Genomic DNA, 52502 nt, shown 5'->3' with positions numbered 1-52502 from the left:
AAAATGGCAACCCTTCCACTAAACACAAACCAGATTTTTTAATTCAATAAAGAGAATCCCGACAATTTGATTGGTTCATTTCGAAAACTTAAAAATGGCCGATAAAAAGAACTCGCCCCAAGCCCCGAGTAGCTTTGTAATCGTTAGCGTATATTTTTCAAAACATCACAATAAGAAAAAGCGGTCGCGCGGGAAAGAGTATTTTCCAGACGATTTTATTTCGTTTTGACAGTTCGCTGTCATCAAGTAAATTGATCAGGTCAAGTAGCATTTTGACTACACATAGAACAATTTCCAAAAAGTATAATTCGAGCTTCCAAAGACTTTTCAGGAATGAAAAGAACAGAGATTCTGCTATAAAAGATTCCTTTATATCTTGAATCTCCACAAACTCCATTGAAATTATTGTCGAAAAATGGCGAAAATGCCAATATGATGATATGATGACGGACTCCCGTTCGTGGCAAATCCGGCAAATCACAGATTTCCGCGTGAAAAAAAATTCACGTAAAGATTTTTCATCACTTTTTCCCCGTGAACGAGGAAGTTATATGAACGACGAATCGATGAGAAAAGTCATGTTTTTATTCACAGGTATCCTGTTAACTAAGATGGTTCTCACGACGCCTAGACGTTCTACCTCTACACGGCAACCTCGTCCCCATGTATCCCAGGCTTTTTTTACCTTTCTGATTGACGCCAGAGAATCTAGCGCTATCAGTAAGCATAAAAAAGCTGATAATACAAAGGGAACGAGGTTGCCTCTACGGCCATAAGTTAATGAAATCTACGCGTAGATGTCAGGTCTGGTGGTACACACAAATTCAAGAGGTCGGAAGAAGGAGAAATACAAACGGAATTCGTGAGTAAGATAACATAAGTAACTCTTTAAGACAAAAATACAAAAATAAAATATAAATGTTATACCAAGTAAAGAAAAGTAAAGAAATAAGATATACTATGTAAAATCAGTCACTTCAAATTCAAATTTCTTACAAATCTTTTCTCAAGTTGAGCCTCGAACACGAAACTTTTTCATTTGATCAACTAAATGGTTTCGTGTTAAAACTGAATTCCAGAACACCAGAAAAGCTTTATAAGGCGATCACTCAGATACGAGACTAATAATTAGCGTGCTATAATGACCCTCCTTAAAGGCCATTCGAGTAAAAATGACTTTTTCTAAGCGATCCACGCAACAAATAAAATTTAAGTAAAATCATGAAAAAAATACGACTTATAATTTCATGGTAAAATATATTAAAAATAAAGCTTTTATCTACGTCATACAGCAGTTATACTTTTCTCGCACGAATTCAATATTTTGAAATCGAACGAAAAAGTTCAGAAAATGTTTTTCGTGTTTTCACGTACACATTACACCAAACCAACACCATGGTGCTGAAAGTCTCACAAATTCGTGATTCTTTCCATGAAACTTGAATTCATTTAACGAAGTCGTGTATCACCCAACACCAAATAGTTTCAAGATTCACGAATATTTGTTTTTTTATCCAAGAGCTGGGAATTCATCCGGCAGCAAAGCAAACACCCGGCAAACAGGACATGTCCGTTGTTCTTTCAACCAACATTGAATACACTGTGGAGGAAAAAAAGAAAGAATTTGCGTTAATGAGAAAAACAGGAGATTTATCGCAATAAAGCATTTCAATTATTGACTTATTTGATCCCTACTTGGTTATTTACCGGTTGTCTCAGGCTTGAGATAGATGAGGATCTACAAATGATATGGACCATGAACTTGGAAAAGGAAGCAAACGTATTGATTATTGTCGGGGCAGAAGAATGCTAGATTTTTATATTTTTTGAAATTTCATAAATATACGTTATCCATCGAAAACTAACCAAGGAAATTATAATTATTGTCGTTGATGAGAAAACCAGTAATAAAGATTAATCCAGTCACGCAAAGAGGCCGAACGAGATGAAAGCAGTGTTCTCAAACGAGATCAAGAAACCACTCCCTTAAGTTGGAAGTATGAGAGAGAGGAGGCGAAACAAGATCAGGTAATTAAGATGGCTCGTGACTTTTTATAGAACTTCATTATAATCAAAAACATGCATCAAAGACTGTGTGTGTTCACCGAAACGTTATCTTTATAATGCAAGCCGTTACAAGATTCTTAAAAGACCGATTATTTGATAATACTTGAAGGCATTCTTTTGAGTTATATAGCGCAATATTTGAGCTAACTTTTTGCTTTTTACCGCCATTGCATTTCTTCATTTTATTTCGGGGGCAAATCATACTCGTCATTTCTGGAAAGTTTGAGTACAAATCTTTTTTAAATCGAGAAACAATTTCATTACCCTAATGTAGCTCTAGAGGCTATCTAAATTATAGACAAATCTATCGACAGAGTCTGAACCTTGACTAGGGAAATAAGAGACACAAGGTGTAAATTAATGAAAAGGTCCACGCAGGACTATATGTGAAAAATGACGTCAATGTGTGACAAACGATCCAACAATAAGAAAAGGTCTCATTTTTGAAAGCATTTTCTGGTAATGAAACGGTTTAACATGGTTTTGTGATATCCTGTTCTAGAGAGAGCTCGACCCAACCAGAGGCTAAAGTTGATAGATGGAGTGAGAAGAGAAGGTGTCAAAACGTGTGAATCTTTTCTGGGATTGGTTAGAAAAAGTTAAAAAGCTTCAAAAAGTGTACAAAGATCGTAAGAAAAGTGTAGAAAAATCTTTCACCCTTTTGATTTTATGGCTAGATTTAGAGCGTCATGTTTTAATTTCAAAAATGATGCAATGTTTTTCAGTTTTAGGGTAATTTTAATTCAGGAGCTTTTTTTACCAATAAGTTTCTAAAAATTCGAAATTCTATGAAAATTGTTGACTGATGAAAGGAGACGAACAAAAAAAGAGAGTCAATGAAAGTTTGTGGGTTTTCAACTCAATCAACACATCAAGGAGAAATGGTTTTAAAATCATTCTTTTTGTTTGAATGCAGATAATCTAAGATCTCCTTACTAATAAAAGCATTCATTGAACACCATCAAAAACACATTTACGTAAGATGATTAAAACTATACCAGAGCTCGTTAAATCTGACCTGCTTACCGACTGAAAGTCGGTTGTCATGACAAAACCTATTACCTTTTTCAATCTCTTATCTGAAGCGATGAATGAAAACTTTTTTTGATTACACATAGACAATGATTCTAGTCTCATACCAATCATCTCTTAAAAATTGTAGTACAAGGAACTACGCATGGCAGAGACATAATTTTCTCTTAATTTGAGTGAATTTAAAGAATGCAAATAGACGGCAATCGATTCCTCTGGCAATTAGCTTTTGAAAGTTAAATACACCGAAATCCAACTGTATTAGAGTTAGTTTTTTAGTAGCAATCGATTTAGTAGGAATTGAATTCGTCAAACAAGACAAATTTCTTCGCTGAATCTATATTTATGAAATTGAAAACGAAAACAATCTATGTCGGTGGTTAAGTAATGGAAATCAAATTACAGTTGGATAAATATTTGCCCCCTTTTGTGATTCAGATATTGTATTTCTGACAAAATGATTTTCTCAAGTCGTTAAAAATATGGGAAGAATTTCACGAGTTTCCGATTGCTAGGGTAAAAACATACTCATTAAGTACAATTTTATATTGGTGAACCTCTCATTACAAGGGTTTCACAGGAAGGTATAAAGGTGTAATATTCAAGTTGTTTTGAAAAGATGCGGGGCTTATGAATTTCATTTTGACGTCAAAAATTAATATTACATTTGATACTGTAGTAGGCAGTGGGGGAAGTCTCAATTTTCCTCATAATCTTTCGACGTTATAACTGTACATTCTATAGAGTACACGTTTTTTTTATAAGAACAAACTATTTCAGAACACAAGGCTTCGATGACCAAAATGCTAAGAACAAGTTAAGAACATTTTAAGGCTTTGCGGACTCGAAACACCCGATTCTTTAGGAATATCGGTCAAAATGGTCACAAAATGGAGAAAATAAGAACATTCTAAGAACATTTTTTGGCTTAAAACCCAAAAAGTTAAGGACATCCGGAAGGCTTCAAAAATTTTGAATGTTCTTATAAAAAAACGCGTAAAGCAGGAGGGTAAGGCATTTTGACATCATGAGAATCTGCAAGACGAATCAACTAATAAATGAAAAGCTTTACTTCGTTTAAAAAGGATGAGGCTTTCTCTTTTTGTACAGATGATCTCTCTGTTTACGTTTGACTTAGAGGCTTCCTACTGATTTGTTTTGTTTTGGTGTAATCAAATGGAAAAGAGTAAAGCAGAGCCTTGGTGAATGATCTCTGTATAGAAAACATCGATCTATATTGCCATCATCCAAAGATCTTAAGAGAAAATAGATAGACGCAAGAGAAATGGTTTCCTCATGTTTTCACTTAATCCGGTGTTATTCTGACGACAGAAAATAAAACACTTTAAAATCGGCAGGCATTTCCTGTTATCTGAGGAAGGAGAGCAATGCAGGCCTGTTGAGATACCAAAAAAAGGTGAGAGGTCGTTCTCCGTGGGAGTGTGCACAAGTATCCTTCCTTGAGAATGTTTTTATTGGGGTTTAAAACCAGAAGGAAAAGCTCCGAAATGCATCACATCCTTCTACCCGAAATGCATTTAGAGAATGAGGAAGGAATGAGGTTCGACATATCTCAGAATCCTGCTTTCTTATTTTTCCTTATATACAGGTTTATTCACTTTTCGATTCCTTTAATCACGAAGGGGGTGACGTCATATCAAAATTGAGAAATCATGAATGGTTTTATTACAGATTTTGATGATTGAGTTTTATTAGTTTTTGAATTGACGATTCAGAAATGTATCTAAGGTTGAAATAAAAAATGCATGCATTCCATTCATTGAGATATAATCAACTTCCTTTCATTCAAAGGAAATTTACTACAAGAACTGATGTCAATCATGCTTGGAAGTTAAGCTTTCTGCAAAATAGTAGGGGATTACTTGGTTTATAAGGCGCTCAAAAACAGACTAAGCCATTCCTGAGATTTGAGGCCCAAATTTCATTACCTGTTATATTCTCTAGCCCTGGTTGAATCTCTTATAAAAAGAAGACTGAACAGTTTGGCATTACCGTGGCAAGAACGCCCATACCCCGTCTTCTTTGACAAGATTCTCCCCCTAAATCACTTAAGGCGTGCTTAGTTAAGAGACCACTTCTCAGATTTTTTAATACATGATTTTTAAGACGTTTCGGTTTAAAAGGTGATCAAATTTAATCGACAATTTATAAGCGCCTTACAATATCTTTGCAAAGGAACCCTTATAAGCACTCGATTGATTGATTGCTGAAAAGAACAGTACTTGAGAAAGTTATTGGATGACGGAGGAGAAAAGACTTAAGGCTGATGGAAGAATGTAAATCCAACATGAAAATCAACCAATCGAACATATATATATCGAATATATGTGTTGAACGGTGAAAAAGAATGCGGCTATTATATTTTGATTTTTCGAATATATATAAATGAGATTTTTTTATATAGGTCGATATTTCACCTTGAACCTTCAACAAGTGCCTTCGCAAAAGAAAAGACCTTGTACAATAGTAACACTCTCAAATAAGACGACCCATCATTTGGACTTGCACCCTATAGCTACCCCGGTGAACGATCGATTTCAAAATTTGTCTTTTGAAAGAGAAACGGTTACTCACGGTTTTACTTTGCTTTTGCTTTTGATAGGCTTGCGAAATTAAAAATTAACTCTGGCAAATTCTAAATTCTAGGACGGTGAAACATTAGCAAGCCCAATGTACTGATTAGCGTGAATATATACTTGAGGCTGAAAACTGAATATTTAGACCAGCGAATTGTATTTTTTATCGTACCATGGACTGTTCGTCGGGACTAAAAAGACCCCTGAGTAACCATCTCAAATAAGATAACCCATCATTTGAATTTGTACCCTACAGCTAGCCTGTTGAGCGATCGATTTTAAAAAGACCAATGAAAGAAAACCGGTTACTTACATCTTTATGGAAAGTATGTCCACATTGCAAAGGTTGTCTGTTCTGAGGGTACATATCTTCGTAACAAATCACACAGGGCTCTTCAGAACCAAAGATACTGGACTTGCCACTACTGCTTGCTTTGGGTGGAACTTGATTGGCCCTTGATCGTTTTGAAGCAGCACCTGTTATGAAAAAAAAAGGATTATGGTACTGAACTTTAAGAAATCTAGATTTAGAACGCCGTGGAGTAAAACAAATTGACCAATTAAAAAGGTCTGCCATTTTTCTTTTCAAAAATCAGGTTTCAACGAGAAAAGGATACTTTGTACCATATTGGGCCTTTCCAGAAATAGTCCGTGCCCCCCTGTTGAGCATATCGGATATCCAGGGGGTTAACAATTAATTTTTTTCTGGAAAAGCCCATTATATCAATGATATTGTTGGAGGGAATAAAACAGCAACTGTAATGTTTTTGCAAATAGAACGCGGTTTAAAAATAGGCAGTGAGTATATATCGGTGTATTGATTACAAGTCGTTGGCATGTGTCATAAGATTGACATCCTTAATCACCTCATAAATCAATAAAAGTTATTTGCGTTTGCTGAAATTGAAATTCCATTTTCAAATAATACAAGAATATGTTTTGAAGAAAGTGTTCTTTTTTTCTCGTAATTTTCAATTTATTGCCTCCTTCACATTTCATTCTGGGATTCAGTCCAACGAGGCTGACCGTCAGCTTTGTATTAAGTACGAAGTCTTTGACATGAACCGAGTGAGGATGAGGAAACCCACCACCTTGCGCACCGTAGCCGGTTACCCTACCCACTGCGCTATAGTAGCTCGATGAACAGTTAATAAGCTAATCTACCTTATTGAGGAAAAATAAGTCGGGGAAAGTGTTTGACTAGCTCAGCAAAACACAATTCAAGATTTGAGAATGAGATGAGAATTGTTAAATAATGGCTAATATCCGCCTTCCAGTAATTATCGTAAACTACCAAATGTCATTAAGTCATTAAATCCGATATTTCAATCAAATATAGCCTAGCTATTCAGCTCTAATAGTGATTGTTATGTTATACTTATATAAGAAGGAACAGTCAAAAAAGACAACGATCTCGCAAACTACGAAGACTGGGACTTAATTACCATATAAACAAAGCAAACTGAAGGAGACTTTAGCCTTCCCTATCATCACTGGACACTCAAATAAGACCCTCGAAATAGCGGATACTTTCTCTTTGACAGACACTTCAACAAATAGGTATTACCCAAATTCAATGGTGTTCTTTAAAATACAGCTTAATACAAGTTAATCAATACCGGCCAAGCAAATTATTATGATCGGAGTTTTTTTTTAAATTTGTACTCGCGGAGAGAGCGCTAGATCTAGTTTCACTTGTATACTAATGATGTAGCGCCGTTTGTCGTTAGGCAAAGTTTCAAACATTACAATGGCTTCTTTGTGGTTACCAACTTTCAAAAAACTTCGATCAAAGATGGCAGATATAGCTTGGTCCAGGGATATATAAAGGTCAGTGGATAGAACTAAAAAAATGGAGTGACTACTTTCGGAGAAATTTTCTTCAGCATCTATCTTATCGGTCACTAAAATTCACAGTCCTTTGCGCAAAGGTGATAGGTGTTAGTTAATCGGAGAGTGTTTACAGTATAGAAGATAACAAAGGAAGACGACGTACCATGATTAAGAGCACCTGATCCTTGAACACGAGGCGCTTTCTTTTTCTCCGGTGTTCCCGCACGGTTCTGATGGAAAAAAAAAAGAGAAAAAGTGTTACATCGGGGGATAATCAACCTTACAAAAAATGTCCCGTGTCATGTGACACACTGTGATTATTCCAAAAAGAACATAAATAAAACTAGATTCAATCTTATTTTTTATTTTTTTATTATTTATGTCTCTTTAACCCCCAAAAATCTCGGTATATCTACTAAAAGAGTCTGCTAAATGACGCGCCTTACGCGCCCACGCGCCCTCATATTTTTGACGCGCCTTCGCGCCTTACGCGCCCTATGCGCCCTATGATTTCGACGCGCCTTCAAAATTTGACGCGCCTTCAAAATTTGACGCGCCCTATGATTTCGACGCGCCCTAGAATTTCGACGCGCCTTGAAAATTTGACGCGCCCTAAGATTTCGACACGCCCTAGGGTTTTGATGTGCCTTAAGTTTTCGACGGTTTTGACGGACGGAATAATGGGACCGGTCTAATCATACATGGTTGGTATATAAAAGAATGTCGGCGTTAGCAAAATGATCATTTCTTAAGAGATTAGCCTAAAGTCGACCCGTTCCATTTATCGGCTGTACATTTTATGTACGCTTTATTAGTCTATTTCATAGAATTTGTGCATGCTACACGTTATTTCTATTCAATTTACAGGGGAAAATGCACAAATTTGTCCCTTCACAGAGAAAACCCAACTTTTTGTAATCATCTTTGACATGGGAATTTTTGAAATGTTTTCCATTGTCGCTTTCTTTGTTAAATGTACATCTCAATTTGGAAAAGAGTGATTTAAAATAATAATTTGATTACTGCAGTGACGTAGAAAAAAATCATGTACTGAAAACGCGAATTATGGCTTGGTAATAAAATACTCGGGAAAAAGGTTTGTATCCTCAATCGCTCATAGAACGACACTGGGATAAGAACAACATTCTTTATGGAGACATGGAGAAAACACTGATTTTCAAATCAATCAAAAGATTTTTTACCATAAGGCAAAAGTGAAGTATTAAAAATACAGTAAAAACTTTAAAATAATAAAAAATTCTAGAAAAAAAACGATACAACAAAAACACTGCAAAATACTTCTACTTGCATATAGGTAAGAAGCTTTTTACACCAAATAAATTTTTCACAAAACAGGCATGGTTAGCTAAAACTAAACATTTTTAGGCTCATTAAAAAAGTATCAAAAGAAAAGTGTTTCATTTCACTACTTAGGTAGTGTCAAATTATCAGGGCGCGTCGATTTTTTAGGGCGCGTCAAATTTTTAGGGCGCGTCAAATTATCAGGGCGCGTCGATATTTTTAGGCGCGTCAAATTTTTAGGGCGCGTCAAATTACCAGGGCGCGTAGGCGCGTGGGCGCGTAACATTTTAGGGCGCGTGGGCGCGTAAGGCGCGTAAGGCGCGAAGGCGCGTTAAAAATATGAGGGCGCGTGGGCGCGTAAGGCGCGTCATTTAGCAGACTCATCTACTAAAAATATACACAAGTACAAATAAAATGTTACAACTTTTCTTTTTTTTTTTAAATAAAATAAAATCTACGAACTATATCATTTTTGTAAAGTCGAAAACCCTATCCTATCCCTAATAAAAAGATATTTGATCATATTGAACAGAGTGTGACCAGCACCATCATAGCTAGAATTCTTAACTGGATCAAACAAAGAGGCTGGGAAAAGATATTTATGGATCAAACTTGAAGAAACATACAGACCAGAACGCCACACAAAAAAAAACGAGCCGAAAGAGGCTGAAAGATTGATATTTGCTTAAAATGCCAAAAATCCAAATAGACTGGGATTTAGGTGAAAGTGTAGGTCAGACAAAAATAAATACTGTATCATACATATCATAAATATCATATGATAAATTAAGTTTAATCACAAAGTTTAAGTGGGCTACACCAAAAGGAAACCTGAGAGTCACAAAAGATAAAAGGGCGACAAAACTCGAAAGTATTATATAATGAGCGACAAAACTTAAGTATTGAATTTCTGAACTGAAAAAACTGAACACAAAAATTGGATCCAAAGAAAACTCAAAAGTAAAAGCCAGGAACTACAGTCATAAAAATTAAACAGATATGTCATATAAACATTCTTTCCTATCAATAATAAGCAACTAAAAAGGGTAAAGGAGCTACTGTAAAAGAGAGGTGAAAAAACCTAGAAACCTGAACAGTGGGATAAGGGATAAAGGGGATAAAAAAAAAGGGTAGTGAAGAAAAGGGATCATGTTCTTTTCACCTCACATTGTAGTAGGTCCTTAAAACCCTGTCTATATTCAAAATTTTGCCAATTTGCCAGATACATCTTACAGGTATCAATGTTCTGTTTATCTTCGTCCTTTACCAACCGTCCATTTTCCAAAAGACATTTGTTCGCACCATTAATTACAATATCTATTGGTTCTAACCCAAAAGTATCACATGCATTTATCAAATTTCCCAGAACAAAATGACTCCTTTCGCTACAAGTTAATAGATGCAGAAGATAAGGGGCAGTGATTCGATTTTTAAAGAGTTGATCAAAAAGTTGTACCCTCCTTTGTAAGATGAGAGTTGATATCTCTGAGATGTGGAAAAGATCTAGCAAGTAGTTTTTACTGTACCAAGCAAGGATTTAAGACTGGATCTCCCACACCTGTTGAGCTGCAAGGTGACAGTTTGGTTAATGTCAACGATTTCCAGGCCATAAAGGAGTTGAGGTATTATCACTGTCTTGTAGATGGTCGCAATGCTGTAAGGGTGGAGTTCTTATACCTGAAGAGACGAGGGATGCAGTTGTGGCCCAGAGCTTGTTTATTCTGTTTGTAAGATGTTGCTTCAAGGTGAGTTCATTTGAGGTGATAGAATTTATCCATTCAAAACCGAGATGAGTTAGGGTTCTTTTAGGGTGGATGCTGACGTTGTTGACGGTTATTGTCGGATTTGGAATTGGTGATCTGCCTGATATTACAAATTGAGTTTTGTCGTTGAATTTTATCAAATGTTCACAACCTTTTTGCACACATTTATTTATCATCATCTGCAGGCCTCTAAGGGTGGGACTCAGAAGAATAATGTCGTCGGCAAAGGCGATAATAGAGGTATCCATGTTGGGTAGGTAGGTACCAGCGTTCAGAGATTTGATGTTTTCCAGTATGTCCTTTGTATAGAAATTATAGAGATGAGGAGAGAGGATAGATCCTTGCCTTACCCCTTGTGATAGTTTGAAGGGTGCAGATTTATGGTTTTGATAACGAACTGTGGCGTCTCCATTCATATATAGTTGGATTAAGGTTCTTATTACAGTTTTTGGAAGAATACTTTCACTGTTGAGTTTGGAACAGCTTTAGCCAGTTACAACAATCAAAGGCTTTCTCTGCGTCCAAGCTGCAAATATACACTGGAGATCCTTGATTATTATAATGTCTAATTGTGTCATATATCACTGTTTCTGCATGCGTGGTAGACGATCTGGAGGTAAAGCCGAATTGGGAAGGGCCGTGTTCTGTCAATTCTGGATGTTTGATTAGGATAATTTGTTCCATAAGCTTCGTTAAAATCGGTATCAGGCTAATCCCACGGTAGTTGTTTGGGTCTTTTAAGCTCTTTCTGGTTGATTTTGCTAGAGGAATGATGATGGATGTACTGAGAAGGTCCGGCAAATTTTCATCATTAAACAGGTCGTTTAGGAGGCGAGTGAGATATGTGAGAAATTCGTTTTCTGGAGCAAAAATAAGATGTTCAGCTTGGATTTGAAAAGGATCTTTTGCTTTATTTTGGTTTAGTTTTTTGATAGCTTTCGAGACATCCAGTTCAGATACATAGAAGTCACTACTATTATTAACATTTTCGCCTAATTTGTCGAAAAGCGAAGAGAGTTCACTGTTTGATTTTTCGTTGTCGTAATTTGGAATCCTTGGAGTGTTCAGTAAACGGTTGAAGTGATCTTGGAAGTCAGAGGTTATATCGTTGATCTTGGATTTGCCATTGATTGTGTATAATTTTGTGGATGTCTGGTTCGATAACTTTATCTGTTTCCAAAAGAATCTCGGGTTTGAATTTTTAAGTCTCTCAAAGTTCACGTAATACTCAGCTGTTGCTTGGTTTTTTGCCCTCTTAACTTCTGTTCTGAAAAGTTTTCGAGCAAACAAATATCTACAATACGAAACGTTGTTAGAATCTCTGGGAAAGCCTGCATCCTTCCAATCATTAAACAATTTCTGAAGAACATCTCTTCTCTGGCTGAGTGTTTCATTCCACCAAGGCTTAGGTGATACATGATGATGATTAGTGTTTATCGCAGAAAGAGCTTTCGAGGCACACCGCTTTAAGATGTTAACGAGTTCTTGGATGCGTGTGCTGATATCCTGTCCGGTACAATTTTGGATTGCAGTTATGATTTCTGATTTGTATAATACAAGAAATAGAGGATTCCTCCACATGTAATTTGGTATTGTATATTGCTCTACGTCGTCTGATTGTTGCAGGGAAGCGTCAGTGCGATCCTGGTAGGGTAGATCTAGAGTCATGGAGATTGGAAGATGGTCGCTAATATTCATGGCAGAATGGTTGTGCACTGTGCAGTCTTTCAGGGATGAATCGAGGTCTGTTGACACCAAGATATGGTCTATGTACGATTTGTTATTTAGGGTGATGTGATGATAGGTGTAGAGAGGGCCAGATCCATTCGATATATCAACTGGTGTAAGGTTGTATTCCTTGATAAAGTTCGAAAGGTGTGTTGACAGAGTGTTCGTTTTGGCAGCTCTGCTGTTAGGGTACATGTTCACTGGGAAGGATTGGAAATCACCAAGTACAATAAATTCCGAAGAGTCACAAAATTGAGTTAAAGTGCCTGTGATAGTTGCGAGCTGCTTGTTGTATATTTCCACTGATTCTGCGTTTTGGTAGGATTGGAGATAGACCCCTGTTATCAAGATTTTTCGGTTACTGGTTGAGACCTGTACTATTGTCGCGAAGTCTTCCAAGAGTATGATGTTTACATTTTTGAGTTTGTTTCTTCGTAGAAGTAGTATATTTCCTCCGAAAGGTCTTCCTATATCAGGCTTTTGGGCTGGTGTAGAAATCACTTTGAAGGCTTCTCGATACTCATCTAATAGATGTTCCTCAGCTTTAACTAAGCATGTTTCACATAAGAAAATACAGTCATATTGATTCGCGATTGATGATAAATAAGGAAAATTTGGCTTGATACCGTTGCAATTTAACGTAAAAAAAGTTAATCTAGTATTTGTTGACGTATCCATCATCCCAATATTGGTTATGCTGATCCCATTGATTGTTGAAGTAGTTATTTACTGTATGGTCCTATTGGTAAGACTTTGACTGTCTATAAGGTTTGACAATTATTCCCTTGAACCATGTGTCAGATGATAAGGCACGCTCCTTATCCTTTACGTTTATGTCAACTCTAACAGATTGATTATACTTATTTATCTTGTTTGACATAATTTTAACGACATTTAAACCAACTTTACTCTTTATAGTGTTTTCAATCACTTTCAATTTCAGACTGGTGCTAAAACCACCTACAAACAAAGAGTATGGTTTGGTTGCTCCTGTGATCTGTTTTCCTTGTTGTGGTGGAGTCCGCACCCCAAAAACGATTGCCTCAGAATACGATGAGTGTTTATTTTTAGGATGGTTTGACTTTGGTAGAGGATCTCCTTTACGACATGAAGCTTCAGGTTTTGATATGTTGATATGTGAGGTATCTGGAGTATCTGGCTTTCCACGGTTTTCTGGTGACAATGATGGTGAGTGACTGGGTGTTTCTGACGGTGGTAGGGTATCCTTGTTGTTATTTTCTGGTTGCGATCCAAAGTCTAGTGGGATATCCTGGACTGCATTTGAAAGAATAGTCTCTCGAAGAAGTTTTTCTACATTTGTTAAAGTTTTTTTACTTTCATCCACTTTCTTTTCAAGCTGTGTGATGTATTTTTTCATGTCTTTATTTTCCTCTTTGAGTGTTTTGTTGTCCTCAATAATCTGTTGAAGTTTTTCGAGTATGCTTTTGCTGTTAGTGTCAATGATAGACTTTTCGTTACTTTCCGTTGGCTGTGTTGACGGTACGGCAATGTTCGATGGAAGTGCTGACGGTTTTAAAATTTCGGTTGCTAGTTTGTTTGTAATGTTTTGTTCCCAAATACTGAGACCAATGTTGTATATGTCATATACGGCATTTAAAAGTTTATTTGATTATTTCTTTTCAATTTTAAACTTTTCCTACGTTACTGGTACATCTTTTTAAGCTCAAAATTTCCGTATTTAAAAGTGTCATGGGATTAAAAAGAAGTTAATCTTGTTTCCTGGTGCAAGTAATCTCCTCACTTCACAGGCCGGTGTTGATCCTCGTCAGAATCTATATCAGTAAAGTTACTAAATCTTATTACACCACTGTATATAATATTTTCCAAATAGAAGGAACGGGTTGTGAATTGAGACTATCAAGGAGATCTTTTTCAAGAAAAGAATCAACGTTGAAAGTAAATCCTAGAAAGTCAGAAATTAACCAAAGGTTACTAGTTAAACAGGCCGACATGAAAACGCCAACTCGTGTTACATTGTTGAATTCAGATAGAAACGAAAATTTCAAACCTGATGTTTGACGCTTTCAGCTCTCATGGCTGCTTTTTGTCTTTTCATCAACCGTTCAACATTGATGACAATATCATCGATCTTTTGACCGGATAATGGTCCTTGTTTCCGATATTCGTTGAAGAAATATAACAGCTCGTCCCTAGAAGGAAATTTATTCAATTGTATCGAGTCCGCCGTATGGGAAAGAGGTTATAATCGGGCGTACGCAACTACATTTTCAACGACTTTTAGCATCCCAAGAAAACTTTTTAAAAGCCCGATTTGTGGTTTTAGAAGCCTGATTTATGACCTAGTTATATCATAAATAATCGAAACGTTTTCAAACAACTCATCCAACTAACCAGCCAAAGTCAATATCAACTCGTAACTCATGAAAAAATAGTGCGGCATACGGCTATCAAATTCATTCTTATTCGATAGACTATATTATACCGATATGAAAACTGAAATCAGTGAAAGTTTAGTGAAACACTTTACCTCGGGGCGGAAGGAAATTTGGAACCCAACTTCATCATGATTTTTTCAGTAAATTTGTTGATCTTATGATCTTCGGCTGATTCGCCACTCCTGTTGGAGCTTTCCGAATCCTCAGAATCGCTATGGGGCGGTGCTGTGCTGTACGCCGTAGCAGATGCTTGTGCTTGCCAATCGTGACCACTGGAATAAAGTTTTTTCTCAGGCAATTTTTGATCTGAAGGTGCTCTTATTTCTTCGTCAACAGGAGTGGCGCCCTTCTTGGGCGGTGCAATAGGTGCTTGCCTGGCTTCCTGTAATATAAAACATTCGAAAAACGATATCAAAATTAGAATACAGATTAAATTTCTTACAAATTTTGTTGAATGAGGAGACGACTAGGCCATTTCACAATCGAAATGGATCATGGGTAATCAGGAAAGGATGCGCCTCTATAACAGCTTCCTGTTGGCTAGACGCAAAACATTCAAATCTTTAGACCAACAGAAAGTCTTTGTGAGAGCGCAGAGGTCCTGATTACCCATGATCGATTTCGACCGTGAAATGGTCTTTAGTGAAGACCTACTAGTGGAAAGAGTAAACTGTAAAAACCAGAGAAATAGAAATAAGTAAGAATCAAAATACGTTTCGTTTAACAATCAATCTGTTTGTTCTTGTTACCTTATTCGGAGCAGTGATAACAGGGACCTTGTGTGAAGGGGCGTTAGGGTGTGAGGTTTGGGTCATTGGATTTGGTTGGGCGGTTGTGTTGCCTGGTGGTGGAGCCATAGGGCGTTGCTGCTGTGGAGGTGGCTGGTTAGGTTGTGGCATCATGCCGGGTGGTGGTACAGGGTGTGCTTGGGATGGCTGATAAAGGTTGTGAAGGGAGGGAGAGTAAAATCACGACGTTAGAGAAACAGTAGATGGGTAAGGAGCCACTTGGATCAGTCAAGATCAGAATCAGTCTTGCCTATGTTTAAAACTATGTAATACAGTTAAACCCCCTAATGTGATATTCTATGTCAAATCGTCGCCCACTTCCAATAAACACGACTTAAATTACATAACCGGGAGAGAAAAACACAAGTTGGACTCGACTAGTTTGATCGCGAATCAGGGCAAAAATAGAAAGACATAAAATTCAAGTGGCGATCTCCGTCCTAAAAGACCTTGTAAGCCCCAGAAATCGAAAAACAGGAGCGTCAAACCCTCAGGGCGTCATTTATAAGACTTTCTTAAGAATATTTGATGGCGACTTATATCAAACTATAGAATGTTGCATTAAAGAGCGTTATCTGCACATAAACAATTTACACCAAGCAAAAGGTTGAGCGCATATTCCATAACATAGCAATGTGTCTTACATTACTTCCCGTTGGCATGGCTTCTTGTGGGTAAGGTGGTGGGTGCGAGTATTTAGCTGGTGGTAGCGAATCTAGCCTCTGGCCTTGATTGACGAGTTGAATGAGGACTGTAAACTCTTCCTGCATCTTCTCAAAAGAACTTTGGTATTCGAGCTTGTATTCTTCCCATGTTTTTCGGATGCGAAGAAACTCTGCTGTTTGTCTGTAAAAAATTATTAACAAATTATAGCATATCTTTCAAAGACTAACAGCGATAGGTCTTGGGAGGGAACCCATCGGTATTTCTTTGAAAACGCTGGTCAAACATCCTAATAGGGATAAGGGGAGTCAAAACATGGAATTGGCCTTTTCGTATTACCTCTAAGAGAAATTTGTAATAAGATATTAACAAAGAATGATATTAAAGCAAACTTACGGCAAAACATATAAACGATTGATAGTATTTTGGATGAAGTTTGCTTGTTGTTGATACTTAATGACCACTAAGTCTCTGCGAGCTTCCAACAAGGCAACCTGTCAAAAGAATGCGTTTTACTGGCATTCAGATCTGTTCTTCTTTTTACTTATTGGTGAAGAATAACAGATTTTTAGCGGGAAGGTAATGGAAATAAGATTTTTCTCAACTAACAAGTGGCCAAGGAACCATATTGTAAAAGCGTGGATAGAATCGATTGACCATTTTTTAAATGACGTCATTGGAAACGTTTACCTCTTTTCAAAATAATGCTATGGTATTTGATTCTCGGAGGAGTCCATAAGAAAAATTACTTTATTCATAAAAGAAACAACTGAAGACTAGGGATTTAATCACTTTGGTAATGGTTCCAAAACGAGGCAGTAGTTGCACTGAAAAGAATTTATGAAAAGGCCTATACCTCGGCTTTTTGAGCACGTTTCGTTTCATCCATGATACTAGTGGTCAATCCTTGAACGATCTCTTCATGTTCTTGTTGGTCGCGTTGCATCTTCGTTCTATGGGTCACAAATTTACAAGAAATATCAGAGGAGAATGAACTAAATATTTACAAATTATTCCACAACTGACTATAACCTTAAAGATTTTATTTTTACATAAGTGTTTCCGTTTCATATCAGACACATATTTCATATCAGGACAGTCAGTGTCTTGCTATTGTTATATTATGCTGGAATATAAGCAAAATTGCTACGATGTAATTTTATAGGTGTTTTGATTTTCTTACGTAATGTAACTATGAAAAATACAACAGGATGTTGGTCTTAGATTCTTTCATTTCAAGAATTCAGAGGGATAGATAAGGTAGAGAGAAAACGAATTATTGTGACGTACTTATACTCTTGCTGTATGGAAGTTGCTGTAGAGCTGAACGTCTCAATCCTGAAAAACAGAGAATACAGGTCAAGAAAAAGTTGCTCTGAGTGGCGCTAAGAACAAAAATTATCAAAGAAAATAAGAAAATCTTCATGCGTGTTATCAGTCAATTTGGACTTTTTAAAGAAAATTTATTTATGAAAAGTAACGTAACGCAAATAATAACTCTGAAAATGAAAAATGGAGAGTGCGGGGAAATTCAAAAAACGGATTCTTCCTCATCAAGATCAAGACGAAACCCCAAATAGAGAATGCAACCAAGAAAGTTGTGTTCAAAAATCTCACTCAAACACAAAAAACAAAAGAACAATAAATCAAAAAAGTCTGAATCAAGTCCCTTGCCATGATCTAACAATAAATGGTATCAAGTTTTATTACTGCAACGCTGATATTCTAACATCAGGCAAAAAGAAAGAACTTATACAAAACGTAGAGAAACAACAACCACACATTGTTGCCATATGTGAAGTAAAACCAAAACATGGAACACTAAGAGAATTACACGAGTACGAATTCAAAGATTATAAAGTTGTTTGTCATACGAATATGGATACCAACATTGGCCGTGGAGTTATCATTCTTGCCCACGCATCAGTTCAGCATTTGATTGTTAATGTGACCAAATCAATAAATCAAGTCAACTTTATTGAAGCTTGTATCATAGAAGTTCGCCTAATTGGTAATGACTTACTGGTTTTTGCATGCATGTACCGCAGCCCTACCAGCAGTAACATGTCGAATGAAAACAACATCAGACTTAATAAGCTCATTTACGATATTTCATCCATCAAAAAATATTCCCATAAATGCTTTGTAGGGGATTTCAACTTTCCTACAATTAACTGGGAAAGTTGGACGACAAAACATCAGGAAGAAAGCAAAGAAGAGAAGTTTTTAGATACTCTCCGCGACTCTTTCCTCCATCAGAACGTAGACGAACCAACACGATGCCGTGGAACCGATGAACCATCTTTGGTTGATCTCATTCTAACAGGAGAAGCCAACCAAACACAAAATCTGGAATATCTCAGTCCATTGGGTAAAAGCGATCACAGTTCCCTGACCTTTAGCATAAAGTGCAATGCATATGTAAAGCCCACATCGGAAAGGTACAATTATGATAATGCTGATTTTGAAGCAATGAAGCAAGATCTTGAAACAGGTAACTGGCAAACGATTTTTCTAGATGCGGCTAATAACAAATCAGTCGAGGAACTTTGGCAAGTTTTCAAGAATAAAGTAAGCGAATTGCAAAACCGTTTCATCCCGCTCAAAACGATTGGAGGCGAGGGTTGGAGAAAGAGAGGAAGAATTCCTATTCCAAAAGATCTCAGGACTGAAATAGCAAAGAAAAAGCGTCTACATAGAAAATGGATGAAATCATCGCCGCGAGAGAAAGACGAGAATCGCGTGAAATACACCCGTGTACGCAACCGAGTGACGAAAATGATGACACAAGCCCATAGAAATTACGAACGGAAAATCTGCAACAATTCAAAAACAAAACCAAAAGTTTTCTGGTCACATGTCAGGAGCAAAATGAAATCTTCCAGTACGGTATCATCATTACTTGAGGCACCAAATGACAAAAATTCTTTGAAACATGAAGACCATGAAAAGGCGAATATACTTCAACGTCAATTCTGCAGTGTTTTCACAAGAGAGCCTCCTGGGGAGCTACCGGACTTCGAGAAAAGAACTGAGTCCGTAATCGATGAAATCCATACAACAAAAGAATCCAGATCCAGATCGAATTAAAACATCTAAATCAAAATAAATCATTTGGTCCTGATGGAATACATCCTAAGATGCTACTGTCGTTATCTGACTACGTCTCTGAACCTCTTGCAGTAATAATGAACACATCATTAAAGGAAGGGTCTCTACCAAAGGATTGGAAAGAAGCTCACGTAATACCCATATATAAGAACAAAGGTGCTCAAAATCTTGCAGTAAATTATCGACCTGTAAGCTTGACATCAATAGTATGCAAACTGATGGAGTCAATAGTGAGAAAGCATATTATGGAGCATCTTCTTGATCAACATCTTTTATCGAACAAGCAATATGGTTTTATCAAAAATCGATCCACCGTTACGCAACTGTTGTATTACTTGGATACGTGCTGTGAAAGTACATCGGAAGGAAAAGTAATTGATAGTATCTATTTTGATTTCGCAAAGGCCTTTGACACTGTACCTCATCGTCGTTTATGCAAGAAACTATTAGCATACGGCATAGATGGTCCGATAATGTCTTGGGTAAAATCATTTTTAAATGGACGAACCCAATCAGTGAAAGTAAATAAATCATTTTCGACAACGGATCACGTGGGTAGTGGTATCCCACAGGGTAGTGTCCTTGGACCGTTATTGTTCGTTCTTTACATCAACGATCTTCCTGAAAGAGTGATATCATCATTTATACTCCTTTTTGCTGATGACACCAAAATCTTCCAAGAGGTCAACACTATCGAAGACTCTATTTCCATCCAACAGGATATAGACGCGCTAGTCAAGTGGTCGAAGGAATGGTTATTAAATTTCCATCCCGACAAATGTCACGTACTAACTATTGGCAAATTCTCTGACATCAAGCATGCCTATCCATATTGTTTGGATGGAAATCAGCTTGAACATGTTTTTGAAGAGAAAGATCTTGGGATTGTGATCGACTCAGAACTTACATTCGAGGAGCATATTGCAAAGCAGGTAAAGAAGGCAAATTCAATACTAGGAGTGATTAACAGGAGCTTTGAACATCTGAATCCATCCATCTTCCTAGTACTATATACTTCGTTTGTCCGTCCGCACTTGGAGTATGCTCAGTCGGTATGGTCACCTAAACTTCAAAAATATGTTAATTTGATCGAGGGTGTACAAAGACGCGCCACAAGACTCGTGCCTATCTGCAAAGATATGTCCTATGAAGAACGCTTGCGCATACTTGACCTCCCCACGCTTGAATTCAGGAGACTCTTTTGTGATATGGTCCAAGTATACAAACATCTCCACTACTACGATAAAAATACTCTTCCAAGTAAATTATCGACTCGAACACGTCCGAACAGGAGACACAATGATGAGCTGATACCAAATTTTGGTAAAGATGGATTCCGAGGCGCACAAACCAACTCGTTCTTTTACAGGAGTATACCAAACTGGAATAGATTACCAAGATACGTTGTAGAGGCAAAGACTGTCAAAATCTTTAAAGAAAGACTCAACGAAGCTTGGAAAAAACATCCGAAAAGATTCGAGACAAGACAATTGTAATCAAGATCCGGTTCTCAGAGGCCCTCGTGTGCCTTGAACTTGTATACATTATTATTATTATTATTTCACTCATTTCTTTTCGTTATTATTATTATTATTATTATTATTATTATTATTATTATTATTATTATTATTATTATTATTATTATTAAAGAACTCTGTTTTCAAGATTACATAACAGTAACAGTCAATACTGTGCTAATCATCGTAGATATGAAGCTGTGTCGAAAAATAAATTAGCATCGTAAGAAAGTAACAAACGTACTGTTTACTGTATTTCTCTGAAGATTTCTCGGAAGCTTCTCGAATGTCTTGAAGTTCTCGCTGTAGTTTCTTGATCTCATCCCGATGCTCTTTCTCTAACGACTTCTTTTCACGCATCAATTTCTAGAAATGGAAGGTGATTGGTTCTGGTAAAGAACAATACAAACAATGAAAATGTTTTAAGTTATCAAACCCTTAGGTCTGGCCCATTGAACGCGACACCAAACTGCCTTGTTTTTTTTTACCATTTCTAATTAAAAAAGTAAGTAAGTAAAAAAAAACAAGATTTTCTTAGTTTGGAAATGCGAACGCATAAAGAACATTTGAGAAATTAAGTTACAGAGAAATGGCATTAAATGGGTTAGAGGGGAGATCATCTTAATTGTTTTCAGTGGTGCTCTATGAGTTTAAGGTAACAGTGTAAAGATTTAGCAGGTTCAGCACTCAAAGTCAAAGCCTTGGTATTTTTCAACAAACCTCGATGCCTTTGCGGCATTCCATGGTCTCCTGGTGGGTTTGTTTCTTAAGCTTTTGTAACTCATCACTATTCAATTTCTGACTTTGAAAGATTTTCTCTTTCTCTTCACGTTCATTCTTCAGTTGAGTAACTAGCTTAGCGTTCAACTCCTTAAAATCTTGAATATCTTTCTCAGCCTTTTCATATTGTTTTCGCTCGTCCGCGTAAGTATCAACTTGCACACCAGTATAAACCACACATTTCTGTCCAGTTGTGACGTCATTATCATCGGACACCTCACCATTTATCTCCTCAATATTTTGTCGGACAGACTTCTTCTCATTGGACTCATTCTTAGTTTTTTTATTCTTAATCAAAGACTCGTCAGTGAATAGCGAATCTTGACATTTAGGAGTTTGTGTTGTTAACAGTTTCTCTTTACGTTTTCGATAGTCTTTAAACTCCTTCTCCATGCATGTTAAATATACAATGTTTCTTTGGTTGGTATCAAAAGAAAAGACCTTGCATTTGGTGAGAAGGGCACGTAATCCTCCAACAACGTTAATGAACGATTTCAAATCTCCACTAAAGTTATTTTGATAGCCTATCAACTGTTTGTTATTATCCAAATGAATAAAAGGTTCTTCACGATCTGTCAATAAGCCCTCGATGTAGCTGAAAAATGAAGAAGAAGTTACTTTGTGAGAAAACCACCCATGGTAAATATTAGATAAGTGATTCTGCTATAAAAAATCACCGACCAGGAAGAAACTCTTCTTGATTTGACGACAAATAAACTTCAGTGACGAAAAAATAAGATCAGCTTAAATTAACTAATTCTGATAAAAACGTGTTAAAAAGAAAACGTACTTATAAATTTCGAATGTTTTGATTTTAGGGTTTTCGATAACCGAACCATAGCTCTCGAAATCGAAATCAGGAATAATGTTGGCTGTATATTTCTCAAAACGTTCGTTTCTTCTAGAAAGGTCTGGAGATTCTTCTTTGCTTTTCTTCTTTTTCTTTTTCTTCTTCTGAAAGATTGGAAAGTGAAAACGAGATTATAATGAGATTATTTCTAGGATGAGCAGTTGTTTTTATTTTAGGTATGAATAAAATGGTATTCTCGACAATTTTTATTACACAACTAAGAGAACTATAGAAACAGCTAGAAGCTAGAAGCTAGGAATTTCGAATATAAAATTAAAAGACCTTTAAAAAGATGATAAAAATCATCCAAATTATCATATGTAACTTACCGCCGACGGGCCAGTATTTTCTTTATTTTCCTCTGTAAAAAGAAATGATAAATTTGAGTTAATAAAATCAATCTTATGAGAAACGAAGAATAATTGAAGACCTTTGCTCAACAAACAGAGATTTGAAAACAACTCACCATTCTTTGTATTTTCATCATTATTGTTGTTGGTTGTGTTGGTGTTGGAATTCCCACCTCCTTTCTTCTTCTTCTTTTTTGTTTTCGGGCTGTCCGTATCTCCAATGTACTGAAGCAAAAAGAGAAAAATGTAGGAAATCGAATATAAGTACAAAATATAACCTATCCCTTCCACAGCGTGGGAGAACATGATGACCCTAATTAATGTGTCAATCAATAAATATAACTGAAAAGAGAATGTTGAATGGACTTTGTGAGGAGAGCTGATATTTTTGTATTAACTTTGAGCCGGTCGCCCAGTTTGCGAGCGGCCCTCTTTTACAAACATTAGCCTTATGGTTCAACATACACAAAAACACTTTTCACTTTAGTGGTAAAACATACTTCAATGATAGGTGACTTGTCAACCCTTGTATATCTTTCGATGGCCATGACATTCCCACCACATTGGTTCTTCAAACACATTTTCTAAAAAAGAAATGGGGAAATTAATCATGGGTCAGTTTTGAAAATTACATGGTGTAATGAAGATCTCTGTAGTCAAGAATTGTTTCAATTCCTTTTGAATTTCTCACATAGATAATGCATTATGGGCGATCTCCAAAATGTCTACCTATCAATAGTAAGCAAGTCTACGACCGCAGTCGGAGGCGACCCAAAGGCTCCTCTTTCGATAGCTATCTACCCGTAGGTAGGGGAGGGCGCCACTCTTTCTCCCTGGATTGCTCCACTTACCCTTGATCCTTCTCTTAATTGCTGAGCATCAAGCAGAAAGGCATCAAGTACCATTTTGGGAATCTTTGATATGACCCGGCTGGGGGTTGAACCCACAAACTTGCGAACCGTAGTCGGATGCTCTAACTACGGTCGCCTATAAATGGATACATCAAGAAATGCAAAGAAAATTACCTTTGGACCGTCATCAAACTTGCTGACCTTGTTCCAACACTGAGTATGATATTCCAGAAAATGTTTTTTGTCACATTGAGCACGTACAAAACCTTTGTGTTCTATGAGAAGAAAAGGACGAATCAATAAAACACCCTTTTTTGGACTGTTATGCATTTTTACACTGATTAGAATAAATGATAAATACTTGACACGTTTTTTTTCTTTCTAATAGATCATGAACAGATTATGATGGATGGTGCGAACACCAAAAAGCTTCGAGAAAAAATTGTTTCATTAATTTTTAAATTACATGGCAGACTTCTTTTTCGAAGGACATCATTATCATAATCCAAATCAAGTACAAAAAAAATTCTAACAATTTACACATACCCAGTTCAGCAAAATATATTTTATCTTTTTCGAAGAGGCAACCACCATAAAAGCACACAGCATCAGGCTGCGGAGGGTTGTCTGCAAACGCTACCAAGTCCTTTAACGCAACCTAGAAGAGAGAGATGATTTACTAGACAGGAGAACCGAACACCAGCAATAAATAATAGATTGAGAAATCCTATCAAACATGCTCTGTTGTAGAATGTTCCCTGTAACGGACTAAAGGAAGACACTTCGGCGGAAAATTGATTATACGGATGACTGGAACATTTTATACAGTCAGATTTGAATTTACCATTTATGAGGCTTCCTTTGGCCAAATTTGGCAGGTTGAACACACTAAATTTTCTTCATGTTAAAATTATATACTTTAGAGAAAAAGAAAAGAAAATGTATTGATGATGTTATTGTATTTGTATCTAACCTTTAATTTTCCTGGAAGACTTTCCTCGATTTGTACGGTTAAACCTGGCCAGCAGACTTTCGCCAAATGTCCATTCCGTCCATTCATTTCAGTTGCTCTGTCACAGAAACTTCGAATCAGATGGAAACTAAAATTAAGAGAGGTGGTTTTTAGAAAATGAGTTTTGGAAAAATAACTTGCCGAAGTAGGATTAAATGAATGCAGACCCTAAATACAAATACACGAAAAACAGTTGCCTTGGTCAAAAAATAGTATTTACTTCATTTGCTTCAAGTGAGCTTTAGCAATGCCATAGAAAGGTAAAGGGAACATGACTTCTTTATATTTGACAGTGATTTCAGTGAACATTTCCACAGATCTCTTCACATTGATCAAGGTTTCACATTCCAAGTAGGAGTACGCATGCGCGTATAATAACACAACCATCTCCTTGGCTGTTAAGAACTGAAAAAAAAACATGAAAAGCTATTATGAAATGAAAATTTGAAGTTTAAGAGTTTAATAATAGCTTTAGAACCTACTTCTTATACGTATTAGACTTCTCAATTTGTAGATTGAAATGAAATGACATAAAATTCAAGTCTTTATTTCATTAAAGTTATCACTTGGTGTCTAGTGGTATTTATTTAAGTACCGTGACATCTGCTTTAGTAACAACATCAAGAGCATTTTTATATTCCTTAATTGGATCTATTGATTGAAAGTGTCCTTGTCTTGTGATGGCAGATGAACCTTTCGCAGCTGCTTTCAAACATTCCCGCTTCAAATTTTCCTGAAAAGTGAAAAAAAGAAGAGTCAGTTATCAATAACATTTCCAAATTAACTTTCTCCTATACAATAAATTAATATGAATCTTGATCAAGGCTCATTTTGAGTTCCTTTGAAGAAAACTATCCAACCTTTTTCCGAAGAAGATTTAGCTTTTCTTTTTCCTCTGCTTCTTCCGCTGTTTTCTTGGCAAGGATTTCTGCTCCTCCTTTTCCCATGAAAGAACCAACCATGTAGGGTGGAACTCGCTGACAAGAAGGAAAAAAAGAAAGTTATTTCCACAGCTTTGAACCACAACATGATGCCTAAAACTTTCTATTCCCTGCTAATAAATTTGTTGACGATAATTTCCAAACCAATGATTTTGGGAAAATTTTTAAAATTCCCTCTTTTACCTTTTATCTAATTCTTCTGTATTAGCTTCCATTTTAGAATTTTTCTACCTTGGAATTTTGCTCATTTTGGTCCCTGGCAATCAAAAACAGCAAGGTCAATTTTGTCAAATACATGTCACAATCAAAATGTGAAAGTTAAGTTACCTTGGGTTTATTTTCATTTGCTTTGTTGGAAACTCTATAGGAAAAAAAGATGAGGATTAAAGTATAATTACTAAGCTTTTTCATTAATATTTGCGAAAAAAGGTCTTACTTTTCTCTCACCCATCAAGCTTAAAAGCATCCCAAGTATTCATTGCTTACAGAACTTTTCAAGGAAAAGTGTTTTTTTTTTGCAAGAATTTGCTCAAAATTGAATAACCTTTATGAGTTTGTCTAAAATTTGCATAAACCAAAACAATTTTCACAAACATTTCTTCTCCTTTTTCTTTCTTAGGCAGCAGGGAGCCAGTATTTTTTAAGGTCAGCCAGGTTATGAATAAATTCTCTTACTTTTTGGTTCCAAATCCATCAAATTCATCTAAAAAAAAATTAAAAATTTTACTTGCTTGATAATTAAGCTCAAGATTGTAGAAAAAACCTTCAAAATGAGACAAATAAATAATTGATTACACGATTAACATTTAATTTCATTACCATTAGAGTCACTGTCTTCTGAATCAGACACCAATTCAGGAATATCCTAAAATTAATGAAAAACAGACGGATGTAAAATTGATCTTCTAAGAAACAGTACAAGGTAGCTCAATATTCAAAAACTTTTTTTAAATTTTAAAATTAGGTCATCCTATCCTTTACAAACATATTACTTCACAATATACCTTAAAGTGGATTAATTTTCGCGTTTTTCGCGAATTTTGGCCATTTTCATGAAATTTAATCCATGTGAAAATTAATCCACTTATGGCAAATTAAAAAGCTCATCACCTCTCCACTATCGTTCATATCAGAAAGATAGTCATCATCATCGTCAAAATTATCCTCACTGAAAGAACTATCTCCAATATCACTCTCATAGTCTCCATTTGCTGTTGATTTGCCTTTCCTCTTGTCTGTATCCACTAAAAACAAAAAGAAAGTCACAGATTGATTACCTCATGCCCTAACTTTTGGGTGTATTTTCTATGGTTAACATTAGGGGGAAATAATTGGGCGAAAAAAGCCAATTTAGATTCATCTTAATCTTCACTGGGAGGTTTGAAAACATTAAAACAGTATTGACAGAAACGCAAAATGCAAGATAACACCTAAAATTAGTGGTGAGTTCCTGAAAGTTTTAATGAGCAAGAAATTAAGAGTTCTTATTATCAATCAACAGGAGAAAAGAAATCCTTCACAGAAATGGAAGTAATAATCAACTTACTCTTGTCCTTGATTTCTTTCATATACGATACAAGAAAGTCACTAGATTCACATATATCTTTTGCTTTTTCCAAGACGCACAGAGCAGCATCACGATAGCCAAGCTCAACTAAGGCCTCTGCAAATCTTTTCTGACCCTATAAAAAATTCATTGTGAAAAAATTCAAATGAAGATTTAAAACAAATATTGAGGCTGACCAATAGAAGTATATTCTCAACAGGCTTTGGATAGGCTAGATGTAAAATAACTTTTAAGATGAACTTTGCACAGTATTCCATTGCAAAAAAACAAAAATAACAACATCAAAGTTTACCTTTATCCATTTGGGGTTTAGCGTTGTACATCGCCTACCATCAGCAAGTGCAGACCAATATTGTCCAATCTTCAGAAAACACAGTGCACGATTTCCATAAACAATGTATAAATAAGGTCTGTTGATTGAAAACAAATAAGAAATGTACAAAAAATAATAATTAAATGCTCAAAATGTGAGACAACAAATCCAATTGGAATGAATTTTTGACCATTATCATTAATTGTAAAAACATATATCAACCAAAATGAATCAAGATTATATCAAAGGGGTTTGCAAATGGCTATATCTGTGAGAGTTTGCGAATATCTTCAAATAATTTAAGTAACACTTGAGCCATGCAATATTTGAACCCAAATCTCTGTTAGCATTTGTAGATTTGAGGAGTTCAATTTCAAAAAATTGTTATTGGAGAAAGAAATATTTTGAAAATCTTACTTGTTACAAAGGATATTTGTGTATGCGTTGATTGCTCGCTCAAATTGTTCATTCTTGAAGAACTCATTTCCTTTTGCTTTATTCTTTTCTGCTTCCTTTTGAAAAAGATAAGTTAAATATTATGAACACAACTCAGTAACTTCTTTGACGCAGTTGGCTGAATATCAGACTTGATGCTTAATAAGCTTCAATATGGACCTACCACATCAAGTTCACAGTTTGCTTGAAAGTCTTTTAGAAGGTTGTTTCCATTGAATATTGCTCGAACGTAGTGTGATACTGAAATGAGAGATGAAAGGTGTTTCTATTTTAACTAGCCGTAATTCAAGATTATTAATCAAAACATCACTCACTAACTCATAAAACAATCTAGATGCTTTAATAAAATTTTTTTATCCCATGTAAAAGATGTTCAGTGTCATAGTGATTGGGCCATTCCATTTTATATCCATACAGGGGGGGGGGGTGGACGAACATTTCCAGAGGGTAATTTGAGAAAAATTTCCAGGGGGTGTTTTTCCATTTTTCCAAGGGGGTAAAAAGTTATTCTAAAATTTCCAGGACTGATTTTGGTTCATCCACCCTCACTTTAAGGTACGAAAAGAACTTTCCCAAGGGTAATTTAGGAAATTTTGTCATTTTCCAGGGGTATCCACACATTTTCAATAATTCTTTTTTGAATTGAAAAGGTTCGTCCACCCTCCTGTATGGTTTTTTAATGAAACAGCCCATGTAGAACCTAAGGTTAAGTTGGTACATACTTTGCCAAGCAACCAAAACGATTGCAGCATCATATTTGTCTTGAGTTTTGTCTTGTCCTATAAACGTTTCCATAATACCTGATCTACAAAAAAAGGGATTAATAATTTGAGTAAAATTTCTAGTAGATTTCTAAGATTTCTAAGAAAACCGAATAAAGTAAAACAGAACTGCTAAAACAGTAAACTTTGCCTTGCTCATTTGTAAGCATTCTATAAAATTCAAAAAGGTTCCATGCTGATCCAGAATGGCCTTTTCAAATTTCAAACAGTAAAAGTTTATAACAGTGTTTTATCCCGAGATTCTTTCTTGGACATTTTAAAGGTCAACTGTAAAGATGGAATAATGTTTACATCCTTCAAAAAAGAAAAGTAATTTCAAGCACACTTATCACTTTGAAGTTCATTTGCAAAAGATTCAAATCAATTTGTTCATGTTTTGAATCAAATTATCAGTTTTTTTCATTTTTGTACCTGCTGTTTTCTCAGACATTGCTAAAATGCATCCTTGTGCAAAAACAGCAAACATTTTCGAAAAATCGGCCCCAAGAACTTTAGTACATGCTATTTCAAAAAAAAGTGTACAAGTTTGAATTAAGATTGTGACAAAACTAAAAAATATTATAAATCTTAACTTTTTACCATCAGAAAGAGGAAAGACTAGCTTAAATTTTTAGTTATCATTCTTTAAATTTGATTCACGTGTTCAATAGTCAGTCTAGTCGAATGCCAAAAACAGAACACTTTTCATGTTTTTCTGATTCATAAAATTAAAAGTTCCATTTTCGGAGCCTTTTTTGGCGTTAGATAATTTTTCCCAAAAATGAGGTTTGTACACTTTTTTTGAAACACCCCATATCTGCCAAAAATTTCAGAGTAGATTTAAGGGTAGGGTGCTGACACTATGGAAGGGAATACTATTCAATTTGAAAGAAGTAGCATTGCCAACCGAAAGACTGTAAAAGTACTTACTTTATATTTTTAAACCAACTTTGGTCTTTCAATTTTGAAATGACAATAAGCACTGATTTTTCCCGTTCTAATGCATGCATGTTACGTATAACTCCATCAAAAGTGTTGTGCTTTATTGACTTGTTGTTGAATTCTAGTTTCTAAAAAGTAAATTAATATGTCATGGTAAAAGTTAAGAAAAAAGTTGTTCCAAGTTGTTACACATTTAAGAGCCAAAATTTCAAAGAACCAGGCAGTTTTGGACAAACTTGTTAGCATGAGATTTTGTTTGCCTTCATTTTTGGATATTTGGTAGACAATTGTGAAGAACCTTGTATTCCACAATTTTGGGTCCCAAAAATCAATGATGGCAATGACCTTTTTAATCTGTTGCTATTTTAGTTACATTAAGGCCGACCCTAAAAATTCGAATGTTTCCCTTTCATTGGCTGGGTGAAAAAAAATTTTGACGTCACCGCACTGCACTTTCAAAAACTTTTTAAAAAAACATTTTAACCATTTTGCAATTTTGCTTACAATTTTCTGTTTCAACATTTTCTACACTAAAACAATCTAAAACAATTTTTCTGCAGTTCTAGATTTATATAAATGTGCACTGCTTCAATTCTGATTTTACCGATTTTGTTTTTTGAATTTAAATGTGAAATCTTTCTCTGGCCAGTTTTTTAGGGTCTGCCTTTGCAATCAGAAATAATTAGTATTGGTTCCCACTTTCACAAGAATTGATCTTTAATTTAACAAAAACAAACATTTAAAATATTCATCACATAACAAAAGACATACTATTTGATCTTGGAAGTTGATCATAACCATTTCCATTAGATCTGTGTTTTTTATTTCATCAATAGACAGTTCATTCATCAGTTCCCTTTAAGAAAACAAAGAAGGAGAAAATGCAATACAATAATTTATTAATTCAAAAATAAACGAAAAGGCAATGCAAAGCAAAGTTTTTCTATACCTATTGGTCAGACATAACACATTTTAAAAGGTTTATTAGGGTACTGTAAACATTGTGTTACTAGACTACGTCATATCTTCCTTCGTTTCGAGCGTAAAACTCCTACTCTTCGGGATATGAGCACTGCTCTTGTTTTGAATATTGAAATTCTCCAGATAAATCGCATGCGCACTGAGGTTTTAATGAAACAAGAGAGAGTTTCAAAACCTAAGCAAATCAGCTGTGTTTTAAACATTCTTTTTTTTATTTGAAATCTCTATTGATAAACATCTTTTGTGAAAGTTGTCTATTATGTTTAAACCTATTAATAAGCAATTCCCGATGGGGGTTACTAGTGGCTGCCTATAGCAGTGCCTATAGACCAAGAGTAAGGCCTAAAAGCCTGGAGCTGTCTATTGTGTAGACTATGTGTTACTAGCACTTTAAAAAGTCAAAGCTTTCTTACGTTAACCGATTTCCAGATAACAAACTAGCAGATTTGGCCCACTCAATCCACTGAAAGAAGAAAGACAAGAGTTTTAAAAATCCAAAAAAACAAGCTCTACCAGGAGTTAAAAAGATTGCTAGCAACTTAAAATTGAAATGTTTTAGTTAGATAAACCTGCAAAATCAACACAAGAGAAAAATATCTTAAACATACAACATCACTTTGATAAAGTTTTCTGTAAAGGAAGGGTGATAAGAGTTGAATTTTCATGGCTTCATTGTGTGCTGTTTGGTCTGAAAGTTTCAATTTCCACCAGCTCTTTGCAATCCTTGACACTAAAACAGAAATAAATATCATAATACTGAGGAAATAATACTGAGGAAGAATTCAGTAAATGACCCTCTTTTTTGAAATAAGTATACAATATTCGACTCTCTCAAATAACTTTATCTTTAATTCAAACTTGATTTGTTTAATACAGCAATTCAGTCACTGACAATTTTTTGACTTGAAAATATAACAATCTCTCTTAAATAAAGAGGCAGGATCAGCATTGTAAGTATGGATCTTGATGATCACCCCTTTTAAAGTATTTTGATTGAACTTGCAAGTTGTCTGTTAAAAAAGACATACCACAATGATCAAGACATCAAAAGAAATTAGACAGAAGTTGACCAAGCAATTCTTACACTCATCTTGATGAGATTGCTGTGATTGATTTGAAGTTCTCCCTCTCTTTGTTGTTGGCGCCATGTTACTACCGCTGTTATTAGACCTACAACTGATCAAATATTTCAAAACCTATTGGAAAGTTAATTTACTGTGAGGAAAATTTTCATGATAAAAAAATCTTCATCTTTACCACAAGTTAGTCTGTGAGGAATTCATGATGTGAGCAAAATATTGAAACTAGTTCTTTCTTTGAAGATAATGTTTTAACGCAAGGGTTATATACTCAGGAAAAAATACTACAATGAAATTGTGATGAATGATAAAACACTGACACAAAATAATATAAAGAAAATCAAAACTAAAAGCTACTTACCATTTATAAATTTTGTGAACTTTTTATGCCCCTTACAATTCAATCAACTGTCAGCGTTTTCAAAACTTTTTAAATAGTTTTTCTAAAAAGAGGAGAGAGTAGCAGGGTTCGAATTATAGCTTCGCACTTCGCAAAATGCGAAGTGAATTTTAGATTTAGCGACCCACAAAGATTTCCTAATTCGAAAATGCGAAGTTAAAAAATTATAAGAAAACACCTATTTTGCTACTTCTTTCATTCGTTTATCTATTGCTTTATCTACTTGCCACTTCGCTACTTTATTCATTCGTTTATCTATTGCTTTATCAACTCGCTACTTCGCTACTTTATTCGAATTCGTTTATCTATTACTTCATCTACTTGCCACTTCGCAACTTTATTCATTCGTTTATCTATTGCTTTGTCTACTTGCCGCTTCGCTACTTAATTCATTCGTTTATCTATTGCTTTATCAACTCGCTACTTCGCTACTTTCTTCATTCGTCTATCTATTACTTTATCTACTTGCCACTTCGCTACTTCATTCATTCGTTTATCTATTGCTTTATCAACTCGCTACTTCGCAACTTTCTTCATTCGTCTATCTATTTCTTCATCTACTTGCCACTTCGCTACTTTATTCACTCGTTTATCTATTACTTTTTCAACTTGGTTCCTTTATTCGCTTGTTTATCTATCGCTTTATCATCTCGCTACTTCGCTACTTTATTCATTCGTTATTCTATTGCTTTATATACTCGCTACTTCGGTAATTTATTCACTCGTCTATCTATTGCTTTGTATACTCGCTACCACAACTTTCTTCATTCGTTTATCTATTGCTTTATCTACTCTGATCTACTCGTTACTTCAAAACTTCAATATACTTTAGGAAAAATTGCGAATCTCCTAAAATTTATAATTCGAACCCTGAGTAGGTTAATCTAGTCTAATGACATGATGTGTTACATTATAAGTTTGGCAAACATCAAATTATGTGCCTATCAAAACATTGAAATATAATATTGGCAGGTTTACAAGCAGTGTTATATCCATTGAAAAAACAAATGTTCCTTTTTTATAGTTTATAAAGTGAGCAGTTTTTAAAACACACACTGTCACAGCAATAAGGTTATCTGTTCACAAATAAAAAGCTTTCTAAAAAGCAATTATAGAGACAAAATTATGCTTCCATTATGAAAGGGTATATAAAAGTAATTAAGCTTGTAAAAGAATTTTTTTTCTCTATAGAAAACAACCCTCTTCAATAATAGCTGGAAATCTGACATGAGAGCTCAACATCAAAACTTATAATTCAGAGATATACATATACCACTAAAATTTTCACTAATCAGATGAGTATATCTGTTGCTGAATAGACTTACATAAAAGTATAATACCTAACAGGAAGACTGTTTTTCTAAATTTTGGTCAGAATTTCAAGAATTTAGGACCCTTTAATTTTCAATTTGTGCAAGTTTGGAGCCCTTATGGGACTTTTGTACCCTTTAAAGAACTTTTGATGGTTCCAACTTATGGCTTGCACACCCGATTTTCTTAAATGTATCCTCCAGGTTGAATGAAAGATATGAAATAATAATCCAAAGGAAATGTCAAACAATCAATCACAATCACAAATATAAATTAATGAATAAGATTTTATCAAGCATACAAATTTTAATAAGAGTCAAAGGATCTTTAGGGTGCACCAAAAAAAATTGATAGAACCTTTTTTGCACTGAAAGAAATTTCAAATGCAGGAAAAATGAAAGTTAAAAATAACTAACTATATTTTCATACCTGGTTAAGTTTATTGAGTGAGTTATTGAAACGAAAGTTACATCCCAAAACATGAATTTATGTCAAGATGGAAAACCCCTTTGTGCTTTAATATTGGAATCAAATATACCCCTCCATATATTGTTCAAAGGGTAAGTTTTTAGTTTAGTTTGCTCCCCCATGAGCTTAGGAGGGGCTAATTTTTTTTTCTTATTTGAATAATTTTCAATTTTCAATAATTTTGAAAGATCAATTGAGGGATCAAATTGAGGGGTCAAATTGTAGGATCAAATTGAGGGATCAAATTGACTAATCGCACGATGGGTTATTTTTTCTTATTTGGCACGCCCTCAAAGAGAGCAATTAATCGTTAATTGCATCCTATAGAGAGCAATTAATCGTTAATCACACTCTCCAATGCCGCGCCAATGTTTACAAAATTGATTTTAATATTATTTCTTACATTTTTTTTGCATCGAACGTTTTAATTGCATTCGAAATTTATTTTGTGAGAAAGAAAATCAATAAACAACAATAAAAGAAAGACATAAAGAGAAGAGAAAAATATAAAACTCTCAGTGTAATTTCTGTAATTTACTTTCCTAACTGGGAAAAAGTAGTGACAGCCATTGTGCGATTAGCTCGTAATCACATAATAACTCGTACAATTCGAAAATTGCACTCGTGATTTTTTTGTTTCTAATTTTCCTCGTCCTTTCGGACTTGGAAAATTAATAACAAAAAAATCACTTGTGCAATTATATTCGAATTGCACTCGTTATCATGTGATTACATATACTTATCGCACTTTGCGATTTGCAATGCTTTTAATTCTGCAGAATCAAGATGCAACATTTTGTAGATTTGGCAGATCATTAACTCATTTTCTTTATCAACTTTTAAAAAACTTCTTTTTTGTACAACTCTTAGCCTAATCTTCTTTAAAAAATGATTCGTTGAAACAAGTAATTTGGATTTTCAAACAAATACAACTGTTACTTAAAACTTACAAATTATTCTTTACAGTAGAGTAGAAAATGCATTGCATATTGATAAAAATACAGGGTGAAAGCTAACAATTTTGCACCTGCTCACTTCATTTGCCAAATAATGCAATGCTCTTTCAAATTGTTAATTAGATCACTTCAATTTTATCAAATTTCTAATCTAACATCTTATACTCGACAATTTGCATTTTATCTTTGTGAGTTTCTATCCCATTCCTTGGATTGTGCAACACTTTGGTTTTGCTACTTTTTTAAGCTTTTTTGATTTTTTGTTTTGTGGAGGCTATATTCTAAAATTCAGCTGGGGGCAGTTTTTTTACCTTAGACTTTGTGAAAGTTTGTGTGAAATCGTTTTCGAAGATTTCACATGTTAGGAAAAATTCGGTAGGTTTTTCCTACTTTTAGTTTTGCGGGCAATATTTATATAATTATCAGATGAAAACTTATCACAGACGGAAACAACAGCCTTCATGTTTTACGGTATTTTGTTGAATTTGGAGACGGAAAAGCCTCTTTTTGTACCTCGCTGAGACGGAAATCCGTCTGAGACGGAAAAACTTTGAACACTTAATTATATCGTTGATTTCGCTCTTCGGACTATTGAAAACTTAGACCGACGTCCACTTAAAGTCTTTATGTGGCGCTTTGTTTCGAAGATCTGAGCTCTTTTTGTATGGGTTGATTAGAAGTGATTCCAAAGCTGGTTATTGATTGATTTTCTCCTACTTTTGGCATGGTATATAACTGATATTGGACAGTCTAAAGCTAATCACCACACTTGGACTTAGAAAAAGTTCTTGAAATCCACTGTAAATCAGCTTTCTAATGTACTTGAATAAAAATTAATCGGCTTTCAAAACCTGCTCCCCACCAGAGATCCCCACCAGAGATCAATTTTTGCTTAGTAGCCTATCTTTGAGACGCTATTTATCTGCAAAACTACTTGAGATATCAAAGTGAAATTTTCAGAGTTCTTATTTTCTTGTGTGATAGATCATTTGGTCAAAATTTCATCAAAATCTAAGAGGGTGAGGTATCACACTTTCTTTATTCTGAAGATTTTTTTAAAAAATGGCTTTTAAAAATTGCCATTTCTGGGGTGAGAAACAATACTTTTCAATGATTTTCTTCGAACGTTCTATCGTGATCGCTTCTGAAATAAAAACACACAATTCATGGGCAAAGACCACTATCGTTTTCACAGACCAATCAGATTGCGCGACATGAGTTATTTGAAGAAACCCAGGGCAAACACATACAAAATCACAAAATGGCAGGAAAATTAGGGGGGTTAATCTTATGGCTGACACTTCTTTATGTGCTTTGGTTTTAGCTCAATGTTTTTGGTTTTTCTTAAAGATATAAATGAGAGAGGAAAGTCTACTGAAGTCAGGTGATCAAGGGAACAGTTTTATGTGAAGTTATGAACAGAGAAATGCACTGTTTTTGGTCAGAATTATGGTTTTCCCTCAATATTTTATTTCTGTCTGATGAGCCGGGTTTCTACCGTCTCAGGCGACTGGGACCACCGAAGTAATCAATTGGTTATAGAAGTTATTGAAAGTAATCAATAACAATCTCAAATCGTCGCATTAAAATAAAAAAGCTTTTGTTGTTTTGAGAAAACCGACTTTAAATTATTTTTCCTTATTAAATCCTGAAAAACCATTAACATTTGAAATATTTCTGTGTTAGAAAAGTCATTAGTCCAAAATTGTTTCCACTCTGGACTTCAGGCTTTTTTGCCCTAAAATGATGTGAATTAAGGCTTTTTTACCCTGAAAATAAAGTGAAAAGTAAAATTCTTATTTTTCTAAAAGTTTAAAATTAGACCACTTTTGGTTGGTTTTTGTTGGATTTGAGCCAGAAAATCGATGAAAAATAGGGTGTAAAGCATCAGTATGGTCATAACTTAATTTTCCAAAAAATGGCTTTTTTATTTTGATGCGACGAAATGGTTATAGAGTTTTTGAAGGGTTGTTAAGAAAGGGATCGAATAGCTTTATGCGAAGCAAATTTATAAGCAAAGCAGTTTTGCTATATTGTGTGAACATACCTTTAACTTCATTTACACAGTGGTTCTGCGGTTTTGAATGTTTGATTTGCTATTATATAGATTTTTTAGAGCAAGAGTCAAGTATCGAAAGGTCAATTAATGAGAAGTTTTCGCTGTGTTGTGCTAGAAGGAGAGCTTTTTTTCTCCAGAAAGTAACTGTCCAATAGCAACTCCAATCAACAAAGAACTTGCAGGCAGTAAACACTGAACAAAATTATGTGTGTCAAAATCTAACTCTGAAACCAAAACTGGTAAAGAAACACGGAAACAAAACCATCTTTCTAAATTTTTGTTTCTGATTTGTTTTGTTTTGATTTCTGATAAGCATGGAAAAACAGACGATTCAAATAAAAATGTTGGAACGTTCGACTGGCATTCCATTTTATTAAGGCACCATTTACATTAGAATAACTAAAAGAAAAGAGCGTTGCGCTGACGAGTCGGGTGTGTTGTCGCTGTGGGTTGTGTGGTGTTTTGGGTGTTAAAGGCTTACAATCCTGTCTCTTTATGGGTTCCTCTTATTTTACTAGCAACTTCTGAATGAAGGTAGTCTAGATTGCTTTGCAACCCCTATACAATACCGCTAGATAAAGTTTTTTGACTCAAGTATTCAGGATCAGGGAGGACATGAGCCAAAAAATCAATTGGGCTTAGGCAGGGGCTTGTTTGTGTCGCCGGGTCCCCTAATTCTTTACAATTCCCACTCACAGCGCTTGGTTGGCAAACGATGATATCATACTCCAAGATGCATGCATTGTCTCTTATTTTCCCTTATTTTCTATTTTCCTATCTTCTATCCGAATTAATTTTCTGACTTTTGAAAGTATTTTTCTGAAATTTGCCTGTACTATTGCAAAATAGGTCTCCTACCTCGGCTCAAACCACCAAATTCAAGCAACCTTGGTTTACAAACCCAATGCCTAATTGATTGTGCCAACGAGACATCATAGACGGTATCAAATAATTTATACCAGGAACGTCATTGAAGGCAACGTCCCAAATTTTGATTATGACGGAAGTAAAGGAGGCATTTCCTGCCATATAACATCAGAGATTGGGGAGAATTTGCAATCTAAAAGCTGTCAATATCAAACACAAAAATATCTGGAGGGGAAGTCTTTCCCAAGAAGGCCCTCGATTATTCAACACCCTTCCCAGACCAATAAGAGATTTGACAAACTGCCCCAAAGAAGTATTCAAAAAACACTTAGACACCTTCCTCACAACTGTTCCGGATGAACCTCTGCTTGCCCACTATTTTAACCTTAGGCAAGCTGACTCCAACAGCCTCAAGGAAATGTTGAAGCATCGGACTCAACGAGTTGGATGAGCTGTTCAAGCAGAAGCTAAAAAGAGGTACAAAGAGGTAAGAGATATGGCAGAATGCTGTCATTCACAAATACTTAATAGCATTTAATTTATAGACCTTAAAATTAACAAAGCATCCAACCCTGCTCCACTACAACAAAGATCCCTACAGGATCCTGAGTTAAGTCTCAGGGTACGAATGCCCCTGAGAAGGCCTTTGGCCTTATATTGTGACTCTCGCACTCCAACCCTAACCCTAACTGGCAATAACTGAACCCCCCTCTAGCAGGTCTGCAGATTGAAAAATTTTACTTGCATCCTGGACTGGAGTATGATAAGGACCTTCCCGGCACTCTGGAAACGTCTGGAGCAAAAAGTGCCGTTTTTTCGTGCTCTTTAACACCGGAAGATTCTGGAACACTTCCAGTGTTCTGGAGCACAATTTTCGGTGTGATTGGTCCGCTCCAGAACGTTCCAGGGCACTTCCGGTGTTCCGGAGCAAGGTATCCGCGATATAATTCGATATATATATGTTAATCATGTGAAAATTAACTGCCCACGCGCGCATTTTAAAATCAGCCGACTCATGGTAGTTTCGATATTTCGACCAGCAGTGATCAGTCGGGTGTTTAAGATAAAAACTGCAATTATTGCTCTTTTCGGCAATTATTGCCGAAAACGGCAATTTTTTCAACGATGAAAGGTTGAATCAGCAGAAAAATAAAAAAGTAAATAAATGAAAATTGCCGTTTTCGGCAATTATTGCCGTTTTTGGAAATAAAAGTTGATTTTATTATTGAACACGTGGTATTTGACACCCTCGCGATAAGTAGGTCGGCAAGGACTTGGTGTAACATTACATATTGCAGACATTTAATTGTATTCTTCTTATACTATACGCTTATTATAATATACCATAATATATAATACTTTTATACTACCTATATCAGTTGCTGCACACTATCCTCTCTATCCTCACTGTCCTCTCCATCCTCACTGTCCTCTCTATCCTCACTGTACTTGCTGTCCTCTCTATCCTCTCCATCCTCACTGTCCTCTCTATCCTCACTGTCCTCACTGTCCTCTCTATCCTCACTATCCTCACTGTCCTCTCTGTCCTCGCTGTCCTCTCTATCCTCTCCATCCTCACTGTCCTCTCCATCCTCTCTATCCTCTCCATCCTCACTGTCCTCTCTATCCTCACTGTCCTCTCTGTCCTCTCCATCCTCACTGTCCTCTCTATCCTCACTGTCCTCTCTATCCTCACTGTCCTCTCCATCCTCACTGTCCTTTCTATCCTCACTGTACTCACTGTCCTCTCTATCCTCACTGTCCTCACTATCCTCTCTATCCTCTCCATCCTCACTGTCCTCTCTATCCTCACTGTCCTCATTATACTCTCTATCCTCTCCATCCTCACTGTCCTCTCTATCCTCACTGTACTCGCTGTCCTCTCTATCCTATCCATCCTCACTGTCCTCTCTATCCTCACTGTCCTCTCTGTCCTCTCCATCCTCACTGTCCTCTCCATCCTCACTGTACTTGCTGTCCTCTCTATCCTCTCCATCCTCACTGTCCTCTCCATCCTCACTGTCCTCTCCATCCTCACTGTCCTCACTGTCCTCTCTATCCTCACTGTCCTCTCTATCCTCACTGTCCTCATTATCCTCTCTATCCTCTCCATCCTCACTGTCCTCTCTATCCTCACTGTCCTCTCTATCCTCTCTGTCCTCTCCATCCTCACTGTCCTCTCCATCCTCACTGTCCTCTCCATCCTCACTGTACTTGCTGTCCTCTCTATCCTCTCCATCCTCACTGTCCTCTCCATCCTCACTGTCCTCTCCATCCTCACTGTCCTCACTGTCCTCTCTATCCTCACTGTCCTCTCTATCCTCACTGTTCTCATTATCTTCTCTATCCTCTCCATCCTCACTGTCCTCTCTATCCTCACTGTCCTCTCTATCCTCTCTGTCCTCTCCATCCTCACTGTCCTCTCCATCCTCACTGTCCTCTCTATCCTCACTGTACTCGCTGTCCTCTCTATCCTCTCCATCCTCACTGTCCTCTCCATCCTCACTGTCCTCTCCATCCTCACTGTCCTCACTGTCCTCTCTATCCTCACTGTCCTCTCTATCCTCACTGTCCTCATTATCCTCTCTATCCTCTCCATCCTCACTGTCCTCTCTATCCTCACTGTCCTCTCTGTCCTCTCCATCCTCACTGTCCTCTCCATCCTCACTGTCCTCTCCATCCTCACTGTCCTCACTGTCCTCTCTATCCTCACTGTCCTCATTATCCTCTCTATCCTCTCCATCCTCACTGTCCTCTCTATCCTCACTGTCCTCTCTGTCCTCTCCATCCTCACAGTCCTCTCCATCCTCACTGTCCTCTCTATCCTCACTGTCCTTTTTGTTTCCGTTTTATCACAAAAATTAACAAGTTTTAGCCTCTCGTTTTCTCAAAATTTCCCGAAAGGGAATTTTCCTATACATTAAAAAATACTCAATTTAGCAATCCGATTAATCCGATTACAGGTTGCTGTATTAATCCGATTACAGATCGTCGTGTTCTCGCTCTCAACAAAAAGAGATTTTACTGGGCCTGATTTCAATAGCCGAAAAAAAATAAGGGTGGACAATTTTATTTACCTTAGCGAGGATGGCAAGGATAATAAAAAGGATAGTAAGAAGATTGAGGATTGTTAGGGAAGTGAAGATATCGAAGATATATTGAGAAAAATAATGAGAGTGAGGATCAAGGCTGGTGAGGATAATGAGAACAGTGAAGACAGTTGACAGTAAGGATAGTGAGGAGAGTGAGGATGGAGAGGACAGTGAGGATGGAGAGGACAGTGAGGATAGAGAGGATAGAGAGGACAGCGAGTACAGTGAGGATAGAGAGGACAGTGAGGATGAAGAGGACAGTGAGGATAGAGAGGACAGTGAGGATGGAGAGGACAGTGAGGACAGTGAGGATAGAGAGGACAGTGAGGATAGAGAGGACAGTGAGGATGGAGAGGACAGTGAGGATAGTGAGGACAGTGAGGATGGAGAGGACAGAGAGGACAGTGAGGATAGAGAGGACAGTGAGGATGGAGAGGATAGAGAGGATAACGAGGACAGTGAGGATAGAGAGGACAGCGAGGACAGTGAGGATAGAGAGGACAGTGAGGATGGAGAGGATAGAGAGGACAGCCAGTACAGTGAGGATAGAGAGGACAGTGAGGATGGAGAGGACAGTGAGGATGGAGAGGACAGTGAGGATAGAGAGGACAGTGAGGATGGAGAGGACTGAGAGGACAGTGAGGATAGAGAGGCCAGAGAGGATGGAGAGGACAGAGAGGACAGTGAGGATAGAGAGGACAGTGAGGATGGAGAGGATAGAGAGGACAGTGAGGATGGAGAGGATAGTGAGGATAGAGAAGACAGTGAGGATAGTGAGTATAGTGAGGATAGTGAGTATAGTGAGTATAGTGAGGATGGTGAGGACAATGAGGATAGTGAGGACAGTGAGGAGTGTGAGTATAGAGAGTATAGAGAGTATAGTGAGGATTTTGAGGATAGTGAGGATGGTGAGGATAGTGAGGATGGTGAGGAGTGTGAGTATAGTGAGGATAGTGAGGATGGTGAGTATAGTGAGGATAGTGAGGATAGTGAGTATAGTGAGGACAGTGAGGAGTGTGAGTATAGTGAGGATGGTGAGTATGGTGAGTATAGTGAGTATAGTGAGGATGGTGAGGACAATGAGGATAGTGGATGCGATATTACACATTACATATATTATGCTACATATAGCAGGCGGATATAACAGGCGGAATATAATATAACAATAAATGTCTGCAATATGAAACTTCTTACACCAAGTCTCTCCCAGTAGGTCCACTGTGCCTCGTTTAGTTTTGTTTTCAACTGGTTTTTGTTGGAAATGCAGATAGCAAAATCGAGTCATATGTAAACAAATTTACAACGGGGGTTTTGTTATCTCTTTCTGGCTGTGTTTCGGCATCGATGCAGGATCTTTTAACATATTATTTTAGAACTTTTCATGTTATTGGGCTAATGACCAGTGTAAGATGTCACGAGTGACGTCATGTTTATGGAGTCATCATATATTACCATTGTATTACAAAGATATATATAATACATATATTACAATTCATCACATGAAGCTTGACTGCTTTACTACCTTTACTACACCATATTACCATTATATTACAAGGGACTGTAATAGTTATATTATAATTGAACATATGAAACTTTGACCGGGTCAAAACCTATAATACAACATATTATAGATTTAACTGAAACATAAGCTATACAGACTACACAGGCTATACAGGCCACATATAAAAGGTTATACAAACTAGACAAAATATTGAATTGTTACGGTACATACCATGGAATTTACACTATTATATCTGCCATAGTCCCGCCCGGCAATGCTTATAGTCTCTAACGCTATGATTCATTGTACATACTAGTGTTATTGTTACTGCTATGTATTAAGTCTTACGAACAATACGTTATATGATATCGTTATATTTTTCCGTTCTGTATACACCATATACTTTTTGACGTAGTCTTGATGTATTTATTCGGCGGTAAAGTGTTATTGTTTGAATCGTTATACATTGGATTGTTAGCTCATCAGATCTTCAGAACATTGGATCAGCAGATCGTTGGATCAGTGGATCGTTGGATCGTTGGATCAGTGGATCGTTGGATCAGTGGATCAGTGGATCAGTGGATCGTTGGGTCAGTGGATCGTTGGATCGTTGGATCAGTGGATCGTTGGATCAGTGGATCAGTGGATCAGTGGATCGTTGGATCAGTGGATCAGTGGATCGTTGGATCAGTGGATCGTTGGATCAGTGGATCGTTGGATCAGTGGATCGTTGGATCAGTGGATCGTTGGATCAGTGGATCGTTGGATCAGTGGATTAGTGGATCGTTGGATCAGTGGATCGTTGGATCAGTGGATCATTGGATCAGTGGATCGTTGGATCAGTGGATCGTTGGATCGTTGGATCAGTGGATCAGTGGATCAGTGGATCGTTGGATCAGTGGATCGTTGGATCAGTGGATCAGTGGATCGTTGGATCAGTGGATCGTTGGATCAGTGGATCGTTGGATCAGTGGATCGTTGGATCAGTGGATCGTTGGATCAGTGGATCGTTGGATTGTTAGATCAGTGGATCGTTGGATCAGTGGATCGTTGGATCAGTGGATCGTTGGATCAGTGGATCGTTGGATTAGTGGATCGTTGGATCAGTGGATCGTTGGATCAGTGGATCGTTGGATCAGTGGATCGTTGGATCAGTGGATCGTTTGATCGGTGGATCGTTGGATCAGTGGATTGTGGATCGTTAGATCGTTAGATCGTTGAATCGTTAGATCGTTGGATCGTTAGATCGTTGGATCAGTGGATCAGCACGATCAGTGGATCGCCGGTGAATCGTTGGATTTTGCCAACATTGACCTTTGAGAAACGCCAATTTTTAGACGATCCCATCGTGTAGATAAAGGACACTGTTATTGTTAATACAATAATGACCGGTTAGTGAGGGCTATAATAATGCCGGAGGTCAAGTAGACCTCGTTTTATTTTGAAAACGGGAATATCGCTCGGACTGTAGGAAAACTCACCATCCGAGTTAAGAGTTTGTCCCAAACTCTACAGCCGCTATTTTTCCGTATACCGCCGATTACGGCTATCCATATAAACAGACAATAGCATCGTCTATCTTAAACTATTAATAAGTCCTGGACTTACCGACTAAGTCGTCGTATTTCACTTCACGTGCCCACGCTCACTTCGTGCGCAGAATACACAACGACTGGAAGCCTCTTCCTTTTAACCCTATGAAAGTCAAGCTTTTTTGAGTGTAGTATTGTCAGTGGTGGCAATTAACCACGCTCAATAACTTTTTATCTATGTCTTACTCTCGGGTACCTAATAAGCGTCCTCCTGCTAATTAATTTTTCGAAAATTTTCCACCAGGGACATGCTTATTCAAACCCCCCTGGTTATTAAATATTGAGAAAAATTCCTCTTTTTTGCCCAAAGTCTTAGCCCCCTTTTCAACAGTCTTCCACCCATCACAGAAGAGTATTTAGCTCTCGTACAAATTTTAATGCAAGTGAAGGTAAGAAAAGGGTCTTCTTTCTCAGGATATACTTTTTTTCTTAGAAATAAGTATTCTTTGTAAAGGAGTACAACTTTCCTAAAAGGGGAACCAATTTCCTAGGAAAAAAGTACCGGGGAGTATATAGTTCCTGGAAAATATGTACTCCGGGAGCTCTTATTTTCTGCTACACCGGCCCACTTAATCTACCTTAAAGGTACTAATTTTCGCGCATACCTTATCGGGGGAAAATATTCGTTGCTTGCTCAAGATTTCGTTACCTTAAGGGAAGAAATTTTCGCGGGAAGAAAATTTCGCGGTTTTCGCGGATTTTGCCTGAAACTGCGAAATTTTACAAAATCGTCAATCCGCGAAAATAAATTCCCGCGAAATTTAATTTATTTCACGCATTCCCCCAAATTCGTACTATTTCAAGCCTAAAACAGGTTTTTTTGCTTATTTCATAACGATTTTGGCCAAAAATATCCTGCAACCGCGAAATTAAATTCCTGCGAATTTTTCAATAATCGCTGAACCGCGAAATTAAATTCCCGCGAAAAAAATGATTTGACCAACCGCGAAATCAAATTCCCGCGAAAATTTCTTCCCTTAAGGTACTTTTCCCAGACGAAGTTATCCCCGATAAGGTAAGCGAATTTTATTTAATTTTTGAGTATTAATTTTCGCGTATGAGGCATTTAGTTTCCAAAAAAGAACCCTTTCACGACCAATTTTTCACGGTTTTGGGTTATTTTTAATTTTCTGGATGGATTCTACAAAAATTCAGTATTCATTTTCGCGCACCAAACACTGCGCATAATTTCGGTATTAAATTTCGCGCAATTTCGGGCCCCTGCGCGAAAATTAGTACGAGCGAAAATTAGTACCTTTAAGTTACTCCCCGGGACTATTATCTTGGCCGACAGACGATAAAATTGACCTGGCTATGCGGGGCGGTTTTTTTACAAAAAACTGCCAAAATATGCGAAAAAGTGACCCTGGTCCTACCTTTAAGGTACTCCCCGGGATTATTGTCTTGGCCGACAGACGATAAAATTGACCCGGCTGTGCGGGGCGCGTTTTTTTACAAAAAACTACCAAAATATGCGAAAAAAGTGACCCTGGTCCCCAAGATTGGTTAATGAGCGTGAAAAACAAAAAAGTCGACAAATCGCGCAAACTGTGAAAGTTTCTTCCCCTAAAATACAATTATTTTTGACCATTTTTTTAACAGTGCTGGAAAGATGGTATGTAAAGCTTGTGGACACGTCTTTATGCTGTATCAAAAAGCTATACAGCGTTGGAAACATAATTGTTTGCAGAATAATTCAATTGACCAAGTTTTTTATGAGAATTTAAAAATGAAGAAGAAGAAAAAGGAGATTTTTTTCGGCTGGGCCAACTTCGCTGATTCCAAATGTATGCTCAGATCTTTCTTGGATCAAAAGTTATAACATAATTTGACATCAAAAATGTTTTAAAATGGTATGACGTAAAAAATACAGGAAATGATACAACTATGAAATTATTATAATTTAGTACTATGAAAATTGCAAAAAAGTATAAGAGATTTTCGTCACTAAAAGTGTGGAAAAATGATAAACTCAAATGTCCGAAATTTTCATCAAGTTGTTTTGATTATTTCGCAAAAATTAACTAAGGAGACATTATTTTTAGATTTCCTCGATCATTCTTTGCTTATTTGAACATAAAAACAGTATTTTTGAAACAAATCAATTGCTGATTCGTGAAATTAAATTCCATCAAAAAAAACAAAAATTTCTGACATTAATTAAACTACTGTATCAGTTTTCCATGCATCAAAAGCTTAATAAATCACTTAGGTAAAGTTAGTAAAACCCAAAATACAAAAAAGCCAAAACCTGAAGCAAAAAAGTCCATTAATTTAACTAGCCCTCAGAGTTAGGGGTGAAAACGAAAAGTAAGATTCGGGAAAATTACGGTTATCTCCTTATCTATCGTGCCAACATATGATATTAAATTTACTACATAGCTTTAATGATAATTTTTCCCTGTTCTAAAATGAGTTTTCGACACAAAAGTCCATTATTTTTCATAATTTCCAATTTCTTTTTCAAGCATTTTTCCGATTTTTCTCGAAGTCCCAACAAAACACCTTCAGGGGATTTTGCAATACCATTGTAAAAATTGTGCAAAAACATTGGATCCAAGTCCTCTTTGTGTAGAATCAAATTAGTAATTTCATGTAGAACGAACTCCTCTAACCTATTGAATATCTCAGGCGCCTCGCAATGATTCATTTGAAGAAAGCTTTTACCTGAGATATTCTTGGTCGAGTTGTGCTGCCGCCTGACACGGGTGGCACTTTTCACAGGAATTTGAACATTACTTTTCACACCGTGTGGATTCTCGCAGCCAATGCAACTACACTCATCAGTGCACGGGCGAACTTTTTGGTAGCAAGGGCATCTTGATCTGAATTCTTTGCAGGACACAACCTGTTTTTGTTTCCTTTTGGCGCCTTCACAGCGGCATCCAACATTTTTATTAGATGTTTGAATCTTTGAGTTGGGTATTTTCCTTTCTTCATCGCTTGGTGTTGTTTTGCTCACTCTGTACAAGAACCTGTATTGGTTGGACTGAAATGATATCCAAATACGATCTTGGTCAAAAACATCCGTTCCATTCGGAACCACTGGAATCATGGCAGCATTTTGCATATCTGTTATGATAACAATCGGTGTTTTGACCAGGGAAGAAAGAACAATCGGGAGCGAGCATGACAGCTTGGACGTATGACATGCTGTCTTAAATAGTTGTAACTGTTCATCAAAATCTGAATCAGGAATGAAAGGAGAAAACTGAGCCTTGTTGTCTTGCCAGTATTCCACAATTTTGTTGCAAAGTTCATCTTTCGTCATTTCAATGAGTGGACGATAGATATCTAAATTTGAAAGTATGAATTCAAATTAATATCCTCGTGCTACATACACCCCTGTCTCATCAACCCTGTGGATTTTTAAAAAATCCACTGGGCCCAATTGATAAATTCAAATTACATTTCTTTTATAAGCATAACACTTATAAGCATATGCAGGCTCAGTTTTTGGTACCTAAACAATGGCTCTATTGTTTGAGAGCAATAGAATGCTAAGCATAATGCGAGCCTGATGTAGGGGCAGACACTTGCTTATAAAAAAAAAAACATGTAATTCCTTTCCCCAAACTTAATTATTTTATGTTTCTTTTACCTTTTCTTACCTTTTAGGTATGGGTAAAAATTATGGCAATCCGATCACTATATCGCACGCATTCGTTTAAAGCCTAGTTTAAGCTACCTAATATATAAGTGCTTCCTTAATTCGACACACCTCAAAGTTATTTTGTAGAGCTAAACGATCGATCAGGCCATGAAGCTGGCAAGTAGTTTTTCTTGCGAAGCCTGTTAATGGGTTTTTTTCGGGTTAATCCAGTTTGTTCTGGAATATTCCGTTTTGGTTCTGGCTTGTTCAGTTTTTTTTTTGCAAAGGTCGCTCTGAAATGAACTGAAGCGAGAATCTTTCCAGTGCAAAGACTTTATGTTACCGTTCATTAGCTGGATTTCCTCTTCTCTCTAGGTAAAGATGTTTTCAAAAAGGTGATGAGTATAACCCAACGATCCACTGATCCAACGATCTACTGATCCAACGATCTACTGATCCAACGATCCACTGATCCAACGATCCACTGATCCAACGATCCACTGATCCAACGATCCACTGATCCAACGATCCACTGATCCAACGATCCACTGATCCACTGATCCACTGATCCACTGATCCAACGATCCACTGATCCACTGATCCACTGATCCACTGATCCAACGATCCACTGATCCAACGATCCACTGATCCAACGATCCACTGATCCAACGATCCACTGATCCAACGATCCACTGATCCAACGATCCACTGATCCAACGATCCACTGATCCAAAGATCCACTGATCCAACGATCCACTGATCCAACGATCCACTGATCCAACGATCCACTGATCCAACGATCCACTGATCCAACGATCCACTGATCCAACGATCCACTGATCCAACGATCCACTGATCCAACGATCCACTGATCCAACGATCCACTGATCCACTGATCCAACGATCCACTGATCCAACGATCCACTGATCCAACGATCCACTGATCCAACGATCCACTGATCCACGATCCACTGATCCAACGATCCACTGATCCAACGATCCACTGATCCAACGATCCACTGATCCAACGATCCACTGATCCAACGATCCACTGATCCAACGATCCACTGATCCAACGATCCACTGATCCAACGATCCACTGATCCAACGATCCACTGATCCAACGATCCACTGATCCAACGATCCACTGATCCAACGATCCACTGATCCAACGATCCACTGATCCAACGATCCACTGATCCACTGATCCAGCGATCCACTGATCCAACGATCCACTGATCCAGCGATCCACTGATCCAACGATCCACTGATCCAGCGATCCACTGATCCAACGATCCACTGATCCAACGATCCACTGATCCAACGATCCACTGATCCAACGATCCAACGATCCAAAGATCCAATGATCCAAAGATCCAATATATTAGATCTAAAGATCTGAAGATTGTGCTAACAATCTAATGGTACCTACTAATAATCTAATGGTACCTACTAATAATCTAATGGTATTCCCACTTAACCGATTAAATTGCGGGTTTTAGTATTTTCAAACTATCGGGCGGGACTACGCCAAATATGGTGTAACAGAACGATGGTATTATGGCACACATAATATAGTATTAAATTGATTATAGGCTGTTGGCTCATATTGTAGCTACATTCATAATGTGATCGAATTCTAAGTTGCAGCACTTACTCGGGGTGTTTTTTATGTTAAACTATAAACTACGACGGCGCTATGTCAATATAGTGTTATTTTCATGTTATGTACCGTGTAGTAATTAATTCCTCTGTCTAATACTATATTATGTATAGTTCTAATACTATATATATGTATAGTTCTAATACTATATATGTATAGTTCTAATACTATATATGTATAGTTAACAGTAGTTAAGTTTGCTATAGCCCGTAATAGCTTATATTATAGTTATATCTATCATCTATAATATGTATTATATGTTGTGATACCTTGGATCTAGTATGTTTAACTATAATGTGCTATACAGTTTCGTGTAATACATAGAAGTGCAGTGAACAGGCTTATAGTTGTTTTGGTACTATTTCTTTATATGAATTGGTGACGTCACTCGTGATATCTTACACTGGTCATTAGCCTGTTATTGAGCAACGAAAAATTGAAAAAATCACTTTTAAAAATCCGAAAAACCTTTTTCTCGATGCAATTTTACTATTTTCAAACACCTCTGACATCTTTGCCCTTAAAAGGACAACATATTTTGCTCATTCAGCATTTCATCGTTGAAAAAATTGCCGTTTTCGGCAATAATTTCCGAAAAGAGCAATAATTGCAGCTTTTATCTTTTTAAACACCCGACTGGTGATGCTTTTGAATATAATGTGACAAACTGAATTTCATTAATGGCTGAACTTTCCATAGTAGTGTGAGGAAAATTGCAATGTGGATCCAGTGGGTTGCTGACACCGTGGAGCTTAACACTATTATAATCACATCTACATTCTTGTGCTTGTGAAAAGTCGAGAAAATTGGCTTTATATAAGAACCTTCATCAGTCTGTTGCAGATTTAAGGTTCAGAAATTTTGGAAAGATTTCAGACTGTTCGAGGACTAATATATCAAACGAGTATACTATTGAAATATATTAATAAATAATAAAAAACCTGAAAAGAAGAAACGTGCTTACTTTGGTAAACCTGGTCCAGTCCACAAGAATTCTTTTTAAAAACCATCCGCGATAAACCTTTTCATCGAATGACTTCATGTTTTGATTCCTATCTCTGAAATGGCTTTTACGGCACTAGGCTGGATTGAGGCCTATTGATAGAATCGATAATATTAAAAAAGATAGGCTAAAGCCTGTGAAACTTTTCCTCGTATCATAGATTAGATTGTGAAATTCGGCCATTTTGAGAAGATAAGAGAAAACACATCTAGCACCAACTCTTGACCAAAATGACATTATTTCATTTTGGTAACTGCCTAGCATTGAGCATCGGACCATACTTCCTTCTATACAAATCTTCCGGATTGTAAGTATTTGTTTAAAACTTAACCATGCTTCATACATTTCTTTTTCCTCAAACCAGGCCAATTTTTTGACATAATTTTCTGTTTATGTAATGGAGAGTAGTTAAGGGGGGGGGGGTACTAGGGGTATGTGTGGACAGGACCTCCAAAAACTGGCGCCTTACAGAGACTGATTTTTTCTGAAAAGTGAAAAGGTGATTCTTTTAGAGAGAATTTTTAAGAAAAAAGTCTTAGCTACCGTCGTCAATTGCTCTAACTTGGGACGATTGGTCGAAACATGGGGCTGTTGATATCTGGTCTGTATTTTCACTTACTGTTAAATCTCGGTTAGTGTAAAACACAGGTCACAGGTCACAGGTCATACAAATTACAGACTGGAAAACTGTAACGTACTCGTAACACACAACTCATAATACAACTCACAACATAATAAAGTTCCTGAAAATATTATATTTTATATTCTATTTATTATATTAGATTTCTCTCAAAATCAAAAAAAACCTTCCAACTTTTCAAAATTCCAGGCATGATCTTCCTATGTCAATCCTGCCAAGATAACACTGTGTCTTTCACCCATGATAGTAACACACTGAATCCACCAAACAAAACACCAAGATCAACTGATCAATTAGGATCAACATCCCAGGACAAATCTACTTGGAGTGTAGTAGGTGAGGATGATGAGATCAATGCACCAATGACAGAAGACAATACTTCCAACATAATAAACCAAACAGCTTGCGGACCACCAAATGAAATCAACTTGAACAACAGCAACAACAATCAGGCCCAATATCCTGGATCAAGATCTCAGACCAAATCAAAGACAAATGATCAAATATGTCGCTTTTACATAAAAGGCGGCTAGTTCGAAACACGGGTCACGGGGCACGGGGCACGGGGTCACGGGGCAGCTCAGATCAAAGTAATTCAAACAGCAAATGTTTTAAAAACACTAAAAATTATCGAAAAAATCAATTTTAAGGTATTTTATCCACGTAATGACTATTTAAAACGCTAAAACCTAACCACGTGCTTTCCACGTGCTTTCGAAGTTTGCGTCGTGTATAATGCAGACCAGAAAACACCGCAACATATTACATACATATAATAAGCTTATATTATCAATAATACACTTTTAGTGTTATATGCATGTTATATGTTATACGTAAGTAATATACATATTACAATTCCCATCGCCTGAAAAGCGAGCTTTCTCAAGAAAATGATAGTACGGCTATTGTTAAATCATATCTCATTATATCCCCTCCATCACCTTGAGTATGGATATAATTTTAATGGATAATAACGTAGAAATGATGGTATTTTATAAATGTGTCAATATTTTCCACCTACCATTATGAACTTTTAATAAAAATGACGTAATTATACTCATATCTCTAAAACCACTATCTTGCAGCATTTAATCGTTTTAAAACATGTCAATCTATATCCAGTCACATGATTAGCATCCTATTGAGTATGAAAAAACATTTTGCTGTAAATTGGTTCAGAGGCCTTATATTTCATGATTTTGACAATATTTTTGTCATTCAATATCATTTTGTCAAAATTTGTGGGTGACATATTATTTAAAAATTTTCATGATAATACTATTATATAATTGTTTCAGACATACTATACTAGTAGTATTAGTACTATTATATGTGTTATTTAGTACGTGTTATGAATTATACGTCATGATATTGTTATATTTTTTCCGGTCTGTAAATTGTATGCCCCGTGCCCCGTGCCCCGTAACCCGTGACCCGTGACCCGTGTTTCGAACTAGTCGCATAAAAGGAAAATGTAAATATGGACTGAAAGGCCAAGACTGTCAATTTATCCATCCTAAAGCCTGTACAAAATTGCTCAAACAACTAAGAGGCTGCAACCTAGGTACCAAGTGACAAAGCTTCCACCCGAGGATGTGCTCATCATCTATTACAAGAGGGGAATGCTTTAATCTTGACTGCAAATTCACGCATGTTA

At 36.5% G+C, this 52502-nt stretch overlaps 2 protein-coding genes across 4 annotated transcripts; both read right to left on the bottom strand.

The window, feature by feature from the left end:
* Nucleotides 1-1000: 1000 nt before the first annotated feature.
* On the bottom strand, nucleotides 1001-32158 carry LOC136820721 (uncharacterized). Of its 3 annotated transcripts, none has more exons than XM_067076941.1 (37): nucleotides 32063-32158; nucleotides 31707-31818; nucleotides 31231-31352; nucleotides 31036-31085; nucleotides 30413-30497; nucleotides 29630-29769; nucleotides 28661-28743; nucleotides 28102-28178; nucleotides 27900-27994; nucleotides 27462-27579; nucleotides 27149-27284; nucleotides 26713-26846; nucleotides 26422-26467; nucleotides 26278-26305; nucleotides 25930-25963; nucleotides 25522-25638; nucleotides 25257-25394; nucleotides 24882-25066; nucleotides 24623-24749; nucleotides 24196-24307; nucleotides 23824-23924; nucleotides 23299-23382; nucleotides 22915-23023; nucleotides 22778-22809; nucleotides 22389-22552; nucleotides 21539-22193; nucleotides 21063-21184; nucleotides 17481-17528; nucleotides 17047-17143; nucleotides 16587-16684; nucleotides 16172-16373; nucleotides 15489-15674; nucleotides 14832-15121; nucleotides 14352-14493; nucleotides 7693-7759; nucleotides 6010-6173; nucleotides 1001-1600 (listed from the first exon to the last, which is right to left on the bottom strand). In XM_067076941.1, the coding sequence occupies exons 1-37, from the start codon at nucleotides 32063-32065 to the stop codon at nucleotides 1511-1513; spliced, it is 4593 nt and encodes a 1530-aa protein (XP_066933042.1). In that variant the 5' UTR covers nucleotides 32066-32158; the 3' UTR covers nucleotides 1001-1510. The 3 variants fall into 3 exon arrangements, with proteins under 3 accessions (XP_066933042.1, XP_066933043.1, XP_066933044.1); XM_067076942.1 differs by having other exon boundaries at nucleotides 31707-31798; XM_067076943.1 differs by lacking the exon at nucleotides 15489-15674.
* Nucleotides 32159-46118: 13960 nt separating this feature from the next.
* On the bottom strand, nucleotides 46119-50333 carry LOC136820720 (uncharacterized). The gene is made up of 2 exons (XM_067076940.1): nucleotides 50167-50333; nucleotides 46119-47241 (listed from the first exon to the last, which is right to left on the bottom strand). The coding sequence occupies exons 1-2, from the start codon at nucleotides 50210-50212 to the stop codon at nucleotides 46322-46324; spliced, it is 966 nt and encodes a 321-aa protein (XP_066933041.1). The 5' UTR covers nucleotides 50213-50333; the 3' UTR covers nucleotides 46119-46321.
* Nucleotides 50334-52502: the final 2169 nt, after the last annotated feature.

The sequence above is a fragment of the Clytia hemisphaerica genome, unplaced genomic scaffold (genome assembly GCF_902728285.1).
Source record: "Clytia hemisphaerica strain Z4C2 unplaced genomic scaffold, Clytia hemisphaerica genome assembly, whole genome shotgun sequence".
Taxonomy (NCBI): Eukaryota; Metazoa; Cnidaria; class Hydrozoa; order Leptothecata; family Clytiidae; genus Clytia; species Clytia hemisphaerica.
This window is presented reverse-complemented; position numbering and strand designations above follow the sequence as displayed.

What these genes read in the sequence shown, in the direction of transcription:
- LOC136820721 (XM_067076941.1), bottom strand. An exon ending in GCAATCTCATCAAGATGAGT is followed by an intron (nt 31,353 to 31,706) that starts GTAAGAATTGCT and finishes TTTCTGTTTTAG; the next exon opens with TGTCAAGGATTGCAAAGAGC. An exon ending in AAAACATTCGAAATTTATAA is followed by an intron (nt 22,194 to 22,388) that starts GTACGTTTTCTT and finishes TTCATTTTTCAG; the next exon opens with CTACATCGAGGGCTTATTGA.
- LOC136820720 (XM_067076940.1), bottom strand. Translation starts at nt 50,212, where the DNA reads ATGGTTTTTAAAAAGAATTCTTGTGGACTGGACCAGGTTTACCAAA. An exon ending in ACTGGACCAGGTTTACCAAA is followed by an intron (nt 47,242 to 50,166) that starts GTAAGCACGTTT and finishes TTTCAAATTTAG; the next exon opens with ATATCTATCGTCCACTCATT.